General features: G+C 44.5%; 2 protein-coding genes across 6 annotated transcripts; one reads left to right on the forward strand and one right to left on the reverse strand.

The window, feature by feature from the left end:
- The first annotated feature begins 3,854 nt into the window (after positions 1–3,854).
- Positions 3,855–29,450, forward strand: Srsf5 (serine and arginine rich splicing factor 5). 5 transcript variants are annotated; one of them, XM_051196237.1, is made up of 8 exons: positions 3,855–3,921; positions 25,706–25,850; positions 26,197–26,267; positions 26,383–26,481; positions 26,680–26,749; positions 27,958–28,031; positions 28,422–28,532; positions 28,642–29,450. In XM_051196237.1, exons 2-8 carry the CDS (start codon positions 25,725–25,727, stop codon positions 28,901–28,903), a joined length of 813 nt encoding a protein of 270 aa, XP_051052194.1. In that variant the 5' UTR covers positions 3,855–3,921; positions 25,706–25,724; the 3' UTR covers positions 28,904–29,450. The 5 variants fall into 5 exon arrangements, with proteins under 5 accessions (XP_051052194.1, XP_051052191.1, XP_051052195.1 ...); XM_051196234.1 differs by lacking the exon at positions 3,855–3,921 and adding an exon at positions 24,650–24,816; XM_051196238.1 differs by lacking the exon at positions 3,855–3,921 and adding an exon at positions 24,650–24,816 and having other exon boundaries at positions 28,645–29,450.
- Positions 29,451–32,419: 2,969 nt separating this feature from the next.
- Positions 32,420–46,851, reverse strand: Slc10a1 (solute carrier family 10 member 1). The gene is made up of 5 exons (XM_051196239.1): positions 46,369–46,851; positions 38,149–38,359; positions 35,939–36,117; positions 34,550–34,746; positions 32,420–32,740 (listed from the first exon to the last, which is right to left on the reverse strand). Exons 1-5 carry the CDS (start codon positions 46,722–46,724, stop codon positions 32,592–32,594), a joined length of 1,092 nt encoding a protein of 363 aa, XP_051052196.1. The 5' UTR covers positions 46,725–46,851; the 3' UTR covers positions 32,420–32,591.
- Positions 46,852–70,639: the final 23,788 nt, after the last annotated feature.

A 70,639-nucleotide genomic window follows, 5' to 3' on the forward strand; every position in this document is an offset into this window, starting at 1 on the left:
ATAAATATATATATATATATATATATATATATAAAACAACAACAAACAATACAAAACAACCAAGTCAAAGATTTGTCTCTGGGCAGAAATGTTTTCTTTCTTTGTTTTGTGAGTTGGTGTTATTGTAGCCCAGGCTGGTCTAGAACTCACTACATGTAGCCAAGGATGGCCTTGAATTTTGAATCTTCCTGCCTCTAACTGCCAGGTGTTGGCATTACAGGCCTGTGCTACCACACCCAGTATATAAGGTGCTGGGGCTTGAATGCATGGTTTCATGCACACTAAGCAAGCAATCTATCAATGAGGCAATATGCCTAATTCTGAGGGGACATTTTAAAGTGTAAGGAAGGAAAAATACAGCTTAACTCTCCAATGACCCCAAGAAGCTAGAAGTTTAAACCTTAAATTCCAGACCCTGCCCTCAGCCAGTAAATAGGCCAAAGATCACATTCTTTGCTGTTTACAATAGGGCCTGTGAGTAGTGAGTACAGGAAATGAGCTTTGTCACCCCACCCAGGAGCCTCTGCACCGGGCTATAGAAAACTGATTGGTCTATAAAGGGCGGGCTTGGAGGGTTTAAATTAATTGGTCCGAACCATGTGGGCTCTGGATGCTATGAGATGATTGGTTTATGCTGCAGGGGCTTTGTTGTAACCCTATAAAAACTGCCTCAATTCTATACTCAGGGCCCTGTCTTCTACCCCTGCATGGCGCATGACTGTGGACCCCAGTGTACTTGGAATATAAAAGGCCTCATGCTTTTACAACAAGACCGCTTCTCATGAGTGATTTGGGAGGGGGCGCCTTTCCTGAGTCGGGGAGTGAGGTCCGTGCTCTGTGGGTCTTTCAAAAGGAGAACGTATAAGGCATATGATGGATTGTGAAGATAGAAGTGGCAAGAGATAAAATAGCACGTAATGACTTCATACTGCTTATACGTCGAAGTGCTACTATTTAGAATATATTTAATTAAAATATTTTTTCAAATGGAATTACACCTGTCTAAATTTTACCTTTTAAGAGTAGAGCCACTTGAGGCCAGCTTGATCTACAGAGGGATTGCCTGGACAGCCAAAGCTACACAGGGAAGCCCTATCTTGAAAAACCAAAAAATAAAAGAATAGAGCCCCTAGAAAGTCTGATACCTGTAGCTGTTATTATTTCTACTGGACAGTGCTAGTTTAGATAATCATTGTTAGGCTAGAGGCACCTTTAAGAAGCAGCCTAGGGATGTCTAGTTCAACATTGCCCCAAGCTTTCTAGGACTAGTTACAGGTCCTTGGGCTTCTCTCAGGACCACAGCTGACAAGGGAAGTGTCCCTACAAAGGTTTCTTCAGCCTGTCAATGTCTGTTAGAATCTAGCCATACTGTTACATACCTCTACTGCCAGAGATAGGATCATAGGGTCAAGGCTATCCTGGGCTACATAGTGAGACCCTGTTTCAACAAAACAAGAAAACCAGCTGTAGTGGGATATTCACTTTGTCTCCTTCTGTGGCACTGACCACACCCATTGGGGGTGGAGCCAGGGGCGGAAGTGACCTGGGGAACTAGGTCTGAGGTGCTCTCTTGCTAGGGGGGGGACGATGGGGGACACGGGGACGGGGGAGGGAACGGGGGACTTCCAGAGGAATTGGGGGGGGGGGCAGGAGGACTTCCAGAGGAATTCTTGGAAGCAGGAACTTGTTGGTGTTTACCTGTCTATGTTGTGAGTTATTTCCCCCTGAATAAACATCTGTTCGGTCTAATTGTTTATCCTGATCCTTATTAAACCGCGATAACCAGCCTAACAGAAAATTGCTCAAATTGCAAAAATTTGCTTTACTAGAAGACAAAGTTCCGGTTCAGATCGCAGAGTTCCACTCTGGTTGGGATTTGGGACAGTCTCTGGTAAGTCTGCTGCTGTGGGTTAAGGAGGGTGCGCAGTGCTAACCAGACTTCCTGCTGGGGCTTGACCCTGCTGCTGCCCTGAGCTTCAGAAACACTGGCTTAGGAGTCCCTTGCAGTTGGCATGGTGTATAACTCCAGCAAGTCCTTGGAAAGTGGGAGCAGAAGGATCAGGAGTTCCAAGTCATTCTGGACCCTGTAGTCAGTTTGGGACCAGCTTGGGCTGGCACACCCTTTAATTCCAGCAGGAGGCAGAGGTAGGGGGAATCTCTTTGAGGCCTGCCTGGTTTACAAACTGAGTTCAAGGACAACCAGGACTGTTACATGGAGAAACCTTGTCTCAAAAAAGAAACAAAACAAAACCAAAAAGATCTGCTTGGGTTATGTAAGACTGTCTCAAAAAAGTAAGAAAGGGGATAGGAGTGGCTGGAAGGGTTAAGAGCACTTGACAGCTCTTCCAGAGATCTTGAGTTCAACTCCCAGCAACCACACGGGGGCTCACACATCTGTAATGAGATCAGATTCCTTCTGGTGTGCATGAAGACAGCATTCATATACATAACACACATGACTAAATAAATCTTAAGAGGAAAAATGTATCTACTTAGGCTTATAATCTTGGTGGCAGGAGGCAAAGATGAGCCCAGGGAGGACACTGAAATGTCCCTTTGAGCCATGTGCTTAGAGAATGGATTGGTGTGAGGCCAGGGACCTGTAAGGAGTATGCGTTTTCCTGCCCGCTGCCTGGTCTTGTCCCGCCGCTACGCCAGCCCCAATTAACACACCGAGACTCTGTATTTGATATAATTCTGTTGGCCCGTTACTAGTTTCTTATCGGCTAGCTCTGTCTTAAGTATTAACCCATTTCTGCTGATCTATGTATTTTCATGTGGTCTTCTCTTACCAGGGAGTGGAGCAGGCGTCTGGTCTCTCCAGTCTCTCCATCTTGGCCCCTCCCCTCTACTTCCTCTTCCTCCTTCTCTCATAGTCCCTCCTATCTTCTGTTGATCTATGTATTTCTCTTACCGGGGAGCTGGCCAGCATTCTGCTTTCTCCAGACCCTCCATCTTGACCCCTCCTTACTCCTTCCTCTTTCCTCCTTGTCTCCTAGTCCCTCCTATCTTGCTTTCCTATTGGCCAACAATGCTTTATTCATTAACCAGTATGAGAAACATATGTACAGAATGGCATCTCCCATCAGGGACCTGCATGCCCCCTGGGGACTTTTATCACTTCGTTCCACTTCCCTGTGTTAATGAGTTTAGCTCAGTGGCCCAGACTTCTATTCTTGCTGTTTACCTGTAGTTTAAGAGAATTTGCGGAGGGGAAATGAAAGTTAACATACCCTTTTTTACATTTTAGGTTAACATCTAGAACTCATGTGATTCATATACATGCATGCAGGCAGACACTCCATACATATAAAATAAAAATTAAACATCTTTGAAGAAATACTGCATAGTGTAGAGTCTCACTTTGAGTTAACACTGACTTCCTATGTACTCTTGCAGCTCCCATGATCACTGGCAGCTGCAAGGAGAAGCAGTCATGGCCAGTGAATCTCCCTTCTCTTCTTCTAATAGGAATGTGTCAGTGGCTCCATTACCATCACCATAGACTGGCTGTCACTATGTTTGTACTGCTCAAGACGTTGCCATGACTACTTGCCATGGTAATCTCTGCATCAAAGTAGCGTTATGTCTTACAGACAAAAGCTGTACTATGAAAACAAGGCACAGGGTCTCACCCTGTCAGCCTCCCCATTCTGTACTGTATCGGGTCTTGGAGAGAGGAAAAAGAAAATGGGCTTTCAGTTTAGATGGGTCTGGTTTGAATCCCGCACCGTGGCTAGCGGTGCTGAACTTGGGAAGTAAACCTCTTGGAACATACTCCCTCTCCCATTAAACAAGGCTAACAGTTGCCATCTTAGGGCTCTTGGGGGGGATCAGACGAGATAAACCAGTGAAATGAATTGGACAGCATCTGGCATACGACAGTCCTCCAATTACTCCTGAATGCTGCACGGTACGCAGGTAATTATTAAGCCATCTTGCTGTGATAGGCATAAGGAGGAAAACTGGCATGACTCAGGCAGATTAAGTGGGTTCGTGTGTCTGCTAAAGCAGAGCGTTGTCCTGGGAGGTAGACAAGATGGCTCTCGCTGCTCTGCTAGAAGGTTAACGGGTGGTTACTGGTTACTGTTATATCCAGATTGCTGAGACCCCAAAGATCAACAAGGAGACCAGGTCCCGTATGTAAAAGCTTAAGCTTGGACTCTTTCTCTGTTCCACACAGCGGTTGAGGGCAGAGAGTGCCCAGCCCAGGTGGGGTAGGGTGTGTGCTTAGGCTAAGGGACACCAGTGATCCTATCTACAATGGTTTAGAATGTCAGGAATTTCCTTTGGAACATTAGGTCCTTTGCCCTCAGATGGTCCGTTCCTGGGTGGTGCCCAGGTGGTCCCAGCTTGTGGTCTCTGTTGGAGTCAGGTGTTGCCCCAGGATAAACGGAAACTTCAGGCCTACTTTCTAGCTGTTCTCCATGGAACCTTGGCAAGGCAGCAGTGCAGCCAATCGGCAGGTGTTGTCCTGGGTCCCACAGTTACAGGTTGTACACTAGGTCCTATACAGATCCAGGCGAGCTGAAGTTGAGTTTCCTGTTTATCCAACATTTGTGATGCCAGCCGTTGAGATCAAGCCGCCCTGCCCTGACTTCCTGTTGTGTAAAGCAGTGCCTTGTCAGACTGTCTATTTTATAAACTTTTGACTCCATTTTGAGGACAGAGAATGAAATGAAGATCTTTGTCAATTTGACAGGGAGTTGGGGGCCTCCAGTCATACCCGTGGGGGTATCTTGATAACGTTAACTGAGGCCAGGAGACCTGCCCACTGTGGGTGTCACCATTCCTTAGCTGGGATCCTGGACTGAATAAGAGGAGAAAGGGAGCATTCATCACTCAAGCTTCCTGATTAGGATGTGGTGTGGCTAGCAGCTTCAACCTACTGCTGCCTTGACTTCGGTGCCACGATGGACTGTGTGTCCCTGAACTGTGAGACAGAACAAAGCCTTTCTCCCTTAAGCTGTTTTGCCAAATCATTTTTATCCCAGCAAAAAGAAAAGAAACTTAAGACAGATGACGACTGGACACCTGAGTGGCACCACGAATGTGGTACAGACTGATAGGTGACTATTCTTGCAAGTAGAGTTGGTGCCATCTTATAAATGTATTGGGGTGAATTGGGACTGTAGGGGTGCATACAAGTATATTAAAAACATCTCAAGAAAACCAGGCCTGCCAGAGAATTTATCAGACATATTGAAAGACCAAAAAAATAATGTTAATGAGGACTAACCTGGAAACAAATATCTGTTCCTTGGAATTTGCTAACTTCCTCTCACAAGGCCCTGAGATAAGAAGAATTCACACTGCCCCTCCTTTCTGCCCCTCCTTTCCTGTGAGTCAACAGGTGATAAATAGGGTGCTTAGGAAACAAAGAGATAGCTACAACTCTGGTTTGCCCAGACAAAATTAATTAGCACACCCTGAGGCCCTAAGGTCTGTTGACCCTAATAGCAGACCATCCAGCCTCCAAGGGTCATGTACTCAATGGACAGAGGGTCCCACCTCCTCCCTAAGCTTGTGGGTTTGCCTTTAAAAACACCTGGGCCCAGGGGAGGGGGCTTCTCTCTAGCCTGCGTGCTGGAGGAGCCCGTTTGCGCAAACGTTTCCTGTTCATTAAAGCCTCTTGCGTTTTGCAGCAACTGGACTGGACTTTGAGTTCTTGGGGTATCGACCGAACCTGGAAGACTCCTCATTCTGAGGGTCCTACAATATCAGCCTGAAGGAAGGTCCCTCCCTTCCCTGGACCCCATAAAGAGGCGGACCTAGTACTGCGATGGCAATGAGCCCCCCTGACCGGCTGCCATCTGAACCCCTGGTGCATGTATCAAGGGACCCATTGGTAGAGAACTCCTGACTATCTCAGGAGCCTCAACCAACACAGCTTGGGCCTGTTGTTGACCTAGCACACTCAAATTGGAAATGAAATTTTATTCTTCTATCTATTTACCCTGTCCAATCGATTATCACATTGGTTTTTTGTTTGTTTTTGTTTTTCTAGACAGTTTCTCTGTGGCTTTGGAAGCTGTCCTGGAACTAGCTCTTGTAGACCAGGCTGCGTCAAACTCACAGAGATCTGCCTGCCTCTGCCTGCCGAGTGCTGGGGTCAAAGGTGTGCGCCACCAGTGCCCAGCCAATTACCACATTGTGATATTTGGCCTCACCAACATTTCTCCAGTTGTCCCTTCCCATCACCGCTGTCACATCCATCCCACCTGGATTATTCAATGTTCATTAAAAAAACAAAGAAACAAAAAATCAGGATTCTTTTTTTTTTTTTTTTTTTTCTTAATTTAGCATAGGGGGCTGTAGTGTGATATTCACTTTGTCTCCTTCTGGCACTGACCACACCCATTGGGGGTGGAGCCAGGGGCGGAAGTGACCTGGGGAACTAGGTGCATGGAGAGCGCTATCGTGCTGTCTTGCCAGCTACCCGGGGACAGGAGATCCAGAGGAATTCTTGGAAGCAGGAACCTGTTAGTGTTCACCTGTCTATGTTGTGAGTTATTTCTCCCTGAATAAACATCTGTTCAGCCTAATTGTTTATCCTCATCCTTATTAAACCGAGATAGGGGACTTTCTAGGGAACTAGCCCTCCCTCATGATCACAGGGGCTGAAGGTCCCGCACGCAATAGGCTGTCTGCATGCCGCAGAGCCAGAGAAGAGAAGTAAAGAGCGTGGCTCAGACCAAGAAGCCAGGCAGGAGCTTCAGAACCAAGAAGGCTAACAGTGCACCCCAAGTCCAAAGCCAAGGGCTGAGTAGCCTGAGTGTAAAGGGCACAGCAGGAGACATCATGCCTCGCTCCAGATGGCAGTGCCAGAGTTTGCCCTTCTGCTATCCGGTCCCAGCAGTTGCGCGGTGCCTGACCACAGGGAGCTGATCCACACACTGATCTCTGGAAGCACTCTCACAGACACACCCAGAAGTGCTTAGTGATTAGTGATGCTCCAAACTAACAATCACTCCGCGACTCACTTAGTGCACTGCTGTTGTCTCACCTCTTTATATATTGTTGTTATGTGACAAACGGAACCGTTCACCAAACCATACACACATTCTTCCAGTTGCTTCTGTGGGTTAGGAGTCTGTGAGCATCTTAGCTGGTGGCTCGGGCTCAGCATTGCCTCCAGTGTTGTGGTTGTGTCATCGGTGAGGACAACAGTCCAGTATCAGAATTTGTTTCCGAACCCACACGCTCCTCTTTTTTGTTGGCTATTGGCTGGAGGCTTTAGTTAGTCTTTCCACAAGTTACCTTATGACAGCTGGTTTCTCCCCAAGCAGGGTGTGTGTGTGTGTGTGTGTGTGTGTGTGTGTGTGTGTGTGTTGGGGGGGGAGGGGCTTTTGTTTGTTTGTTTGTTTTTCTAGACAGGGTTTCTTTGAGTAGCCCTGGCTGTCCTGGAACTTGATCTGTAGACCAGGCTGCTGGCCTTAAACTCAGGGATCCACCTGCCTCTGCCTCCCAAATGCTGGGATTATATGCACAAACTACTATGCTTGGTGAAGAGGTGTTTCTTTGTTTTAAGTTGTTCAGCTCATATATCTTGATAAATTTCACTAACACAACAGTCAGTCTGGTATTGTGGGGTATTTGTTCCCTGTATGAAGATGTGTTGCTGTGATTGGTATAATAAAAGCCAATAGCGAGGGAGGAGGTATAGGCAGAACTGGGCAGAGAAAGGGCAGAGTCAACAATCAGAGGAAGCAGGATGTGAAGGAGGAGAGGTAGCAACCATGAGCCACATGGCAGGACGTAGATTAATAGAAATGGGTTAATTTAAGTTATAAGAGCTAGTTAGAAACAAGCCTAAGCTATAGGTGGACCTTTCATAATTAATAAGTCTCCGTGTCATTATTTGGGAGCTGGCTGGTGGGACAGAGAAAGACTCATTACAATATAGCCTTAGTGGAAGATGAAGAGAGGAATAGATAATTCACCTAAGAACAATGAGACATCAGGAAACATTTGACAGAGTCTCTGCAAAAGATCAAAGAAGCCTCAATGGAGGGGACTGGAGAGAGGCTCACCGAGGAAGAGTGCTTGCTATGCAGTCATTAGGAGTTTGGACCTCAGCACTGATGTAACAAGCCATGTGACCCCCACACACCTGTAACCAACCCGGTTCCACAAGGGACGGAGACAAAGGTCACTGTAACTTGCTGGCTTCCAGCCTAGTGGAGAACACCCAAGCCTCAGCCTCTTCTGGCTTCCTCATGTGCACACAGGTACACACAGTGGCAAACACATGTATGTACACTCTTGCATAGATACATACAAATAAATAAACAAACAGAAACTTCAAAGGGACTCAGGAGAGGTTGGCGCACACTATGATTTCGGAATACAGGGAAACTGAGGCAGGAGGGTGAGATCGGGAGGAGGAAGAGGAGGGGCTGATGAAGCAAGCGAGCCCCAGGGTGAAGCTGATTTTTGTGGGAAGCAGAGGCAAAAGCTGGAGATACCACTTGGACTAGATTAAGCCTACAGCTAAGTAATCAAAGTTAATCCAGGACAACCAAACCTGTCTGTAAAACATTCACTTATATTAGCGCTGTCGGTAAAACATTCACTTATATTAGCGCTGTCGGTAAAACATTCACTTATATTAGCCTTTTTTTTTTTTTTTTTCACTTATATTAGCCTTTTTTTTTTTTTTTTTTTTTCTGAGAGTGAGCAAAGTGCCTTGTGCATTCTGGCAAGTACTGTTGTAATTAAAAAGTGGTGCAAGAAAGAAAGATGCCATGAGATAGAACTCACATGGAGGGTTTTTTTCCTGGGGGTGGGGAGAAAGGAATTGAAAAGAGGGGAAGAGATAGGGGAGACTGGCCTCTGGGGACAGGAGCAGCAGAAGAGAAAAGAAAGGCAAAGCTGGGCTGGGGGTGGGGGTGGGGGCTGGAGGTGGGGGCTGGAGGTGGGGGGTGGGGCAGAGTCTGACACACAGAGAAGCAGAGAGAGAGAGAGGGAGAGAGAGAGAGAGGGAGAGAGGGAGAGAGAGAGAGAGAGAGAGAGAGAATAGGAGGTGGACAGGGCCCTTTGAAAAGGGAACACCGTGGGTATGCACAGGTGGTGCTCTTAGTGGATGCAGCTCAGGCTGTACCCTGTCAGAACCCCAGGGGCCAGAGGCCAGTGCAGATGCCTGAATAGTAGCAAGCACTATCGCTGAGCTATGCTTCTGCACTTTCATTACTTGTGCCAGATTATACTAGAATTATATCTCTTAACCTGTAGAGTCTCTGCTGGTTCTGGCCACTGTCCCTCTCTCAACTTTTTCCACCTAACACATAAACCTGATCATGTTATTTCCTTACACAATACCTTGCAGCTTCTATTATCATCCCTTTGGTGAAGCCCAGGCTTAGCAACATGCCCTAATTAGAGCCACAGCTACCTCCGACACTGTTTCTTCTTACCTCGTTTCTTGTCTTGATCATCCATCACTCAGCTTTTATACCTCATATCCTTGCCTGGTGTGGTGGTGCACACCTCTAATCCCAGTACTTGGGAGGCACAGAGAGGCAGATCTCAGTGGGTTTCAAGCCAGCTAGGGCTACATAGAGAGTTCCAGGACACCCAGGGCTACCTAGTGAGACCCTGTCTTATAAACAAACAAACAAACCCAAACAAATCTCAAAACATACTTTATACCCTGCCCAGGAGGGACATTGACAGGGATTTGTGAGGTTTAGACACTGGTAAAACAGTGGAAACCCTGAAAGAGATAACCATACTTACCTAATCAGGATAGCTTAGATACCTAAGACTAGTTCCAGAATTTGGGCCAGTTTTATATTCTAATGAAACCTAGGCCTCAGGCTGTTATGGTCTGAATTTATTTATATGTTGGGAACTTAATCCCCCAGTGCAATCGAGTTGGGAAGTAGTTACCTCATGAGGACTCTTTATTGTGAGTGGATTGATGCTAATTATAAAATGGCTTGTTACAGAGGGACAGTGTCCCTCTTGCCCTTCCATCGGCCTCTTTGGGTGGATGCAGAAGTTCCCCGCTTCCAGCATTTAGGGTACCATTTCGGGAGCAGAAAGCAACCCTCAGCAAACACAGACCCTGATGGAAAGTTTCCAGATTCTCAATCTTCCTGAGTGGTGAGAAATAAATGTCTGCAGTATTGTTGCAACACGGATGGCCTGAGGCACTGGCTTCTGCAGGGTTGTGGTCCTCTAATGACTCTCTGTGACCTCAGCAAGTTTTCTACAGAACTTGACATGTTAGTGCTTCTCCAGTGGAATGGCTAAATTCATTCATCCTTACTCCAGTCATGGGCTGTTTGTATTATGCCTGGTACCAACCTCTTTAGGGAGAAGGCTGTGTAATTTAGTGCAGTGTCCAGGAAAAGCCTGTGGTAGAACAGCCTTTCCTTCCTTCCTTCCTTCCTTCCTTCCTTCCTTCCTTCCTTCCTTCCTCCCATCCTTCCTTCCTTTCTATCTCTCTCCCTCTCTCTCTCTTTCTTTCTTCCTTTGTCTCTCTCTCTCTCTCTCTCTCTCTCTCTCTCTCTCTCTCTCTCTCTCTCTTTCTCCTTCTCATCCTCCCCCTCCTTCTCCTTCTTTTTTGAGACAGTTTCTCTATAGCTTTGGATCCTGTCCTAGAACTCAACTCTATAGACGAGGCTGGCCTCAAACTCACAGAGCTCTGCCTACCTTTGCCTCCCCAGTGCTGGGATTAAAGGTGTGTGCCACTACTACACGAGTCATTCCCTTTTCTTTTTGTTCTACAGAAAGCTATTTTCTTCACTCCCCATGTCCCTTTTTAATTTTTTTTATTTTATGTGTATGGGTGTTTTGTCTGATGTACATGTGTGCATCTAGTGCCATCAGAGGCCAGAAAAAAGAGGCAGATCCCCTGGAACGAGAGTTATAGATAGTTGTGAGCCACCATGTAGGTGTTGAGACTCAAACCCTGTCCTCTGGGAAAGTAGCAAAGGCTCTGAACCACCGAGCCAGCTCTCTAGGCCCTTATTTTTGTTTTTGAGACAGTCTCACTATGTAGCCCAGTACATTCTTGCCAAGGCTGGCTTTGAGCCAGCACCAATCCTCTGGTCTCTCCATGGGTGCTGGCATTGAGGATATGCTCCAGCTTGCCAGGCTTTAGTAAGCTACTTCTTCGGGAGGAATTGTAGCCCATTACTGGATATTCTGATTTATTAACAGATAGGAAGACTGAATGAAAAAAAAGAGAGAGAAATAGAAAGGAAAGGAAAGGACTTGGCTGCTCCTAGGTGTAGTGGAGGAGAAAGTTTATTGTAGATATGAGGGAAAGGCAGGGACATCTGGGAGAATCCAGAGTGGACATGACCAGAATGAGCTGGGCCATATGGGGAGAGGTGGAGAATAAGGATGGGGAGAGAGGGGAACTAGGTATGGCAGCCTGGAGGTCAAAGGTACAGAAAGGGGCAGGTAACCAAATTGTCTGGATTATACAGGACAGAGCCCAGCCTGGCCTGGAGAATTCAGGGTAGAGGGTGGGGTATGCCAGTCACATTGTGTAATCAGTAGGGGCAGAGGGATGCTGGGAGAACCTGGTGGTCAGGTCCACTTTGATATGTTAAATAGGCACCTCAGCAATTTGTCCTGGCTTTGAAACTCAACACTGGACGCATCCTGCTTGCCTTGACCCTAGAAACCCTATCAGGGAAAGAATGATTTAAAACTGAGCCTGGGTTGACAGGTCTGCAGTGGTCCCGCTAGGAATTAGGTTAAGGCCCTGGTGTGCCCATGCTTCCTTCTTGATATTATAGATGGCGTTAATTCAGCAATCAGTTCCCAGCGTTGATTAGCATGGTGAGTGGAGGAGGGTTAGAGACAGCAGGGAGGATGACTCTGAGCAGGAAAAACAATTCTCTGAGTACACTGCAAAGGGGCATGGTGCTGGCAGTAACTGTGGGACTCCCTGCAGCACGGGGAAGTGGGGCTTGTTCTATATGTGTAATCTGATCTTTTTATTAGACTGCCACTTAAAAATCAGCTTCACGAGGAAAGATTTACACACAGTAAAATGTACCCATTCATACTAAATTTCATACATGCATGAACATTCTGATCAAACTAACCCCCATTCCTTCTCCTCTAATCTCCAATTCCTCTCCAACACCACCCACCACTTTCCCCCCAACTTCATATGCACACTCTCTGTGTGTATACATATATACATACATACATACACCATGTATATGTGCGTATGCAATATATATACTGCTATCGCCCTCCCTCCTCCCCATTGTATCCACTCAGTGCTGTCTGCATGTGCCTGTATGTAAGGCCATCTCCAGGAGTGTGTGAACCACTTCAGGATTTCCTGAAGGAAACTTAACTCTTTCTCCTTCAGCAGCCATCAATTACCAATCACTTCTCTCTCCTCTCTCTTTTTTAAGCTTTATTTATTTTTATCTTATATGCATTGGTGTTTTGCCTTCGTGTGTGAGGGTGTCAGATTCCCTGGAATTGAAGTTATAGATGTTATGCCCAGATTGTGGGGTCCCCCAAGAACCAACAAGGAGACTGAGTCCCATAGGTAAAAGCAAAGAAGAGCCTTTATTCAAGCTTAGACTCTCTGTGTGTCTGATGGGACAGTTGAGAGCAGAGAGTGCCCAGGATAGGGTTTTACCATAGTAGAGGTTGAGGGTGAGGGGGTATCTTGGTGAAAGGGGATGGGTGTGTGCTTAGGCTGAAGGACATCAGGTGATCCTATCTACAGTGGTTGGAATGTTAGGAATTTCCTGGGTGGTGCCTGGGTGGTCTCAGTTTGTGGTTTTTCTTGAAACCAGGTATTGCCTTAGGGTAAACTGAAAACTCAGGCCTACTTGAGCCTTAGTAAAGTAGCAGGTGTGTACCAAAGTTGCCCTGGGCCCTACAACAGACAGTTGTGAACTCCATGTGGTTGCTGAGAATTGAACTCAGGACCTCTGGAAGAATAGTCAGTGCTGTTAACCACTGAGCCACCTCTCCAGCCCACCAATGACTTCTTAGCTAGGGGATTTATTTTTTCTTTTGATTTTATTTTGTTCTGTTCTATTATAAGACGGAGTCTCACAAATCCAGGCTGGCCTTGAATTTGCTATGTAGCTGAGAATGACTGATCTTCCTGCTGTATTTCCCAAGTGCTCAGAGTACAGAAGTGTGCCACCTCAGCTGGCTTTCTTGTCTGGTTCCTTTTCTCCCTCTGTGTGCCTTGGTCTTTGTCTCGTCTCAATCTGCATTTTGTTTCTGCTTTTGATTTGTTTTGTTTTTATAATTTTTAAGTCCCCTGACTGGTTTTGCTTTTGAAAAGTTTCTTTCTTTCATTTTTCTTTTCTTTTCTTTCTTTTTTTTTTTTTTTTTAATTTTGCCTACAGAGACGTTGGGACCCTAGAAAGAAGTGTCCACGTTCTTGTAGCCACTGCCCGTCTCTCTTGGTTACAACACAGAGCCACCACTGACTTTTGCCCTTTCCCCAGCCCTCAACTCCTGTGTTAATTATTGTGGCTGAGAGCAACAGACTCATTGCACAACAGCCCTCTAAAGTGTGCTGTATTGACCTACTTTTCACACAAGGAAATTGATCCTTAGGAAGTCCAGCACTTTCCTCAAATCTTAGACCTACTCTTTAATGTTGTCAGAGCTTACAATAGCAAGCGAGGTCGAACCTGAAACACTGGTCGGTCCACACTTCTGATCCCTTTTCTTGCTTTTAGCTGAAACACTGGTCGGTCCACACTTCTGGTCCCTTCTCTTGCTTTTAGCTGACTGGTCCACTTATTTCCTTGGTGTGATTTGGCCTAGGGGATGTCATCTGTCACACTATGTGTAACCATTTACTATGCTTTGGTCTTTATTAGTGATTGCTTATGCTAAATTCATTTGTACCTTACAGGTCACACTGTTAGAACACACGGACAAAGATGATGTGTGGACACTTTTTGTTTGTTTGTTTTTAGAAACAGGGTTTCTCTGTATTGTTTTGGAGACTGTCCTGGAACTAGCTCTGTAGATCAGGCCATCCTGGAATTCACAGAGATCTGCCTGCCTCTACCTCCTGAGTGCTGGGATTAAAGGTGTGTGCCACCAACGCCCAGCACGATGCGTGAAAACTTGCAAGTGACATGGAATGTTCCCGTCTTGAAAATGCTGTAAAGTTTAATATATATATATATGCTGTCCTGGAACTAGCTCTTGTATTTGGTCTCGAACTCACAGAGATCCACCTGCCTCTGCCTCCCGAGTGCTGGGACTAAAGGCGTGCGCCACCACTGCCAGGCTACAAGAAGTACTCTTAACCTCTGAATCATCTCTCCAGTCCTACCATGTCTAGTTACCTCAAGTTTTTTGTTTGTTTGACTGTTTTTTTTTTCTCACCACTATACAAACGAGGATGTTTGACTGTTTATTACGATTTTAAAATTTACTCAGGAGGCAGAGGCGGGTGGATCTCCAGATGGCTCTACAGGCCTAGTCTACAGATGAAGGGTGGGGCATGAATGGACTACCAGAAAAGAGTCTTCAAATTTGTGTGCATGGGTATTTTACCTGAATGCATATCTGTGGTCTGTCACACCCGGTCCATTGTGAGCCATGAGGACGGAGAGAGGCAACACTTATGGTTAAAGATTTTAATTCACCACATAAGTGGGTCACAGATGGATCAGGGCTGCAGGACAAGGACTCAGGAGCCTTGTTTCTCCCAGCAGCCTCAAGCCGGGGCAGAAGTGGGTTTAAAAGCACAAATGTCATAAATCTATTGCCCAGTTATAGTTATAATTTTCACCCATCAGAAGTCGAAGATTAGAGACTTTCCTTGGGTGTTCTGTCATTGTCAACAGACACGAAATGGGAGCTTTTCAATCCAACCAGATTCATTTGTTCTTTCTGTTGTTCAGAGCAGTCACAATGTTTTAAAGGACTAAGGGGCCTAACAAACTATTTCTGTTAGTTAAGAAGGAGGTTGGTCAGCTATTGGAAAATTTTCACCTCCCCTAGGGCTTGGGAACTTGAACTGTGTTTCATCCCTCAGGTAAAATGGAGTCTGAAGCCAAAATGGCAGTTCTTAGGCCAAGGTGCTTTTGCCTGATCCCTTCATGCCCCACATTCATGCAGTGCCCATGGAGGAGTTACAGATGATCCATAGTGAGCGCTGGGACTCTACCATGGGTCCTGGGTCCTAAGACCTCTGGATGAGCAGCCAGTGCTCCTAACCACTGAGCCATCTGTTAGGGTTTCCATATCCCCTTGGAGTAACTTCTTGAGAAAAATCTTCCAGAACCACAGAGTTGGCCTCACTTCAAGGCTCTGTAACTTGTGTGCCGTGTGACTTTGAGCTTTGGCTTCAACTTTTCTTTAAACGGGAATTAACCGGTCTTAAGGAGTTGTGTAAGGGCCACGTAGTCTAATTAACCTAGCACTTCAACCACGATGCCTTCCCATAGTGAGGCGAATGGCAGTTTTTATGAAATAGTATGATCGTTATTAAGATGCCACTGGATTTTGCAATTAGGTTATGGGTAAACTTTGAGACCTGTTCCAGTGGGAAGGTCGGGAAGAAGCAGCAGGAGGTGAACAGGAGCTTGAGAAAACCCAACAAACTGCTCTGATCCGTGGGATAGAGGGACAGCTTCATGGGTTTATTATGTTAAACTTTAAAATGGAAACTGAGCATATCTGAAAGTCCAGATTCAAGTGGTTGTGGACAGGGTGGGACAGTCAGGTGTGCGTCAATAGAGTCAAAGTCTTAGCCTGGCCTGGTGGTGCGCGCCTGAGGCCCAGCACCTGGAAGCAGAGGGAGGAGATTTGGAGTCTAGGTGATCCTTTGCTGTGGGGCAAATGTGAAGAGATGACTCAGCTTGAAAAATGCTGGCCATGCGAGCCTGACAAGCTGAGCTTTAAGTATGAACCTGCAACCCACAGTGGGAGAAGAGAACCAACTCTGAAAGTTGTCCTCTAATATCCACACGTATACTATGGCATCTGCATGCTCACACACACACAAATAAAATTATTTTTAAAATAGCAATAAAAATAAAATAGAGGTGGGCTTGGTATAATACACCTGTAATTCCAGCCTCTGAGAGGCTGAATCTAGAGGATTGTGAGTTTGAGGCTAGTTTGGGAAATTGTTTCCATAAATGAAAGAACAAACAACACCCCCTCACACCTTGGGAAGATATTAAACTCTTTAAGGCAGCTGGAGAGTAGCAAGATACAAGCATCTGAATATGAAGGGCAAAGGCAGCCTGCCTTCTCTCTCTCTCTCTCTCTCTCTCTCTCCTTTCTTTCTTTTCCTTCAGTGAAGCAGGAAGCACCATGCTGGCTATTTTCCAGCATGTCCTCTAACCTCCCCTAATTCCTGCTATTTCTGCCATTGTTTTGCTCTCTCATGTTGGACCAGGGATGAACTGCATGAATGGTAGGTAGATGGTAAAAGGGATGTATCTTCATCAAGGAATAAAAAAATGTATGCTGAAATCCTACCCTCTAGTACCACACAGAATATGAACTTATTTAGAAATAGGGTCGTTACAGAGGCAGTTGAGTTAAAATGAAGTCATTAGGGTGAACCCTGCTCCAATAAAACTGGTGTCCTTTTTAAGGGGAAGAGAACTTTAAACATAAAGACAGACATACGCAAAAGGAAGATGACATGATAGCATTATGAAAAGGCAAACCATTTGCTTGGAATGCTTAAATCTACAATCCAGGAATACTAAGGATTGTCCACCAATACCAGAAGCTAGGAAGAGGCAAGGGAAGTCTCTCCCTAGAGCTGTCATAGGCGAAAAGGCCCTCTGGACGCGAAGTTTCAAATCTCCTAGAAGACAATGTCCCTGAAATTAGAATATAATGACCGTAGCCTCCATCTTGGATATACTGTCTCTTGGAATGCTCCCTCTGGGGACAGCCAGCTATCACGCAGTGGAGATACTCAGGCAGTATACCAAGAGGCCCACGTGAAGACAACTGTCTGGCAGAGAAAGGCCAGCAAGGAACTGAGGTGAGTGAGCTTTGAACGACAACCACCAGAGTCACTCCTGACTCACAGGTGGAGAAACTGTAGAACAGCTGGTGAGATAGTGAGTAACCCAGGAGTGAACTGAACAAGACAAACTGAGGTCCTGAGGGACCTAATCGGGTGGCAGTTAACTTCTGCAGACTGGAGTGAGAGCTAAAGACCTCTGAGTCTGGCTCTTTGGAGAAGGTAATCTGGCAAGTGTCCAAATGAGCCCCCCCCACACTGTGTACACCATGTTTTGCCTGCATGTATGTCTGCATGAGGCATCTCATCCCCTGGAACAGGAGTTACATACATCCGTGAGCTGCCAAGTGGGTGCTGGGAATTGAACTCAGGACCTCTGGAAGAGCAGCCAGTGCTCGTAACCGCTGAGCCATCTCTCCAGCCCCCGCCCACCCCAGTCTTTTAAGTGAGAGTAAAAAGTGGAAGGGAAGGAGACGGTAAACAAGAATTGAAATTGGTGTATGCACATAAGTGTAGCTCATTTGCTAGAGTCTTTGCCTAGCATGCAGGACACTCTGGGTCTGATCCCTGGCACTGAATGAACCAGGATTGGTGACAAGTGCCTGTAATCCCAGCATTGAGGAGGCGGAGGCCGTAGAATTATAAATTCAAGGACAGACTGCAGAGCTAGCTCCACCTTTAAAGACTAGATTCACAACCAAAATGTCAAGAAATTCAAGGTCCTCTTTGAACCACGGAGTACCAGGCCAGCCTGTGGTACATGAGACCCTGTCCCTCAGTCAGTCAATTGGTGTTAATTCATAACAAGCTTTGACTCCAGACACTATGCATGGCTCTGCAAAGAACTTTTAAGTTTTATCTACAATTTCTGAATTACTGGGAATTGCTGTTTTCTATCTCCGCTTAAGAAGATATTTTTTTTTTAATTTTTAATTTTTTTTTTTTTTTTTGAGACAGGGTTTCTCTGTGTAGTCCTGGTTTCCCGGAACTTGCTCTGTAGACCAGGCTGGCCTTGAACTCACAGAGATCTGCCTGCCTCTGCCTCCCAAGTGCTGGCATTAAAGGCTTGCGCCACCACCGTGCTGAACTTGGAAGATACTTTCAGGCTCCCTAATGTTAAACTCTGCTTTCCCTCCACTTGTGTCTATGTCTCTCTCGCTGCAGGTTCTGCTGTACTTCTCCTTCAGTTTCTCCCATTTAGAGATGTTCTGTTATCTCAGTTCTTGCCACCATCCAGACTTCTCTGGCCTTGGTGATAAGGACACTGAACACTGTCAGTGCTGATTTTTGTTCAGATCCCTGGGGCCCCTTTAGTGCACAGCAGGATGTCACATGATGATCCTGTTGCTGCTGTTATGACCAGGGCCTAGGAGGGGCTGTTAGGAATAGGGGTGGTTGGGCAGAAAAATTGTTTTCTACTTTCAAACATGTTAGGACACCTTTGTAGGAGCCAGGAGGTGCTGAGACAGTTTGTAATGATGTCCTTCACATGGTGCTTCTGCATAGTGGCTTATGAGATGGGAGCTGTCGCATCTGGAGGGCTGGTGAGGACATACACAGGCACCCTGAGTAGAAGTTTTTTTCATTGTTAAAGTGGTTCCCTATGACTGTCTCAATCAGGCCTGAGTGAGGAGACAAGACAGAGCCAGATAACGAAGTTTAGGCAGATGACTGTTGAGTATAACAGTTCTCCAAACCCTTACTAGCAAATGGTCCTTCTCATCCACCCAGGAGTTTGTGGCTCACGCCTTTAGTTCCAGCACTCTGGTATCTTAAAAAAAAAAAAAGATAAGTAGAGGCCAGGCAGTGGTGGTGCACACCTTTACTCCCAGCTTTTGGGAGACAGGGGCAGGATGATCTACCTAAATTTGAGGCTAGCCTGGCCTATAGAGTGAGTGCCAAGACATGATCCAAAGGTACACAGAGAAACCCTGTCTCGAAAAATGACAAAACAACAACAACAAAAAATAGAGGTCTACCTTGACCAACAATACTAAATACCTAGTGTTTTATTTCCATAATCAAGTACTGAATACTGTACCGTGTGTACTCTATGAGTGGCTGCCAGGCGGGCTTGTTTCCACCAGCATAGCCACAAACATGTGAGGAATGCGTTGTGTGGGAGATGCTGTCCTAGCTCAGACACCTCACTGGGCAATAGGAATTTTCAGCTTCTGTTGTGTGACATCTGTTTACCTGAGAAAAAGGACTCTAGTGAATCAAGGAAAAGAGCCCACTCCTGTCCAGCAGCTCCAGCAGCTCCTGCTTGGCGAACCAATGAGCTTGTTGTGTTACTTATGTGAGACTCATAATTCGAAGGCAGCTACAACCAGAAAGCCTCCTCCCCAGAATTATTTACTTAAGACAACCTTAGAGAGGGCCTGGAGAGCTTCCCTCATCCCTCCATTTAGGGCTGTAAATAGGCCTGATCCCTGAGAGTCTCCTTACGGGTGGTCAACAGCTGTTCTTATTCGAGATGACAACGTCTAACCCAGAGAAAACAGCGTTATCACAACCAGAGAGGGCCACTCTCAAATACTGTGGTCTACAGTTGACAGAAACGAAATGTCTATATTGTATGACTGTAGTGTCATGGTATTTTAAATACTATGTAGGTATTTTTAATAGGAAAAATCAATATTTAACAAGAGAAAGATAGGCCTGTAGAGTGAATCTGAGTCAGAAACAGAACTTTTCTTTCTCCGTCTCACTGAACTCACTACGTAGAGCAGGCTGACCTTGAACTCACAATTACTTGACACCTCGGTCTCAGAAGTGCTACCATGTCAGTTACAGTTTCATTTTTACACAGGGTCTCACTCATTCTGTAGCCCAGGCCAACTAATACTTGGCAACCCTCTTGTTTCACACTCTCCCAAGGTGTGGGGATTGCAGGCAAAACCCTGAACATTTCAAAAATCCCAAAATGAATTATTTCAGAAGATTTATTCTTTTGAGAAGTCATTGGGGCTGGAGAGATGGCTCAGTGGTTAAGAACACGTACTGTTCTTCCAGAGGACCCAAGTTTGATTCCCTGCAATTCTGTAACTCCAACTTCAGGCAAGCTGGCCTCTAAGTATCCTTTTATCCATGTGCCCATACCTACACATATACACAGAGTTAAAAAAATGAAATAAAAGAAACTTTTGGATAAAAAACTGGAAGAAAGGAAATGAAACTTTTTGATATTCTTGTTTTGATACAGGTTCTCAGTACGTAGTCCTGGCTGGCCTGGAACTTGCTATATTAGACCAGGCTGTCTTCAAACTTAGAGACCTTCCTGCCTCTAGAGTGCTGGGGTTAAAGGCATGTGCCACCATGTCCATTTTAACTTTTTTTTTTTTTTTTAATCTTACTGCTGGAATTTTTAAGAATCTGGTGATACTTAGGAAACTGTCAAACAAACAAACAAACAAACAGACTATCTGGTAAGAATAAACCATTTCCTCATGAAAGTTATAGTGTGAGGTTAAGTGGGAAAACACATGACCATGAATATATTGAAACAGAGAAATGGAAATGTACACAGTACAAAAAAATACTTGTGACACCAAAATTAAATGAAGGAGGGTGGTGCACATCTTGAAAATAGAACTGTGCTTATAGAAGAAAAATTATATGCTTAGTAATGTTCCTCCTTTTAAAGTTAGGAGTAGAGATTTTAAAACATTACATCTTTTTTAAACACTTTTTTTTCTTTTTAGATGTTTTAACAAGCCAGATGGTGGTGGCACGTGCCTTTAGTCCCAGCACTTAGGAGGCAGAGGCAGAGGCAGGCAGACTTCTGAGTTTGAGGTCAGCCTGGTCTACAGAGTGAATTCTAGGACAGCCAGGGCTACACAGAGAAATCTTGTGTAAAAAAGACAAAAACAAACAAACAAACAAACAAACAAAAACCCCTCCAAAACACTACCACCATCAACCATCACTACCAACAACAAAACAATGACAAACAAACAAACAAAACCAAAAATCCCAGTCCTGAAAAAAAAAATCTATGAAATTTAAAAGGCAGTATCCATAAGTTAAATTTGTTTCTAACACAGGGGTTTCTGGTCATTTCTTATTATTTAGGTCTACTGTCACATTTCAATGGCAGAGCTGTGTAATTGCTCAGAGATCATGTGAGCCACAAAGCCTAAATTGTTTACTGTCTGGCCCTCTTCAGAAAATTATTTAACAAAGCCTAAACATTAGACTCTTTAAAGCTGCTCTACCCAACTTGCTTTTTCAGAGTTTATTCCATCTTTACTTTTAAATGATAGTTCTAGTATAAAAAGAAAAATATGCCGGGCGTTGGTGGCACACACCTTTAGTCCCAGCGCTTGGGAGGGGGGCAGAGGCATATGGATCTCTGTGAGTTTGATTCTAGCTTGGTCTACAGAGCGAGTTCCAGGACAGGCTCAAAGCAATGTAGAGAAACCCTGTCTCAAAAACAAAGCAAAACAACAACAACAAAACAAAACAAAACAAAAAAAAAAAAAAAAAAAGAAAAGAAAAAAGAAAAATATTCAGGAGGGAAAATTATTGGGAAAAAAACTACTCCCGATCTTATTTCTTATTTTACCAATCTATCCTCACCAAACTAATTTCATCTCTGGATACATACATACATACTTACATATACACATATATTTTTTTTTGAGACGGGGGTTTCTCTGTGTAGCTTTGTACACCAGGCTGGCCTCCAATTCAGATAGATCCTCCTGCCTCTGTCTCCTGAGTGCTGGGATTAAAGGCGTGCTTTTACTCACTGAGGGTTGAAGACCAGGGCTTCACACACGCTAGGCAAGTGCTCCTCGATTGAACTACACCTCAGCACAATAAGTTTTTTTTTTTTTTTTGGTTTTCCCTGAGATAATTTCTCTGTATAGCACTAGATGACTAGATGTTCTGAGACTTTCTCTATAGACCAGGCTGGTCTTTTTTTTTTTTTTTTTTTTTTTTTTTTTTTTAATTGTTTTTAAGATAGGGTTTTGTGGGGAACCCCAGAGCAAAGTTAGCAATTTAACTACCATCCTTCCTACTACTCTTTTAGATACTAACATACTGGTAATTGTCCATTCCCCTATGACTGTTTTCCTGTTAAGCACATGATAGAGCCTGACCCTGAAAGACCCAGCTGCATGCTTATTGTATAGCAACTTATCTTACAGCAGAACACCTGCATCCTGCTTGTAAGGACATTCTGCCTCCCTCACTTCCTCCTTTTGGCCCATTCCCCCATTTCTCCACTACTTAAACCCTGTGGTTATATTCATTAAACAAGACTTGATCAGAACACTGTCTTGCCTCCATCTCTAAGTCTCTAGTCTCCTCATTCTCACTCCCTCCCTCAGGGTCCTTGTCGACTGACCCTGAGGGCTGGGACAGGGTTTCTGTGTAGCTTTGGAGCCTGTCCTGAACCTCTGAAGACCAGGCTGGCCTTGAACTCACAGACATCTGCCTTCCTCTGCCTCCCAAGGGCTGGGGCTAAAGGTGTTCCCCTCCATGTCCTGGGACTGGGGTTGTAATTAAGGACAGAACTCGTTTAGCATGTGTGAGACCCTGAGTTTGATTTTGCACCACCCCCAGATACTGATTTTCAATGTCAACACCCACTCCCTGCCCTTTCTTCACTGTTGCTGGCTAGAGCTCATTATGTTGTCATAAAGAATCCTAAGTGATGGGATTGGAAGCAAGCTTATTCACCATACCTAGCTACAGTAAGTTTTATCAACTCCTACAGCTTCCGGGAGGGTGTGACCTGATTTCTGGGAAGACGGAGGCAGCTAGCAGATCTGTGATGTGTGGGCAATAAACTTTCTTTTAGTCTGTGGTCTCTATCTTTTTTCCTCAAAACTTATGTTATGTGCTGAGATGTCTTTGGAAAGGATGCCCATGCACCTATAGGATGACTTGGGAGGAAAATGTTTATACAAATGCAGGTATATAAGTAGCTCTCTCCCTTCCTCAGGCATTTCTGGAATAAGACAATGTTTTTAGTGTGGTGTGTGGGGCAGAGGTTAAGCATGGATCTCTCTCAATCACTCTCCACTTTATATATTAGGGCAGGGTCTTTCACTTGGTCTCAGAACTCATTGTCCATCTAGATTGCTTGCTTTAGTGACAGCACGCTGGGGTATGGGTTGCTGTGTTGGAGGGACACCAGCAGGTGGTGGGATTTAGACTCCTGTCCTGATTGCACAGCATCCCTCTTAATCACTAAGCCCTCTCTCATGTTTTAAATTTTTATTTAACAAATATATATCTTGTTTTAAATCTTTAACTCTTTGCACTATAGCTAACTATACGATTTTTATGGACCCACTGATGCTGTTTTTATTTGCATCACTAACTGAAAAGTGTATCCCATGCGAACAAATCAAAGTCCCAAGTGCTCCTGCGGTCAGTGCTAGGGTTGCTCTTCTGCTTTCTTGAGCTACTAATCATCTCCTTGTAAGCCTAGCTGACAATCTATGGCTCTATTCTAGGGATGTCTTAAAATCTAGATGATGCTTTGGGTTACAGATAAAAACATCAAAGAAGCCGGGTGCTGGTGGCCGATACCTTTCATCTCAGCACTCAGAGGCAGGGGCAGGTGGATCTCTGTGAGGTTGAGGCCAGTCTGGTCTATTGAGTGAGTTCCAGGAGAGCCAGGGCTACAGAGAAACTCTGTCTAGAAAAACTAACAAAACAAAGCAAAACCATTAGAGAAAATAGCCTTTTCACTACAATTGTGTTTTATTGCCAAAGTCTTTAGATCTCCAGACCTTACTGGAGAAGGCAGGATGGAGTTAAGGATGTGAAGCGCTTCACTCTAGAAGCACATTTTCCATTTCTGAATAACTGTTGACCTTTTGTATGTTAGGGTTACAGAAACCTCAACAGAAAGGATTGCACAACGGTCAGTTGGATTGAGAAACAACTTGAAATCTTTTTCCAGCAAGCCGAGTCCAAGAGTAGCACTAGGGCTTCACTACAGGACCGTTTCTTTTCCTTCTTTGGTTTCTCTGTATTGCTTTGGAGCCTGTCCTGGAACTAGCTCTGTAGACCAGGCTGGCCTGAAACTTTCGCCTGCCTCTGCCTCCCAAGCGCTGGGACTAAAGGCGTGTGCCACCAACGCCGGCTTACAGGGCCGCTTCTATCCACAGTTTCAATTTCACTATTCCATCATGCAAAATTCCTCCATTAACGGTAAACAATTCAGTTCTTAGACTCAGCAGAACGAAAGGTCCAGCAGTGAAAGAGGAATTCACTTGCGCCTTGTAGACTCGCCTTGAAGCTCATTGGTGAACAATTTGCAGGCCTGGTAGCTCAGGCCTATACTACCACACTGAAGGCGGGGACAGGTGGATCTCGGTGAGTTCGAGATTAGCCAGGCGTGCTTAATGAGACTGTGTAAATTAATTTTCTTTTTTAAAGAAACGGGTGTTTTTATAAAGCCTAGGTTTCTTTTACCCTAGGTAAAAGCTTCGGGTAGCTAAGAAAAGCTTCGGGCACATCTTTTTGTCTCCAAAGATGTGCCATGGGGTATTTACGAGGCGCCGACGGAGCGAACATCTCCGACCCACACCCGCTGCAGGCTGGCAGTCAGTCTAGTCGGGATCACTGTAAGGAGACCCCGCCCCGCGGGGACTTCCGGCTCTGCCGAAACTTCCGTTCTGGCTTCCGGAGGGGCGGGACCCGAGCGGGTGGAGCCGCCCTGGAAGTGACGCAGCGACGTTCCTTCCATTTTGTGCAACGCCCGAGCTGCTAAGTGCGTCAGTTGTGGAGAGACGTAGAGGCGTTGAGTTCGGGTCTGTAGGGAGGCAGCCGGCTCCGTCGCAGACTACGGACCGCTCCGGGTCTCAGCCGCCAGAGACCCTGTCCGGTAGGTGAGTGGCTCGCTTTGAGGGCAAGGCTTCTCGGATCGAGGCTTCTTCATGGCCGCTCGGGTCGCGAGTGGCCGGGGCTTCGCTCTGTGCGGAGGACGGCGTCTAGAGAGCGCAGTTGATTGAGGTGGGCGCTGGGCCACGTCTCCCTTTTGGTGTGGCGTGAGGGGACACAGCGGAAGGGCGGGCGGGCGGGCGTGGGGGAGGGCGTCCGTAGGGGAAGCGGCGCGCTTCTCCCTCACACCCTTGGGTGCGCCTTGTCCGGCGTTAGCTACTACGCCCATACGCCGGGAGCCGGCCTTGCCCGGCGCCGCTAGGGCCTTCCTTCTGGCCGGCGGGGCGCGGCGCTCCAGGCCCGGCTCGCCCGGGACTGAGGACAGGGCTCGCCCGGCTCGCTCCTCCCCCGCCGCAGACGCCACCGCCGCCATTTTGTGCTGCGAACGCGCCCGTCGCCGACTGCGCAAGCGCGGCTGTGGCGTCGCGAGATTCCGGCTTGTGACGCTCGGGGAGGCCGCGACGCGTGCGCGGCCGGCTGCTATTGGGCGAGGCCTTGCGGAGGGCGGGGCCGGCCTCGCTGGCTTTTCTCGGTCTTTTCCTAACTGCGGCAGATGGGAGGCGGCCCGGGCGCCGCCGGGAGCGAAGAGCGGCTGCGTAGGCCGGAAAGGTGGCGAGTGGGCGTTGCGTTCGGCTACGGAACCGAGGGGGGGGGGGGATTAGATTGGAGTCGTTTGGGAAGTGGAGTTTAGATTTGAACTTTGAACGTGACGGGGCCTGAACTGTTGTTAGCAGCAGTTGGCGAGCGTCTTTTAAGACGCTGTATGCGTTTGAGCGCTTTACTAATGGTTCCCCTGTGCCGTTCACTGATGTCTCGGTTGATTTCACTGCCTAACAGGAAACGCTAGCCGGGCATCATGAGTGGCTGTCGAGTGTTCATCGGGAGACTAAATCCAGCAGCGAGGGAGAAAGATGTGGAAAGATTCTTCAAGGGTTATGGACGGATCAGAGATATTGATCTGAAAAGAGGTTTTGGGTTTGTGGTAAGTGTTTCGAACCGGTGAATTAACTGTCAAGAAGTGGGTAACCTCGCAGTGGCGGCCCATGCTTTGTCTCGGGAAAAACAAAACAGAAGTGTAGGGAGAGCTTTTGTGATGAAAAGTGATTTTTTTTTAAACAGAGTCCATGTGTAGTTTTTTTTCCCAGAAAAATGTTAGTTACACCCTTGAGGAAGTAAGTTCCATGAAAATAATAGCTGGCTGGAGCTCACTCCCTGGTTAGATTTATGTGTGTCTGAATTTCAGATATGTCTCATTCTAATGATTTTAATGTGCTGTAGATCGCATGTCCAAAAGCTCCACTAAGTGTCTTACTGTAATGTAATTGTAGGAATTTGAGGACCCAAGGGATGCAGACGATGCTGTTTATGAACTTGATGGAAAAGAACTTTGCAGTGAAAGGTAGGCATGATCAGTATAACTATTTCACCCAGGACAATAGAGCAAACTGTTGGAGTATTTAAGAGCTCTCATATGTAGTGTAAGCATGTAATAGGTGTTTGTCATCTCTTCATAGGGTTACTATTGAACATGCTCGGGCTCGGTCTCGAGGTGGGCGAGGAAGAGGACGATACTCCGACCGATTTAGTAGTCGAAGACCACGAAATGATAGACGGTATGTGATGGGGAAATGATGGCCTCTAGTGTTTATTTAGGGTAGGAACTATTATGGTTCTGAGGCTTAAGTCTGCTTAGTCCAAATACTGAGAACCCACAAAGTTGGTGGTGGAAGTGTTGCTTAAACTTGTCAGTAACATGTGTACTGGTGCCTAGCATCTGACACTGCTTGTGACACTGCTTATTTCGTCTTCAGAAATGCCCCACCTGTAAGAACAGAAAATCGACTTATAGTTGAGAATTTATCGTCAAGAGTCAGCTGGCAGGTTTGTTGAAATACAGTTTTGAATTATTTTAATGTGGCATTTAAAAAAGTTAATGGGTAGTTAATGTTTTATTAATATATTAAAAGTTTTAAATTAATGGATTTAATTGAACTATACTTTTAAACTTTAATTAAATGTAACTGGGGGATGTTTCAGATTTTAATACTAGTGATCAAATGTAATTGTTTTGAGGTTATTTTTTCATGTTTTTAAAAATCAATTTTAACCAAATATTAAACCCTTTATTTGCCAGCCTATCTGTGTCGTTGGCCTTATGACGAGGAGTGCCTGTGGGTTATCCTAATCGTTGTCTTGGTCACTCTTGGTTGGGCCTGGTTGACTTTGCCAGTCAGCTCCTACAGTGATCAGTTGGCCACCTCTAGATCTGTGTTTGCCGGTCTAGACGTAATCGGTGCACTTACTTGAAGTGCCGGGTTGCAGCGATCCCAGAACGTTGATAACGTGATCTGATCCCTAAGTTGAGAGCTGTCTTCCTGTAACGCTTCCGAATAAGAGGTCCTGGTCGAAAGAGTTGAAAGATACGCAATTAGTTGGTCGTTGGAATCCTGATCGCAGTAAAGTGGTCCTTGGTAACTGCACAAGAGTAAAACATGTCTGCATCGCCAGTAGTCTGCTAATAGGGAGGGCTGTGCGATTAAAGGCTTCCATCGATTGGGTAGTATCCTTCAAGTGGGTGGCGAAGAGCCAGTCGGGCCTATGTCATGAAGGTTTCTCCGACCGCTTAATGGTTTGCTGCTTGACTAGCCTAGGGAAATGTTAATAAAGGTAAAGTAAATTTTTTTAATGATATGGGGCACAAAATAACTGGTGTCTTTGTAAATGTTATTTTGTTTTTAAATATAAAACTTCTACTAGTCTTTAAAACATGTACTGTTCCTTTTTGGTTTTTTTTTGTTGTTTGTTTTGTTTTTTTGTTTGTTTTTCCCCCTTTTGTACTGAGCTCAGTTAGACTAATACTATAATGTTAAAAAATGGAATTTTCCTGAGCATTTTGCTTAAAAGCAATATGCTATTTGCTTATTTCGTGCCCTGGCATAATTTTTGAACTGATAGAATACAAGTGTGGTATACGCCATGTTTGTACTTTATCTAACAACTTCTCTTTCAGTAGTCTTGTTTTTATACCATGTGGTTGTTTGTGTGTCACTTTGCCCTTTCTCTCCTTAACATAATTGTCTTGTGTTAAGGATCTCAAAGATTTCATGAGGCAAGCTGGGGAAGTAACCTTTGCGGATGCACATCGACCTAAACTAAATGAAGGGTGAGTATGCACTGGAGTTGAGGGCCTTTAATTACCTTGGGAATTTCATTGTGACATTGTTAGCATTTTAAAGTATGTGTGTGCTGCTTGATTGTGGTAGTTTTGCATTTGGCAGTTTTGCGAGACTGGTTTTATCCAAGGGGTGGTTGATCTGCCATTTTAGTACGTACACTGTTGCACATTTGACAATAAATGGAAGACACAAACAGTTGAATGCTTTAGAACCCTGCTGTACTATATATATATATATATATAGTACATATATATATATCACCAATACTGGAATGAGCAGGGAATAGACTTGATGCTTGTCTTAATCTGTGTAGACAGTTTGTCTGCAAGGCTATTGGGTATATGAGTTTTTAAAGGCATTTTTCCCTCCCATTTTAGGGTAGTTGAGTTTGCCTCTTATGGTGACTTAAAGAATGCTATAGAAAAACTTTCTGGAAAGGAAATTAACGGGAGAAAAATCAAATTAATTGAAGGCAGCAAAAGGCACAGGTACCCTTTTATCAATACTTTTAAACCAAAAGTTTTATTTAACTGACTTTTAGAGCCTTGTCATACAGCTTGATTTCCTTTTTTTCTCCTTCCTCCCCATTTTTCATAGCAGGTCAAGAAGCAGGTCACGATCTCGGACCAGGAGTTCCTCTAGGTCCCGTAGCCGATCTCGTTCACGTAGGAGCAAGTCTTATAGCCGCTCAAGAAGCCGGAGCCGGAGCAGGAGCAAGTCCCGTTCTGGTAGTAGGTCTCCTGTGCCTGAGAAAAGCCAGAAACGTGGTTCTTCAAGTAGATCTAAGTCTCCAGCATCCGTGGATCGCCAGAGGTCCCGATCTCGATCCAGGTCCAGATCAGTTGACAGTGGCAATTAAACTGTAGATAACTTGCCCTGGGGACCTTTTTTTTTTTTTTTTTTTTAAAGCAAAACAAAAAACAAATTCCCAAAAAAAAAAACCATACTTGCTAAAACTTCTGGTAAGTATGTGCTTTTCTGTGGGGTGGGGTTTGGAGGGGGGTTGGGCTGGATTCTTTGTAGATGTGGACCACCAAGGGGTTGTTGAAAACTAATTGTATTAAATGTCTTTTGATAAGCCTTCTGCTCACACTTTTGTGACTGTCTGAAGTATATAGTTTGTGTATATTGACAGAGCTCTTTTATAACTAAAGCATTTAATTTTTTGTACTAGAAAAATTTTTGAACATTTTAGTTCATTGTTCAGATATGTTAAGATTAGTTTAATTACTCAATTAAACTAATAGCTTTGGACACTTTAAAAGAGCTCTAAATTTGCTTGTATATAAAGGCTTAATATGAGTTTTCCTTGTTAGGGTCAAGGGTGCCTTCTCACCCATTAACAGCTGTAGGACAGACATTAAAACAGCTGTTTGTTATTGATAATAAAATATATCAAGTATTATGTAATTGCTTTTGGCGTTTTTCTCTCAAGTCCTGTGTGGTTTATTATTCCATTCTGTGTATTCAAGTTAAAAATTGCACATGAAGTAGTGTGTGGCCTTTTAAGTTTTTTTTTTTTGGGGGGGGGCTACATTTGAAGTTAGTGAAAGAGGGGCAGGGCTAAGGAGTCAGTGAACTATTAAACTGACAACTAAGTTGAGTGACATTAACCTTATTTCTGTTACTTCCATGCTTCCTGTTGCCACCTGACTTGTTTTGCCATCAGGTTACTTACCCTAAAAGCAGAAAGGTTAGGGCTTTGGTAAACACATAATAGCCAGTCTTGGGTTTCTTGACAGATGTCACACATTTGGGATAGTCATGGTATAATTCTCAAGAGATTGAGTTTAAGGGATTTTCATGTGCTGGTTTTAGTTCTGTGATAAGTGACTATATGCATGTTTTACTTTGTTTAGATAGGTTTCTCTGTGTAACCCTGGCTGTCCTGGAACTTGCTTTGTAGATCAGGCTGGCCTGTGCTGCTCTTCGTTACTGGGATCAGAGGCATGTGCCACCACTGCTTGGCTAATACATGACTTAATGGGAAATTAAAACAAAACAACTGGTCGTCTTAACCAGTTTGTGTGTACCACTTGTATTTCTGGTGTCCAAGGGAGTCAAGGTGTTTCAGAATTTGAATTCAAGACAGTTAGGAGCTGCTGTGTGGTTGCTGGGAATCAAACTCCATGTCCTCTAGAAGAACATCATGTCCTCATCCTGAGCCATCTCTAGCTGAGTTCCATACCTTTAGGTCTATTCCCATACCATTCAATCACGTCTATCACTGTGATAGTGAGAGAGCTGCCCTGTCAGTAAGAAATGAATTTTATTTAGAGTCCTCAAAACTGTATTAACACTTTTAGGTGTTTTTCAAAGGACAAGTGTTAACTAGGATTTCTCTTTTTAAAGATTTGTTTGTTTTTATGTATATGAGTGCTCTTTCTGCATGTATGACTTTATACCAGAAGAGTGGACCAGATCACATGGATGGTTGTGAGCCATCATGTGGTTGATGGGAATTGAACTCAGGCCTCCTGGAGGAGCAGCCAGTGTTTTTTAACCTCTGAGCCATCACTACAGCTGCCTGGATCCAGAATTTCTGGTTCCAGTGATCTCTTACTTAGGATTAGATTTATTAGACTTAATATCCTGCCTTGTTGAATAGAAGTAGAAAAGTTTGTTTGCTTCCTTACTCAAAGTGGGAGTTTGGTTGGGAGTAGGAGTTGGCATTTGGGAGTAGTTTTGGGAAGGTTGAGAGCTTGTTAGGAAGGCTGACTACTTGGTGGTCTAGTAAGAGTGGCCATGAAGAACAGCTGATCTTAACAGCAGCCTAGATCTAGGACTAGTAGTGTGCTTGTTTACTTTGGAACTGTTGTAGCACTGGCAGAACCTAGCATTCTCTTCATTGGCCATCTCTCCTGCCCTTTTGTGGGAACTGTATCAGGTTGAATGAAGTTTTATGTTGAACACTTAAGACCTGAGATTTGAGAAGTTGGGAAACTTGAGAGTCTTTGGCACAAGGTTTCACTGTGTGGGCCTGGCTGGCTGCTCTCAGTATGTGCTGCGCTTAAACTCAGATGCACCTGCCACTGATTGAGTGCTGTGATTTAAAATGTGTCCTACAGCCTTAGATTGGTATTGTGTTTTTTCCTTTCATCTACTTCTGGATAGCTTCATGTCTCAGTTCTTCTTCCTTGCCTGAATGCTAGATTATTTTTTATATTAGTTATCATCTTGCATAGTGACAGCTGGGTGTTAGAAAAGTCATTGAACAGATGAACCCCAAAATGTCACAGAAATGTTTTGTGGTGAGAGTTGATATTGGCTTATGTACTCTAGGCTGGCTTTCAACTGTGTACCTGATGGCCTCAATTTGTCATTCTTATGTGCTTCCTAATTGCTGGTGTTAAGACTGCTTGTTATGTAGCTGTGGCTTGTTTGGAACTGTAGCCTAGGCTGACCTCAAGCCTGAGGCAAACCACCTGCTGCCTTTGCAGACATGAACACATGCTTTCAAGAGATAATGCCATTGTGCTTTTTAAAAAACATGTAAAGATGCCTGATCCCAATGGTCATTATTGCTGTGGTCCTGTGGATGCCTGTCAGTTTTGTACCTTTGCCAAACAGGTACCCTAATCTGTTGTACCTGATCACTGGTAAGAAATACAAAAGTAGCTAATCATGTTCAACTGTATGCAGTAGTTCATCTTTGTTTTTTGACATGTGAGCAAAATGTATAGGTATAGAGGAAATAAGGGTTCGAATGTTTTTCTGTATAATAGTACTTACCCAAGTTTTCTGAATGCCTGAAGCCACTGACAGGTTAAACTGGTGGAGTGGTAGGAAGTGTAGTTGTGCTGGCTTGTTTCTTGGCTGCTTTAATTAAGAATTTCTCTTCTGATAGTTGAAACCTTTTCCTTGTGGTAGTGAGTGGCAATTTTGTCTTGTTAAATTGCTTTTGTGTCTTGTTTTTCAAGACAGGGTTTCTCTGTGTAATAGCTCTGTTCGGCACATTGTTTATAGGCTGGCCTGGAACTCACTCGAGACTGCCTGCCTGGTGCCTCCCGAGTGCTGGGATTAAAGGTATATGCCAACACTGCCTTTATATACCTGGTATTGACTTGAACTTGAACCCAGGCCATGTGGCAAAGGAAAATGAATTAAGATTGGAAATTTCATAAGTTAGAGAACTATTAGTATTATAGTTTATTTCCTTTTGATTACTTGAAACAAGTTGGGTATGTTTAATGAAAAAAAAAAACCCATGTTTATATCACTGCTGTAGAGTGAGCAGAGGTGAGTGCAGGTTTGCTTCAGCCTTAAGAGTTCATAACTACTGAAGAGATCTTTGGTTTGATGGTCATACCTTAAGGTTGACTTTGAGTTTCTGAGCATTGAAATTATAAACATGAACAGCTTTCCTTGGTTCTTGTTTATTTTGAACAAATAGCAAATTCCATGTTGGGGATAGATGAGGGTTCCTGGGTAGATTGCCCTTCTAGCTCAGGCTTTGGCTTGATAATTCTGTGAGTTTGCTGGAAGTGCTATAGAAACATTCAGGAAAGCTTGGTGTTCATTTCTTTCTAGTTTTTCACATAGGCATTCTAAATTGCCACCTGACCAGAATCCAGGCCATTGGGAGGGCTATGTTGTATAGAAGGAATATTCCCATTGTGGGTGCCTTTTTTTTCCAGAGTCCCTGGAGTAGCATCTTCAGTTGCAGCTGCCTTGTAGATCACTTTGGTTTTTTTCTCTGTGAAGTTAAAATGGAGAACAAGTAAGTAATAAATACTGTGGTGGTTTGAAAGAATGGAACTGTTGGGCCTTGTTGGTGTGTCAGTTGTTGGGTGGGCTGTTAAAAAGCCTCACCATTGCTTGTTAGCCTGTCTGCCTGCTTGTGGATCAGGATGCTTAGTTACTGCTCTAGTGCAATACCTGCTGCCATGCTCCCTGCCATGATGATTGTGAACTCTGAGCTCCCAATAAACCCTTCTATAAGTTGTCTTGGTCTGGTGTCTAGTATCAGCGATAGAACGTAACTAAGACAAACACAAAACTTGTTCAAATACAAAACAAGACTCCAGAGGGTGTGCGTCATATCTAGAATCTCAACCCTTTCAGAATGTATTAATTAGCTCTTAGTAATAAGATTACTAATAATAAGGATTATTACTTAATAATAAGGATTTTCATCGCTCTGTAACAATTCATACAATAAAGCAGTAGAGAGAAAAGGTGGGTTTGGTTGGATAAGTAGTAATGACTTAAATTCTGAAGGAAGGGAAGGCAGAAAGGATCTTCTTTCAAACCACCACAGTATTTATTACTTACTTGTTTTGAATCTGTCTTGAGATGCAAATCACAGTTCCTGTTGAGCTTTTTGTTTAAAAGGCATTCATGAAGGATCTGGGGGTGTAACTCAGTGGGGGAATGCTTTCCTAGCATGCCAAGTCTTGGGTTTGATTAACATTATAAAAAAGATATGCCTGGACATGGTACATGGTATTTGATCGCTTAGAGGCTGGAGAATCTCCAGTTTGAGGCTATCCTGAACTACATACAGAAAACAAAAGATGGAGGTACAGTACAGTATTTATACTTTGTACATATTACTCAGTTAAATATTCAGTGTCAAAAAAAATGGTTAGAGTACACTGGCTGGTGAGGACTTCGCAGGTGAAAGTGCTCAATGCTAAGCCAGTTTGAACCCTTGAAATCCACATGGAAAGAATTTACTCAGGAGTTCTGATTGCATGGGTCTTTGCATGTACTCACACAAAGGTGCCACTTTGTTTTTACACATGTACGCCCTTGCACTGTATGCAGTATCAATGGAGGCCAGAAGAGGGCATCCACTGCGCCTTGTGGGTCCACTGGAGGAGCAACCATGTGTTAAACTGCTGAGCCATCTCTCCAACCACTCAGAAGCACTTTGAGGGAGGGCCAGGCTTTTGAGGCTGAATTTTTTTTTTTTTTTGAGGCTGAATTATGTTCTGATTATTATAAACTTGCCCTGGCACACATTTTATGAAGAGTGCTCAAAGCCATGTGGTGGTGGAGCAAGCACACCTTTAATCTCAGTATCCCGGGTAGATGAATCTCGAGTTCGAGGCAAACTTAAGTCTGTTGAGTAAGTTCTGGGTAGCTAAGGCTATACAGAGAAACCAAAGTGCTCTATTCTAAGAAGCTTGTGATTAAATTATTGTGTAACCAGAATGGACTCTTGGAAGTCTGTTGTATTAGAGCTGTCTTATGCTTTCCCTGTGGGGGAAGCAGGATGACCTGGTTACAGAAGACTGGATACTGTATGAATGCTGAAGCTTCCCAAATAAAAATCCAAGATAGTTGTGTATTATTGTAGTCTATTAAGTAGTCTATTCTCAGTTCCCTGAGAAAACTGGATTTTCTCAACTAATGACAGTGCTATTAATGGAAATGACTTTCACTCTATTAAGTCTAGCATGCTTTTAGTGCTACACTGGTTCAGGTCCCTGCTCGGAACCTCTTGTTGGTAGCTCCGGTCCAGTGGTAGTATTCAAAGGGGAGATGATTCAGTACTCACCCTTGGAAGGCTTGATTTTCTCATAGCACCGGAAGGAAACAATGAAGAGCAATGCTTCTGCCAGTTGGAAAATCAGATAGAGAAGAGGAAAGAAGAAAAGTGGTCCAATGACTTCAGGGGGGAAGGTCACATTGAGAATGGTAGAACAGAGTTGGACATTTTGGAATCCTGTTTCCATGCTGATAGTGCGTCTGCACCTGAGGAAGTGGGGAAAAGTGCTTAACAGAAAAGACAGTTGTCAGTTGCTGTGCCTACCCTTACAACTTCTGACACTTTAGATCTACAGCTTCCAGTGTAGGAAGGTGGGAAGAAACAGGAAGTTGAAATACACATAGGTTTGGAAAAAGTCAACCTGACTCCATGCCAATCTATCCCTGGGAAGGATGGGGATGAAATGGCACAGAAAGTTTATAAAAGATTGTGTTGTAGCCAGGTGTTGGTGGCTCATGATTTTAATCCCAGCACTCGGGAGGCAGAGAGGCAGCCAGATCTGAGTTTGAAGAGCCAGGCTAGAGGGGCCCCCACCCCCCCCCCACAAAAAAAAAAAAAACCACCCCAAAAAAAAAAGGGTGATTTCTAAAACCACCAAAAAACCCCAAAAATAAAAAAAAAAAAAAAAAAAAAAAAAAGCTTGTTAGTCCACTAGTTGCACTTTTGACTATACAGCAGGAGATTGAAATGTCGGAGAGAGGCTTCTTATTGTGTCCATTTGTAGCTAACATATCTTTAACTCTAGAACTTATTACCACAAAGCAAATGTCATCCCCACTATGAATCTTTGAAAGCTTTACTTCCCTAATTTTGCTTTCCATTTTGTGGATTGATGCTGAAACCTTGGCATACACAGTAATTTCATCTTTCGCAACATGGCTGCAATAGTGGATTTGAAAATGAGCATCTCTTTGGGTATAAGGTGAGATTCTACTAATACAGTGGTTCTCAACTTGGGGGCTGAGTGACTTCCACAGAGATTGCCTAAGACCATAGGAAAACACATTTCCATTATGATTCATAATCCACATTAAGTTCCGCCAACACAGGCCTCTGATGTTCCCACTGACCCTTAGGTTTATTTATTTGTTTTTTACAGTAGCTGTATTTGTGAGTTGGGTTGCACTATAGCTGAAGACTTGAGCTAGGAGTACAACTCAAAACGTAACTTCCATCCTACATTGTTCTTGTGAGAAGAGCAAGAAGGAAAATTAGCAGTGGCGTTAAAAGCTACCCCAGTGAGAAATTGTCAGGGAGCTCCTCAACACTGGGAGATGGCAGACCTCACTATTACTGCCTTCAGTATTTCTCATTGCCCACAAAGCCCTTGCTCAGTTGGTGCCCTTGACTATATGCCAGGAGTTGCTCTGCCCTTAAGAAAGGCCCTAAGAGACCTACCTTGGACTGAGCTGGAAGAGAGCAGAGAGAACGTAGCCCAGCAGGAAGCCAGAGAAAGGCATCAGGGAGGAGGTGGCCAGTAATGGTGGTGTCATGGCATACGTGATGCTGTTGCCCACGTTGATGACAGACAGGACTGTGACAGCCACACTGAGGCAGAAAGTGATGGCCATCCCTCCCTAGACATGGGGACAAGAAGAGGCCATTAGAAGGGTGGGAGTGGACACAGGAATGGGGAAACACAGGAATAAGCAGAGGTCATTTTTTATGGGGGGTTCCTTATAAGTAGCTAGGGAACTTAAATATTTGCTAATATTTCAATGGCTAAAACACAAGCACAGCCAGCTGCTTTTGACATAGCTCAGAGTGCTGTGAAATTTTCAGTGACTTCTGTGCTATAGCTGCAAAGGGATGAGATTCCTGGTCCCATGAAGCCGATACTTATATTGATGTCTTCAGTCTGTAAACATTTGTACAAGACTCCCTAAAAGTATCTTGGCGCTTTTCTTAGCCTCCATTACAGGGAGAAACCTCATTGTTTTAGGGCAGCAGTTCTCAACTTATGGGTTGTACCCCTCGGGGGGGTGGGGTGGTCAAATGACTCTCAGAGGTTGTCTTAGACCATTGGAAAACAAAGATAATAGTAGCAAAATTGTGAACTAGCAACAAAAAATGGTTGGGGGTCATCACAACATGAGGTGATAAAGGGTTGCAGCATTAGGAAAGTTGAGAGGCACTGTATAGGGTGAACCACACTTGCCAAGTCATTAGAAGCAAAGCTGACAATACAAGGTGGTTAAACCAGGTAGCCTAATGATCTGAAACCCTAAAGAGAAGCCCGCTCACTGTGATCTGGAAACAAGGTGGGAAAGTTCCAGAAATGTGTACTAGCATTATCATAAACTGCAAATCCATCTTGCCCCCTCCAGGTAAGTGGGGGTAGAAAGAAGCACGTTCTGGGCAATGGCATGTTTTTGTCCTAAAGTTAACTTTGTAGTTGTACCTTCTATACACCACTGTGAACCTTTGATAGGGTCTGGTAAAATGACTACTCAGCATTTTCATTATGAAACAAGGATGTAAATTTTCTTCCATGCTCTTTGCAGCATGTTCCAAAATGACAAAAATGTGTAAATTTGTCTTGGCTTTTCATCTTTTGAATAAAGAAATACATAAAAAATTCTTGGTTATCAGTTATTTTGTAATGGCTGCGCTGTGACGTGACTCTAGTTTCCACTTTACTCCTGTGTATGATTACTTTTTTCCTGGCTGTGGTCCTTCTTGGGTGGCCACCTGGAACTTGCTGTGTATAGGAGGCGGACAAGGGTTGAGCAACAGGATGAAATTTCACATTCTTCTAAGGACAAGCAATGACAGGGTAACTTCTGTGACCACAGTGTTCCTTCAGACGTCTGTGAACTTAAATCTTTCCGTGCCATGCTGGAAGTCTGTATGCTTCCCCTTAGTCTCTTCTACCTCGTTAGCCAAGTTTGCCTGTTGCCTTCTGTTCTCTATTTGGCCTCTCCGTACTTATATAAATCCCAACCTGTGTGTCTGGCTCAAGCCTCTCTAAGAAGCCCGACCACTCTGGCTTTCAGTAGTCTTAGAAAACCACCAGACTTACTTGCCTGCTATTGTTGGATTTTTATTTCTTTTGTGTGTTACTTTTTTTACCTTTTTCAAATGACAAACTCTGGAGGCAACAGCAAGCCCTCAAAGTGTATGGCAGAAACTTAAGCAAAGAGGGCTTATAAGTTTAATTTTATTAATTGCAGTGTAAGGTAGGGTGTGTGTGTGTGTCTATCTACTGTGTTAACTTTTTCTCCTAACTTTTCAGAAGTATTTGTGCATATTACAATTCTATAAGGTACACATACCAAGAATGAGGGAAGCCTGCTGTGGTTTGAGTGTGATCGCCACCCACCTCTCCACATGCCCATAGATGCTACTAGGAAGTACTGTGGCCTCAGGGTGGGAGCCTAAAGAAAGGTTCTTAGGTCACTGGGGGCATGTTAATGAAAAGGGATCTCTACTGCATCTTGGAATGTGAGTACCCGATCCAGCATGTGCTCATGCGGTGAACTTGCCCCTTACCAAGTGACCCAGCATCCAACTAGAATTTCTAGTGAGTCAAAGAGCTCTCCTAAGCAGCCTGTGGTGGCAGTTGCTTAGTTACCATGCTTTATTTAAGCAGGGCCCTCAGTTCTTACCTTGATGATGTAGGGAACATACTGTGGCTTTTTGGTCTTGAGGAAGATCCCTATGCTACAAGGAATGAGAACCATGACCAGTGATATCATAATGCCTCCATAGGGCACCTTGTCCTTAAGATCTCCATCATAGATCCCTTTTGTGTAGATGTATAAGAGGAGAGGCATCATGCCCAAGGCAGCAAAGGTGGAGCAGGTGGTCATCACAATGCTGAGTGGGAAATAAGGTAAGAACAAATAAAAAGCCAGTTAGATGTTTGAGTACCTTCTGTGTGCCAGACACTGTTGCATATCTTATGCCACTTTGTTGGGCAGTAAACATGCTATTCTGTGGTGATAATCTTGCTTGTACAAATAAACTGAAGATCAGAGAGAAGGAGCAAGCCATAGCCACACCTTACTTCTTTAGCAGACAGAGTGAGTTCCTGTTTGTTTATACCCTCTTCTCTGCCTGCAGTTTTACTTCCTATTTCTGCCCAGCCATCTCAAAAGATGCTAAATAAACACTAGAAGAGTTTTTTTTTTGTTTTTGTTTTGTGTTTTTTTTTTTTTTTTTTTTTTTTACTTATTCCAAGTTGTACATAGTAAGTGCCTGATAGAGGATACAAGCAAGCACAGACCTGTCCAGTTTCTTCAACCCCATATGCTTTATTGAAGAAGGTGCCATTCCAATGTAAATAAAACCACCTTTTCTTAATTGATGATTGAGTTGGAGGGCCCACCTCACTATGCATGCCAGCTCTGGGCAGATGGTCCTGGATTCTTCAAAAAGACTGAGCAAGCCATGAGGAGCAACTCAGTGTAACATGTACGGTTTTTCCGCCTGCCGCCGCGCATCAACTCAGTAAGCAGCATACCTCCATGGCCTCTGCTTAAGTTCCTTGCTGCAGGTTCTAGCCCTGACTTCCTTCAATGATGGCTGTGATGTGAAAGTGTAAGCAAAATAAACCCCTTACTCCTCCCTCAAGTTGCTTTTGGACATATTACAATATTGAAACCATAATAAAATGGGCACAGAAAGAAATTCAAGATTCAATGTTTAAAAGTTATACTAAAAGTATCACTAAACAAGTTTAGTGGTAAACAGTTAAAAGGATTTTCATCAATAAAAGGAATAAAACAACATTGTGTTATTACCTCTTTTATATGTTGCCCTAGACAGCAAGAGAAATAGGAGTGGATAGGAAGAGAAAATGATTTTTTTGGGTTAAGGATTGATTGATCATAGAGGAAATTTTTCATTATAACAAAAATTAAAAGGGTTCTAAATGAGCAATATAATAAATTGGGATTAAATGATTAATTTTTATTTTACATGCATTGGTGTTTTGTCTGCCTGTTGTCTGTCTGTGTGAGGGTGTTGGATCCCCTGGAACTGGAACTATAGACAGTTGTGAGCTGCAATGTGGGTGGTGGGACTTGAACTCAGGTCCTCTGGAAGTGCAACTAGTGCTCTCAGCTGCTATGCCATCTCTCCATCCCTCAAAAGTTTTTTTCTTTTAAAGATGGCATTTGTAATCAAAATTATAAAATAGTTTGAAATAAATTTCAAGGAGTGACATCTTTACTGAAGAAACTATGGAATAACCCTCTTGTACACTGTAAAAGTTTGTCACTCAAATTGGTTTAAATTGGCCCATAGCCAGGCAGGAAGTATAGGTGGGCAACCAAGCTAAGGATGCTGGGAAGGAGAAGGGCGGAGTCAGGGAAGATGACAGCCACTGAGGAAGCAGGGTGCATAGAAAATGAGGTAACAAACCAAGAACCAACCACACGGCAAAAGATAGATAAGAAACATGGGTTAATTGAAATGTATGAGCTAATTAGTAACAAGCCTGAGCTACTGGCTGAGCATTTATAATTTATATTAAGTCTCCAGTTATTTGGAAAGTGGCTGCTGGTTATTTGGGAACAGGCAGGGAGGAACAGAAACCCGACTACAACATCATAGAAAGGTACGGAGGAAGAGCGTAAGAGCGATTCTATATTCATGGCAGAATGGGATGACGAGATTATAAAGTGGTGAGGTGGTTTGGGAAAGAAATTTCCCCTATGTGCTCATGTAGTTGGTCCTGGATTGGTGGTGCTATTAGGGAAGGTTATAGATCCTTAAGTGGGAGAGATTTGTTGGAAGAAGTATGTTACTAGGGGTGGGCTTGAGGTTGTATAGCCCTGTCCACTTCCTGTTTGCTTTTGCTACTTCCTGTATAAGGATGATTTGATTATCTAACTCCCTGCTCCTATCATGCCTTCCCTACTATCACTCTGGAACTATAAGCGAAAATAGTCTCAAAGCTTGTGTGTAAATGCTGGGGCAGGAGAGACGGCTCAGGGTTAAGAGCACTGGCAGCTTCTGGAGGACCTGGGTTCAATTCCCAGCATCCACCTGCAGCTCACAACCATTTGTAACTCCAGTTCCAGGGTATCTGACTCCCTGGACATCAGGCAGGTATGTGGTTCACAGACATGCAGGTAAAAAGAAAGCTACACACACACACACACACACACACACACACACACACGTATAAGTTCAATGAAAAGTTCATCAAAATTCTAGAAATGTTATAGATTTGAAAGCTGATCCTAAAATTCAAGTGCAAGAGTAGAAAGGTGGAACCCTGTTAACATTTTCATGAAGTGACCTGTATTGTAAAGTCACTGTAATTAAGAAAATGCACTGACAAAAGACAGCCACATTGACCAATGAAAGAGTCCAGATAAAAGCATAACCATATTTGACTAGTAACAGAGGTGGCACCAAGTAGTGTTGGAGGAAAAAAAAAAAATGAACGGTGCTTAATATTCATTCTGATGGAAAATGTAAGATTAGAACACTCATAAAAATAAGTTCTAAGTTGATTTAAGATTTCCATGTGAAGCTAGGTGGTGGTGGTACACACGCCTTTAATCCCAGCACTGGAGAGGCAGAGGCAAGCAGATCTTGAGTTTGAGGCCAGCCTGGTCTACAAAGTGAGTCCTAGGACAGCCAGAGCTGTTACACAGAGAAACCCTGTCTGGAAGAACAAAAACAAACAAACAAACAAACAAAGGCACTTAAAAAAAAAAAAACCAGGTTTCCTGCTTGAGGAAGTGTGAGGTGGAAGAGCTTTGGAGGCTTCCTCTCAGATGATGTGGGAATACCATAATCTCCAGTTCCTGCTCTTACCTCACGTGCTCTCACCTGGGAACGAGGGAGGCCATGGAATGAGGAATGTCTCCCAAGAGCTAAGTGCAGCAAACCACACAGCAGTTTAAATACTCGCAGGAGGTATTTTCCTGACATGCCTAACTCTGCTGGTTAGTTTTGGTGTCAACTTGACACAAACTAGGGTCATCTGGGAAGAAGGAATCTTAATTGGGAAAATGCCCCCATAGAATTGGCTTGCAGAAGTCTGTAGGACATTTTCCTGATTGAGGATTGAGAGGAAGGGCCCAGCTCACTGGTGTGGTGTCACCTGTAGGCTGGTGGTGCTGGGTGCTTGAGAAAAGCTAAGCAAGTCATGAGGAGTGCACTCCTCCATGGCCTCTGCTTCTCTCCCGCTTTGAGTTCCTACCTCGACATCCCTGGACAAAGAACTATAAGCTGCAAGGTAAAACAAACCCCTTTCTCCCCAAGTTGCTTTTGGTCAGGAAGCAAAAACACCAGCTTTCAGAGCAAATTGTCAAATGTATGACCTGTTGATACCAAATTTAAAATATGCAAAGACAGTCAATTATCACATGGTTTCAGAATATCTTGAATGTATAGGGATAGTTTAAAAAGAAAGCAGAGCCGTAGGGGGGGGCATGGGGAGAGACAGTCAGGGGTTAAGAGCACTGGGCTGCTCTTCCAGAGGTCCTGACTTCAATTCCCAGTAACCACATGGTGGCTCGCAACTGTCTGTGATGGGATCTGGTGTGTATGAAAACAGAGCACTCTTGTACATAAGACATGTAAAGAAATAAATCTTTAAAAAGAGTGAGCCAGGGGCTGGAAAAATGGCTTAGTCCTTAAGAATGCTTGCTGTTCTTCCAGAGGACCCACGTTCATTTCCCAGGACCCACACTGGGTGGGTTAACCTCCTGCCACCCCAGCTCCAGGGGTTCTGGAGGCCTCTTCTGGCCTCAGCAGGTGGCCACACATACATAGACACACTCACACACATATTAAAAAAAAAACACAGAGCTAGAGAGCCAGGAATGATGGTGGCAGCTTGTAATCTCGGCAGCCAGGTGGAGCCAGGAAGATCAGAAGTTCAAGGTCACTTTTGGCTACACAGTAAGTTCAACGCCATCCTGGGCTACGCGAGACTCTGTCACAAACAACCTAAAACAAAACAACAACAACATACAAACAAAAGAGTTTTTAAAAATGTTCTTGGTATTGCTGGAGCCACGTCCTGGGAAGTGCTCTCTTTGAGGTGTGGTAGATGGAATGAGATTGAGCAGGGTGTGGTTTCTGTTCAAGCTATTGGTCTCTTTATAAAAGACAAGTTGTGTGTTTGTCTTCTCCTCCTGAGACATCACACTCTGGCTTTGTGTCAGGAGTTCTAGAGTGTGTTCTGGGACGTTGTATGCCTTGTGCCTTAGATGTGTAAGGACCATGTTCCCAGAACCTCAGGCATTTTCCTCTGCAGTCAGAGGAACTGTCAGAGATATCCATTCCCAACCTGCTGGCATCTGTGACTGTTGTGATCCTCAGTTTACCCTGAAGGACCCGGATGGGAGGTGACCTCCAGATTCTAGCTCCTAAGACTGGGACCATTGCAATATTGTGGAATTTGTTTCTAGTTATTAGTGGGATGGCATGTTTGAGTTCCCATTCTTCCTTTCTTGTTTGTTTTTGTTTTGTTCTTGTTTGTTTTTGATTTTCAGGCAGGACCTTATGTAACCTACAATTCCATGTGTAATGGAGGGTGACCTTGAACTCCTGACACCTTCTGCCTTCACCTTCCACGGGCTGGCATTACAGGCCTGTGCCACCCTACCAGGCTTACTTCCAAGTTCTTTTATTTGAGATGGACTCCCAGGTAGCTGGGATGACAGACATGCACCACTGTACCTAGCCTCTTCTTGCTTAAGAATGAGCTCATTGCCCAGGTCCTGCTTTTTGTTTTTTGTTTGTTTGTTTTTTTAATCTGTAAACTGGGAAGGAGTAGAAAGATCAGAGGCACAAGCTGAGGGCACTGAAGTGACGGTCCAGTCCCTCTGATAAAGTGGGAAATGTGTAGGAATCACAATGGCTTCCCGTGTCATAGTGGGGAACTTGTAGGGATCCTGGGGTGGTGTCCACACCTTTTGTCTTCCTGGCCACTGGTCCTGGGCTCTGTTTTGGGACCAGCAGGTTAAAAGGGTGCAGAGGAGTTTGAGGATGGCAAGAGTCAAGGCTATTCCTAACAAGTTCACTTCCTCTAGGTGTTTTCTCTTGCCTATGTGTCTCTGAGAAAGGAACTGTCCTGCCTGGCCGTCTGGTGTCCCCTCAGACTTAATGCATTTGGAAGACAGAAGAACCGTGGGAGGGGGCACTGAGCCCTCTTTTGCTCAGCTCTTAGGAGACTGTTGGAGGTTTCTTGACTTCTGTTCCCTAGCAAGTAAAATGGAACAATAGGAGACCCACCATTTACTTCGTTTTTTAAAAATGTGTCTTTTATTTGTTTACTTTTACATCATGTATATTGGTGTTTTGCCTGGGTGTATGTCTGATCCCTTGGAGCTGGAGTTACAGATACTTGTGAGCTGCCATGTGGGTGCTGGGAATTGAACCCAGGTCTTCTGGAAGAGCAGTCAGTGCTCTTAACCGCTGAGCCATTCTCTGGATCCTCACCATTTACTTCTAACTCTAAGTGAACATAGCTTAAAACGAGGCCTCAAAGTAGACCGTGGAACCACATATGACCCTTAGACACTGCTTGGTTTGTACAGCTTTTTAGGTGCATTTGGATGACTTGATGATGTTTGAAATTTTTGAAAATTTCACCTAAAAATGGAGACTCAATCTTCTTTTGAGAAGCAGAAAGCTTGGGGCTGGAGAGTTGGCTCAGTGGTTAAAAGCACTGGCTGCTCTTCCAGAAGTTCAGGGTTCAAGTCCCAGTATCTACATAGTTAGTGACTCACAACTGTCTATAGCTCCAGTTTCAGGGGATCCAGTGCAATCTTGTGATCTCCGTGGATACCAGGACATGCACACAGTGTCCTTATATACATGCAGGCAAAACACTCAGACATATAAAATAGAAATAAGTATCTTTAGAAAAGAAAGGCAGGAGACTGTGATAATTGCATTCCCCTATGCATGTCTGATCAGAGGGGCCGGTGCCTCTGAGCCTAATGGGCAGCCTCCTCCGCTCACTCAGTCAATGTGGACAGGCTAGCTCACAAGACATGTGAGTAGGTGCACCAGCTCTGCAGCCAGCCAGCCTGTCTAAAGGTGTTAAGTTCTAAGAGTGTTTCCTCATCTGTGAATGTGGTCAGTTACAGCACTCAGTCTTATATGTATCCTCCATGTCAGCTTCTGAAACAAGAATCAGTACAGGGTGTATACAGTGGACAACAAGGGTATTAAGAGAATAAAGTGGGACTTTGTGGGGGGCCGTGGAGATGGCTCAGTGGTTAAGAGCACTGACTGCTCTTCCAGACAACTTGGGTTTGATTCCTAGCATCCACACGGCAGCTCACAACCATCTGCAACTTCAGTTCCAGGGGAATCCAGTGCCCTCTTCTGGCCTCCCTGGGCGGTAAGCTCACGTGTAGTGCACAGAATCATATATGCAGGCAAAACCCATATATAGATGTTTAAATTTCGACTTTGTTGGAAAGAATGCTTAGTGCAAGTTTCTCCCGTCACTATCATTGTTGTAATGCATGTAGTAATTCTCAGGACAACTGGCATTCAAAGTCTGGCAGGGCATGAGGGTAATATCCACACTCAGCCAGTGGGATATGAGGCATGGTTACTATGTATGAGTAGTACAGGCTTGCTTGGGAGGAAAGGACTTTGACAGAAGGTGGCCATATCAACACCCATGGCTGAGTCTGGAACTTGGAACCTGAGGTTGAGCAAGCAGCCGAGCCCAGGAGCCATCCTCTTGAACTCACCACAAGCTGGTAGAGGGGGAGGCCTCTCTCCTCATAGAGCAGCTGATGTTGGAGAGGACTCAGTAGCAGCTACCACTTGGTGAGAATGGGACTCATGGTTACCCTTAAAAGCTCACCCATTGTCTTTCGTACGGTCCCCAACCCCATTCCCATTCTATCCCTTCCACAGCTACACAGATCCCCCCAGAGTGCCCCTTCTCTGACTAGTGTGACTTGAATTTCCTCTGTATCAGAACTAAGGTTTAGCCTGGCTTTCTTGGGACACGTAGGTGTGACAAACCTTGCCCCTCCTCTGAGTTTCACTAGTGTTGCCTCACTAGGAGAGGCTTCTTGGTTAGTTTTCTCTCTAAAGTTCAGCCACAGGCAGGGTGCACATGGACCCAAGCAGATAGGCTCTGGGTTCCCTGCATCACTTGACATTGAACATCTCCACTAAGGACAGATCCAGAGGAGATCTGGCTTAAGCCTGAGGCTTTGCTTCTGCTACTGAGTTCAGGGAAGAGACCTTGCTGATTTTTGGTTGGGATGCTCTGAGCTCAGGCTGTTGTTGGCTTTCTCTCTGCTTGTTAAACTGAGTGGGACCCTGCCTGACCTGGGCAAGTGCTGGGACCTCAGTTCTACCTGAGATGTCTTCCAATGGCAATCTCACTACATCTGACAACAGGACGAAGGTCTCTGACAACTGGGTGAAGGGCCTCAGTATACCTGGGATGCCTAGAAACTGGGGGAGAGCCTTTGGAGTCTCTGCAGGAATTTGAGATGTTCATTTGGTCCCAAGTCACCTTGGTCTCCCTGGAATGTGCAGAGCCCTTTATGCCCCTCCTAGATTTTTAGCTTCAGGGCCAATGCCATGCCATGTTTAGGTGGCTTCAGTTCTCAGGGATTCTGGTTGAAATCTGCATTCCTTTAAATCAATCCTCAAGACACTTTTGGGAGGTCAGGGGTGTCTAAGATGTTTCTGGACCAGTTTGGCACTTTTCACTTGGTACTTAAACCAAAAAGACTCTAGAGCCTGCCCCAACTTAGCATAAAGCTTTGACTATCAACACCAACCTTAATCCAACTCCTACTTCCCCCTTCCCTGGCTCCAGCCCAGATCTTCCCCAGATTATGACGTCTCCACCATATCCCATCCCTCAGTCTTACCTGAGGTTCATGTCCCCCTTCATGGCCAGGGTGAAGAGGTTGGACAGGTTCCCCCCAGGAGAGCAGCCACAGATGAGGATGGCCAGTGCCTCAATTGGTTTCAGGCGGAAGACCTTGCTCAGGACAAAGGCAGTGAGGGGCATGATGCCATACTGGGACAACATGGCAATGACCACCCCTTTGGGCTTCCAGAAGTGAGCCTTGATCTTGCTGAACTCCATGGTGCAGCCGAGTGAGAACATGACGAATAGCAGCATGAGTACCAGGATAACACTCAGCGCCATGTCTGTGGGGCGGTGGCCAAAGCCAGGCGGCAGAGAGAAATTTAAGTGGGCTGAAAAATTGTGTACCTCCATCCTCTGGCACAGGAGGGACCACCCTTGTTCTTTGCTGCCGGCCTTCCTTGCCCACTGCTTGATGAATGTTTTCTTTAGTTGCCTTTCAGGACAGAGTTTCTGGACAAAATGTAGCTGTGGGCAAATAAAGGGTTATGCAATCGGCAGAACCGCTGCTCTGGCCATGGCTCCAAAGGGAGGAGAGCCACAGCCTTATCTCCAGGTCCCCTACCTTATTCAAGTTCCCTGACCTCTGTACCTGCTGGGTGCCACTCATACCCAGCACAGGGCTGATTCTTTCCTCTGCCCTCTGTTTGAGCATGCTTCTCTAGCGTTTCTGAGACTCACCCAGGACCTGCGACAAACCAGGGCTATCTTTTCCTCTGCCCTTCCAGTTCAGTCCCTGTTGTTTGAGGTTGTTTGCCTGGTAAGGTGCCCTCCCCATGAGTCATCATTTGTCCCCAAGTGAAAGGGACTGTGCTACCTTTGGTTCTGGTTCCCTCTCATAGGTAGAGCCCAAGGGCAGCATAGGGACATTTGGTGTTGTCTCCAGGAGAGGATGCTTCTATCGCTTTCCTCCTATGAGACCTTGTTTTGTGTCTATACCTGGACCATATGTGTCCTGCAGGGTTGTGTGTGGGGGGCACAGTGAATCCCTGAAAGGCTTACTTACCTCCAGAGGGAAGAACTTCCTGGAGTGTGGTTGGATTCTTGGGAGACTGGAGACAACGCTGGCTGTGGAGGTGGGCTGGCGCCTGAGGCACCCAAGGTACTTTTGCATGCTGAGCTTGTGTGTCTCAAGTTGGAAGCCAGATTTGAAGCATGCAGCATCAGCAGCATCAAAGAGGTGGGTGTGGCTGTCCTGCACCACACTCCTCCCTCTCAGGCATGGGATAGAGTGCGTCTTTCAGAAGCCGTTTTCTCTTGGCTGGTTGGAGCCCACAGGCTCTGGTAGAGGCCTTGTACATTCCTAATTGCTGAGATCCATGACAAGGCTTATGGTCTTTTGGTTTTGAGATAAGGCCTTACTATGCAGCCCACACTGACTTTGAACCTGTGACATTCCTGCTTCATCCTTTCCCATGCAGGGGTTATGGGTGTGATCTACCACACCTAGTGTGGTTAGGCCACTGTGGGTTGGGGATAGTGGCAGACTTTTGGCTTGGTGTGAGTTCTTGAAAATGAGAGCTCCTTCACATACTACTTTTGTAAGGGTTCCAAGTTTGGTTCCCAGCATCTATGTTAGAAGACTTACAACTATCTGTAACTCCAGCTTCAAAGGATCAGATGGATCTGATGCCCTCTTCTGGCCTTCACAGGCACCCATATGCTAACATGTACACTCCCCCATACGCATATTTAAAATAAATGAGAGAGAGAGATTGACAATAGTATCATAGCCTCTGGAATACTGCATAGATGAGGATTTGAAAATGGTCCATATCACACCCATGACGCAGCTGCTCCATGGAGCTGTGCAGTGCATAGGGTGTTCATTGGCTTGGGTGACATGAGACAGATATTCCTTCCCTTGGGAGAGCCTCTATGTGAATGTTTTCCTGATGTTTGAGTTGGACTGGTCTCAAGAGAAGGGCAGTGCATGTGGATGGTAGCCTTTCTGTGGGAATGATAGCCATCCTGTGGGGATGCTAGCCATCCTGTGGGGATGCTAGCCATCCTGTGGGGGTGCTAGTCATCCTGTGGGGGTGCCAGCCATTCTGTGGGGGTGCCAGCCATTCTGTGGGGGTGCCAGCCATTCTGTGGGGGTGCTAGCCATTCTGTGCAGATGCTAGCCATCCTGTGGGGGTGCTAACCATCCTTTGGGGGATGCTTGTCATCCTGTGGGGGTGCTAGCCATTCTGTGGGAGTGCTAGCCATTTTGTGCAGATGCCAGCCATTCTGTGGGAGTGCTAACCATTCTTTGGTGATGCTAGCCATTCTGGAACATTGAGGGTGGCCTGAAGGAGGCTGCTTTCTCTCTTTGGAGAAAACCAACAAACACAGACATTCCTACTGCTTCCTGGCCACCATGATTGAGTGGTCTGCTTGCCTTGAAAGACTGAAACCTTGGGAACTGTGAGCTGAAATGAACAATTCTTCACTTAAAAGAGAGCTGAGTGCATCCCAGTTTGAGGGGAAAACAGATTGCACCTCTGAATGGGAAACTCCACCTCTGGGTCATCATTCATCACCTGAGGCTCCACCCAGCGTCACACAATTCACAGCAGCTGCATGGAAAGCCCGCCATTGTGGCAGAGGCACATGCAAATCACGCATCTGTTCAATGACCAGGAATACAAAATTTCCAATTGAATGTACTTAGAAGCTAAACGAGTAGCAAAGGCTAACACTTGAAGACTGCATCAGGAAAACGCCAGCACTAGGTAACTAAATTGTAACAGTGATCACACTTTAATCTAGATCCAAATCAAAGATCAGAAAAAAAGGTCACCTGATTACAGCCATCTAATGTAGTAGCTGATGAAAGTCAGCATTACAAATAGATGTTAAAATCTTTGTTTTTTTTTTGTGAGGGGTGGGGGGAGGTTGGTGATTAGGATGTTCACATGGGACAGGGTCTCACCCTACAGATAAATCATTATAGTGGGAAGGTATGTGCTGAGAAACTGGGCAGTTCTGTAACCAGTTTAAATTAGGAGTTACTGATATTGAGGTAGATTCCTGTTACATGTCCCCTATCATATGAAATATAAGATGTCATTACAGGCACAATGTTGAATCCAAGTCTAACTAGTCTTTCAACCCAGCTGGAAACATACATGCTAGAAAAAGAGAAGAAATGAAATATAAAGAAACAGTGAAAGAACTTTAGATTACAGGACATTTAATAAAAATAATTGGAGGCCGAGTGGTGGTGGCACATGCCTTTATTTTCAGCACTTGGGAGGCAGAGGTTAGTGGATCTCTGTGAGTTCAAGGCCAGCCTGGTCCAGGACAGCCAGGGCTATGCAGCAAAACCCTGCCTCAGAAAATCAAAACCATATCAACCAACCAAACAAGTGAATTGGTATGTGCTTTTTAAAAGAGTAAAATGAATCCACTTATTGTTTGTGTGTGTGTGTGTGTGTGCACATGGCATGTGTGTGGAGGCCAGAGGACAACTTCGTGGGGCCAGTTCTCTCTTTTCATCTCTATGTGATTTCCAGGGGTCAACCTCAGGTCATGAAGCTGGTGCATCAAGCGCTTTACCTGCTGACCTCACCTGCCCTTGGCATGCGCTCTTAAAATAGAAAGTAAATGAAAATTAGGGGAGGCCTTTGCTAGAATAAAAGGAATCAAGACATGACCAGATGCAATCTATGAGTGGTTACTGAATTGAAAAAATATCTAAAAACATTTTTAGGGTAACTGTGGGTATTGGAATAATTATGGGTTGTGTATTAGCTGATATGTGTGTAATTCTTGCTATGTAAATATTGGTGTTAATGTCTTAGTATCTCAATGTTTCTGTACTTGCAAACCTTGCATGTTGAAATCTAACCACCACTGTTACAGAAAGTTGGCCCTTCATAAATGGGATTCGTGGCCTTACCCTGGGATCCCATAAGGTGGTCTCATGCCCCCCACCATGTGATCAGCCCTCACCAGATGCCAAATATACCAGGTCCTGAACTTCTCATTCTCCAGAAACTGAAACCATGGCCTCGTACATGAGCCCCACCGTTGAGCTACGTATGTTTCCAACCCCAAGAATAAACATTTTAACTGTGAGGAAAATGTTACTAACATTGGGTAACAGAGGAAAGGAAAGAGAGAAGAAGAAAAATTCACTTAAGCTTTCATTGTTCATTGTGAGAAACAAATAGATAGCTGCTTAATTATAGGAAAATAAAAATATTAATTTAATTACAAAAGTAATAAATAGAACAAGGATTACAATAGTTCAAAAGCTGGAAGTACAAATAGTTCAATAGTAGGATACTTGTCAATGTGCCTGAGACCCCCCCAATGCCATCCTTAGTTGCTGAATAGTTTTATGTCTACTTGGCACAAGCTAGAGTAACTGTGAAAATGGCCTTCATAAGTCATAAGATCTAGCTGTAAGGTATTTTTAAAATCTTTTTATTTTTCTGTTCTAGTACTCACTCTGTAGACCAGGCTGGCCTCAAACTCACAGAGATCTGCCTGCCTCTGCCTCCTAAATAAATGCTGGGATTAAAGGCTCAAGCCACCACCACCCGGCATAAGGCATTTTCTTAAGTAGTGATTGATGGGGAGGGCCTAGGTTCTAGGTTTTATAAGAGAGCAGACTGGAGAAGCCACAAAGAGAAAGTCAGTAAGCAGGACCCCTCCATGGCCTCTTCGTCGGCTCCTGCCTCCAGGTTTCTGCTCTGTATGAGTTTCTGTCCTGGCTTCTTTCAGTGTTGGACTACAGTGTAAAAGTGTAAGTCAAACAAACTCTTTCCTTCCCAACTTGATTTTTGCTCATGGTTTTTCATCACAGAGATTGTAATCCTAACTTAGGCCATGAAGCAGTCAATAAGCCAGTCAAAACTCATAAAAAACAGCAACTAGAAAAACCCTTCTGAAATCTGAGAGTTACTTACAGAAGCTACGATAATAGACCACATAGTGTTAGCTTCCTCAAAGTTACAAAACAGAAGGAGAAACATGCTATTAATGAGACAAAATTAAGGCTAAGGTGCCTGTCCTATCAATAGATGCTGAAGTAGGCTTTAACTCACATGTCAAGAGAAAACAGATATATAGAATGTATCTAAATGATACTTTCTTTTATCCTGGGATCAAGCAATTGACCATTTAAGAGAAAGATTGTTTGTACATGTACATGTGTGTGTGAAACCCAGATTTTTTTGTTTTGTTTTGAGATAAAGAGTCTTATGATATAGCCCTGGTTAGCCTAGATCTCATTACCTACTCCAGGCTAGCCTTGAACTCATAGAGATCCACCTGCCTCTTATATGCTGGAATTAAAGGCATGAGCCACCACACTTTTTCAAAACATTTTTCTTTGTTTTATGGTGCTGGGAATTGAAGTTAGGGTTTCTCGTGTGTTAAGCATGTACTGTGATACTTAACTACACTCCCTGCTCTGCTCATAATTTTATTATTGTCTAAAGTAGAAATGAAGGAAGGCTTATTATAACAAGTTAGCAATAATTGGATAAATGGTCATCTGCATATCAAATGACAAAGTGCAGAAGTTACAAAGCTGAAATTGTAGGAGATGCAGGGAAATAAACAAATAGTAGACTTTAATTGACCTCTTGATCAATGAGAGGATCTAAACATATTCACAGAAATGGAGAGGCTTGTTGTCTCCCTTCCAAAGAAGTTCTCTCCTTTTGAAAAATTGATAATGCTATATTTAGGCCATGTGGTGGTGGTGGTGCATGCCTTTAATCCCAGCACTTGGGAGGCAGATGCAGGGGAATCTCTCTGAGTTCGAGACCAGCTTGTTCTATAAGAGCTAGTTCCAGGACAGCCTCCAAAGCCACAGAGAAACTCTGTCTCGAAAAAAAAGCAAAAAACCAAAAAAACTAATAATATGATATATATGCATATATACATATATACATACATACACATATACATATATATATGTATATATATATAAGCTTTGCAAGGATGTATGCTTGTTTGCTTGATTTGTGTGCACTGTGTGTATGTGCAGATGCCCTTGTAAGGCCAAAAGAGAGTGTTGGATCCCCTGAACTGGAGTTATAGGTAGTTGTGAGCTGCCGTGTGGGTTGTTGTGGGTTGTGGGTGATGGTAGTGGATGGGAGAACACCAGGTGTTGCCTGATTTGATGATTACCAGCTAGAAGAGAGCCCTTTGATGTCCTATGTACTCTGTGCCGTGTGTTAGTGTCCTCTTTCCCATGCATGGGGCTTCATTAATGGCTATCAGCTGCTCTTTAAATTCATCCATTCATTACCCAATTAACAAATTAACTAATAAGTGCTGAGGCTTGAACCCAGTGGCATGCCAGACACGTGCTCTTTCATGGAGCTCATCCCTTTGTAAAACTTCCCAGCCTCCTTAGAAGGAAAGTTTTAATACATTCACCGAGCAAGTTCTTTCAGTTATTCTGGGATCACCCCAATTGTGACTGCTACACCCCAATCCTCCACCATTTAGCCCAGAGAATGACCTTTCCCTTTCTTTCTTTCTTCCTTCCTTCCTTCCTTCCTTCCTTCCTTCCTTCCTTCCTTCCTTCCTTCCTTCCTTTCTTTCTTTCTTTCTTTCTTTTCCAAGACAGGGCTTCTCTGTATTGTTTTGGAGCCTGTCCTGGAAGTAGCTCTGTAGACCAGGTTGGTCTCGAACTCACAGAGATTTGCCTGCCTCTGCCTCCTGAGTGCTCTGATTAAAGGTGTGTGCCACCAACGCCCGGCTGAGGATGACCTTTCTACTGTCACCTCCTGAGTGCTTGGTCTTAGACAGGTGTGCACCACCATGCCCAATAGGACAGGAGTAGAGATAGCTTTCAAGACCTGGTTCTAAGCTGGGGACGGTGGCATTTGCCTGAAATCCCAGTACTTGAGAGGCAGAGGCAGGAGGTCCAGGAGTACGAAGTTTGTTCTCATATGCCTTCTACGAGGCTGGGTCAGCGGAGGAGAGCGTCACCTGAAGTGCCTTGACCCTCCTGCAAATTTTAGCAAGCACTTCACAGTCTAGCGGGAGCAGAGATCATGGGGGGTGGGTGGTTAGCCAGCAGCAAGAACCAGGAGGTCAGAAGTCCTCTCCAAATATTGATCTTCTCCCTTGGCTTACATAAAATGAGGTGACTTAGAAAGGCTGGGTTTAGAGGTGGCAGAAGATAAACATGAGCATGACATGCAAAACACAAATGTTGTCACCTGGAATGTTGTCTGAGTTTGCTGGTTCCAGTTTGAGCTTTTAGGTGCACCAGGGCTCTGAGGGCCTTCTGAGACTTTGCAAATGTGACTTAGTATGTAATAATAATTTTTTTAAAAGGTGGAGATTTGGCCTGCATAAAACCATGCTAAGCAGATGCGCAGGTGATCTGGGCATGAGCAGCAATTTTGTAGAGACTACAAGCACGTGTGTTCCTCAGTCTGCTTCCAGCTGCATCTTGGTGTTTATTTGCAACTGTCAATGTGCTGGGGAGAAGGCTGGAAGCTCACAGTTCCCAGTCTTTTCTTGATGCTCAGAATTTGCTCTTCAGTACATGCCACATAGTGAGTTCAAGCCAGTCCCGGCTACATAAGACCTTGTCTTAAAAAATAAAAAATGAAAATAAATAAATAAATAAAATAAGCTGGGAAGTGGTGGCACATGCCTTTAACTCAGCACTTGGGAGGCAGAGGCAGGCCTATCTCTGAGTTCGAGGACAGCCTAGGCTACAGAGAGAGTTCCAGGACAGCCAGGGCTATACAGAGAAACCCTGTTTCGAAACAAAACAAAACAAAACAGAACAAAAAGAACAAACAAAGCAAAAATGAAAAGAACAAATAGACTTCTTGGCCCAGGGGTGGAGGTTGGGTCACACAGACAGGAGGATCACCTCAAGTTCAAAGTTAGTTTGGTCTACATACTAAGTTCTGGGTAATCCTGGACTACAGAATGAAACCCTGTCTCAAACAGAACAGAACAGAACAGAACAATAGAGCATAATGAGAGTCTAAACAATAGTCAGAGAACAACCAGAAAGAAACTCAGATGACAAGGAAATAAAGTCTCTGTCCCCACTTTCCACTTGGGTTGGGGACTCTGAGTGTAAAGGACTTGTCTCAGGTGTGGTGTGGGAGCATTGTTTGACATCCCAGACCTTGAGTGGCCAGTTCTAGTCAGGTAGAGATGGCAGGGTGACACAGATGGGCAGAGAGGTCCCTTCTGCAGCCTCCAGGGCATGTCCTTGGTTGGCTCTGAAGGGAGTCCTGGCTGGAAGATGATGATAAGAAGGTTCAGGGATGACTGAGATTGAAAGACTAGTCTGGAAAAATGGAAGAGTCATCGTGGAGGGCTTGGGTGGGTTCATTGCCTAGCTTGGGGACAGCAAAGGGGGTGAGGCTTGGAAGCAGTGACGGACAAAGAGCCAGTGATAAGGGAATGGAGAAGAGCCTAGATTTTATTCTCATAAGAATCAACGGAAGTGATGTCGTCTGACAGTTCCACCCTGGCTGACTTCGTTAAAACTCCGGCAGCTTCCGCCCTCCATGGTGGCACAGGATCAAGATGGGAATCAGACACCCATGTGGAAACGTCATATCAGCCAGCTCTGTATCAGTGTCAGTGTGGGGGAGAGCAGAGACCGACCCGGGCAGCCAAGCTGTTGGAGTGGCTCACAGGCCGGGCACCTGCATTTTTCAAAATTGGATGCATGGTTAGGTCCTATGCATCAGGAGAAATGAAAAGAATTCTGTTCACTGCACAGTCTGTAGAGCCAAGGCAGAAGAAATTCTGGAGAAAGGTCTGGAGGCATGGGAGTATGAGTTATGGAAAAATAACTTCTCCCATGCTGGGAATTTTGGTTTTGGGATTCAGGAACACATTGCTTTAGGCATCAAATATGACCCAAGCATCAGGATCTATCATGGATTTCTTTGTGATGCTGGGAGGGCCAGGTTGCAGCATCAAACACAAACACAGGACAGGCTGGATTGGGTCCAAGCATGGAATCATTCATGGAAGCCATGCATTGTAAAAGTATGCCAGGGCCATCATTCCTGGAAGACCAATTTGATTTTCTCAGAGAAACAAAACAAAAAACTCTGCCAGGAGACTTGGAGTTGAAGCAGGAGGATGATCCCAGTAGTTCAGGTGGGATGAAGGGTATTTTGACTGTGCCCTGTCCACCCAATGTGGATGTCTCAGCCTCAGGCTGGACTGAACTGACATATGTTGTTGGTATAAAGTGCACAATCAATGTCAAAGGCGGTACACAAATAAGAAAATAAAATAGCACACTGATATTTTAACAATATAGGATACACGATGAAATGGTAGTTACCTTATTTTTTTTTCTTACATTTAAAAAAGTTGTTTCACATTTTCAGTTGGGAGGATAAGGATAGCAACATAGAGACTGCTTTCCGGCTTGGTGCTTGCAAATGGTATCCTTTGGCTATGTAAAAATGGCTGGAGCTTCCTATGGAAAGGTGTTGGGAACTTTAGTTAAGCAACATGGGTGATGTAAGTTATTTTACAAATACAGCCCTAGTCCTGCTGCGCTAGGGGCTGCACACCTGTAACCCCAGGTACACAGTGAATTCAAGGCCAGCACGGGTTATATGAGATGTGTTTCTAAAAAAAAAAAAAAAAAAAAAATCAAACAATCAAAAAACCCAAGGAAAACCACAAACCAAAATCAAACAAGCAAAATAAATACAAAAGAATCAATGAAACATTAAAGAAAAAAACCTCACTAAACAATATGAGAGAAAGATGTGTTCCAGCTAAACACATATTGTACTGAATTGAAGAGGTCCCAAGGTTGGTTGTCAGCTTCCCAGAAGTCCTGTGTGGTGGTTTGAAAGAAAATGGCCCCCATAGGCTCATAGGAGGCGAGGCCTTATTGGAAGAGGTATCGCTGTTGATTCCTGCTGCCTGCCAATCATATGTACCTCTCCAGTACCTACCTCTCCAGTACCATGTCTGCCTGCATGCTGCATGCTTCCTGCCATGACAATAAAGGACTAAACCTCCGAACTGTGAGCCAGTCCCGATGAAATGTTTTCCTTTATAAGAGTTGCCATGGTCATGGTGCCTCTTTACAGCAATAGAAACCCTAACTAAGACAAAAGTTGATACCGGGGGCTGGGGTATTGCTGTGATAGGCTGGACCATGTTCTTGTTTGGAGGAATATGGACTTTGGGCTTTTGGATTAGAAAAGCAGTTGAATGCTGTAAGGGGGCATACTTGTAGAAGCATGGAAGACTGGTGCTGAGTGTGATTTGAACTGTGGGAGCCCAGCTCAAGAGGTTCCAGAGGAGAAGAATATTCCTATGTGGCCTGGAGGCTGTCCCTGTGATACTTTGGCTAAGAATGTGGCTGCTTTTTGTCCTTGTCCAGAAAGTCTGCCTGAAGCTAAATTGAAGAGTTTTGGATCAATTGCATTAGCAGAGGAAATTTCGAAACTCTGTCATGTGGTTATTAGCAGTCACCCTTAAGATTTATAACAAGAACGAGCAAGCTGAGCAAGGAAAAAGTACAAAATGTACAGCGCAAGAAGGAGAGGGAGTCGGGAAGTGGAATGGAGCCAAAGCCTGTGTTCAAGGAGGTAAACAGATTAAAGAAAAGCCTTATGTCAGATGGGAGAAGGGAGTGAGTGGTAACAACAGGGCAAGGCCATACCCAGCTCATCTTAGTTCAGAACCAGGCAGTGCTGGCACACACCTTTTTAATCCCAGCACTCCAGAGGCGCAGGCAAAGGCAGGTGAGTCTCTGAGTTTGAGGCCAGCCTGGTCTACATATGGAGTTTTAGGACAGTCAGGCTGAGGCAGTGAGGGAGACCATTGACAACAGAAAGCTGGTGAAGATGTAATTGAACAAGAGGGCCATGTTCCAGCCCCAGAAAGCAGCAGAACTTAGGCAGCTTCGACCTAAGCTTTAGAGTCAAGGATAGAAGAAAGGGGTTATGAAATCTTCCTCCATGACTAAGGAAGCTGCTGAGGCCAAGCTCGTGTCAGGAGTGTCCCTGCACGGAGGCCCAGAGAGGTCATTGCAGGAAGCTTGAGAAGACCCCAAGATTCTGGCGATGCCAAAAGTGTGGGGTACCTGCTGAGGAGAGCTGCTAACAGGGACTGGAATCGGCCCGACAGAAAGACGTGTGCTATAATCAACAAAACTGAGAGGAGATGGACATCTGAAGACACCAGACATGGGGATGCAGTGTTTGGAGTTTGCCCAGCTGGTTTTTGCTCTTGGTTTGGTCCAGTATTTCCTCACTATGCTCATTGTCCTCCAATTTGAAATAGTAGTGTATATCCTGTGCCGTTGCTTGTTGGAAGGATGTGGTCTGCTCTCCATCTTGATTTTACAGGGATTACGGTTAAGAAGATTGCATGGGTCTCAGGAGAGATTTTGGATTTTTAAACAAGTTTGAGAGTGTTATAGACTATGGGGCCTTTTGTAGCATGATATGGCTATAAGCCTATGGGGGCCAGGGAGTGAATATGGTGGTTTGAAAGAAAATGGTCCCCATAGGCTCATAGCCTTGTTGGGGTAGGTGTGTCGTTGGAAGAAGTGTGTCACTGTCACTTCCTGATGCTTGCTGACCCGGATGTAGAACTCTCATTACCTCTCCAGCGCCATGTCTGCTTCCTGTCATGATGATAATGGACTAAACCTCTGAACTGTAAGCCAGCTCCAATTAAATGTTTTCCTTTGTAAGAGTTGCTGTGGTCATAGTGTCTCTTCACAGTCATAGAAACACAAACTAAGACAGCCTGTCTCCATGTGGTTCTGCGAAGGAGTATGGATTGGTCTGTTTCTGTGTTCACGTAGCTCCACAATGGATGCTGTTAAATAAACGATTACATACATGGTGCATACTCCACACCCCAAGGACCAACAATCGTAGCGGCCGGCCCTTACCAATTCTGCCACTAGATGGTAGCATGGCCCCACAGATGGATTTCTCTAGGCGACATTGATGGGGTGCAGGTGCCGGTGAGGTGGCAGGGATGAGGTTTGGAGATGGAGAAAATAGAGGAGTCTGTTATAAGTACAACTCAACTTTAACAAGTTAATGCACTGCGAATAAACAACCTTCTTGTCATTTTTCTCTGTGTCTATACTCTGCCCACTGATCATCCGTCTCTTTTAATCTTTTATCCAGAGTAGTCCTGATTCCATAGCTCTCTTGATTGCATAGCCCAGACATTCTCTTCTAAGCCCTAAGACTCTTTAATTCATGCATTCCTTTAAGAATATGGCTTTCTTCCTTCTCCGTTTAAGGACCTCTTTTAATGGCGGAGGACCTGCGGTGTGCTGGGAAATTGTATATATTGAGTTCTTTTCATTTCTCACACAACTTTGTGAAACAATTGCCATCAGTCCAATTTTACAGACATGAAAACTGGGGTGGGGAGCAATCAAGCAATTCGTTCCAGAACAAGATAGTGGAGGAGTTGGTTTGAACTTGCAATAGACTGAACTCCACATTCACCTGCCTCTCATAGCATCTCTCCATCTTGGCACTGTTGATACGCAGGGCTGGGTAACTCTGTTGAGGTGAATGCTTAGGGCAGTGGTCCTCAACCTTCCTGATGCTGCGACCGTTTAACACAGTTCCTCATGTTGTGGTGTTCCCAACCATAAAACTATTTTGTTTCTACTACATAACCATAATTTTGCTATTGTTATGAATCATAATATAGATACCTGATATGCAGGATATCTGATATGTGACCCCAAAGGAGATATGGCCCATGGTAGAGAACCACTGCTCTTGGCTATGTAGTGCTGCATTCCTTTGTCTCTTAAACTGTAGGGATTCTCTCTAGAGTTGCAACCTTCCTCCCTTGCACCATGTCTTTCCTATTTCCTCGATGAAGCCTTCTCCCTGCTTCTTTCTTGCCCCATTAGGACCAGTTTTTCATATTCCCTGGGGCTTGCACACAAAGCTCTGGATGCGTTTGATTTTGGAGGTGAAGGTGGATAGATGGAAGCCAGCAGCGAAATAAAGCAAGTCTGAGGCTTCTTCAAGTCTTAGACGCATCTCTACCTGCATCCTCAGCTGCTTGGAGATAGTTCAGGCAGCTCACACTGGACCGACGCTGAGACCTCATTTGGCCAGTCACAAGCTGGATCTTGTTGCCAAGGCTCATCAATGCTTCTGCATGGCTGGAGCAGAGCTACGTGCTGCCAGCACTGACCAAGATGCTCCAGAGGCTGGAGCTTGGAGAAGGCAGAGCAGTGGAAGTGAGGGCAAAAGGGCTTGGAAAGCCAGCTTGGTTTGTCATGGTCAACACTCAAGGGCTAATGTTTGCATAATATCTGCATATTGTTTTCATTAGCTGAAATTCATTCTTAAATTTCCCATATTCTGGGAGATTCATATATTTTGTGATATAAGCAACATGGCCAAAGTTTTCTAGCGTTTTGCTGTTGTAAATCTCTCTCTTTCTGTCTCTCTTCCTCTCTCTCTCTCTCTGTCTCTCTTCCTCTCTCTCTCTGTCTCTCTTCCTCTCTCTCTCTCTCTCTCTCTCTCTCTCTCTCTCTCTCTCTGTGTGTGTGTGTGTGTGTGTGTGTGCGCTGTGCATTGAACTTGGTGCCATGACCCATGCTCTGTGTATTTTCTGTTTTGCTATGCTGGGGGTTGAATCTTTGGTGTGTGAGCCAGGTGCTCTGCCACTGAGCTACACCCCTAGCAGCAACTGTGTAGTTTCTTTATTGACCATTTAAATTTAAAGTTCAAGAAGGTTTACTAATTAAATTAAGCATTTGGCAATTTATGCAAATGCTTAGTCTATTGTGGATCAATGCAAAATCAGCTGTCCAATTCATGGAAAACAGAGTCAGGGCTGCAGAAATTGCTCAGTGGTTGAGAATGAAATTAGGGTCCCAGAATCCACATAGCAAGCCCGGTGTCCCCACACATTCCTCTGACCCCATCTCCTAAGGAGCAAGGCCTGAAGGATTGCTGGGCCAGCTGAGAAAACATGAACTCAGGTTCAGAAGGGGACCCTGCCTCAAAGAAAGAGGTTGACAGTGATAGTGGACCGTTCTGCCCCCCCAGCCTCTGCACCTGACCAGGCATGTGCACATGCACATGTGTGTGTACAGTATGTGCACACACACAGGTAACAGAAGACCAGGCAAGGTTTAAAGCTAAATCAGGCAACAGAATCTGCCAAATGGGCAAAACAATTTACAGAGGTGAAGATGGAACTGAGGGTCTGGACCGTGAGCTGTCAGGGGTCATTGCACCTTACCTTGATGTGTTATAGACAGAGCTCTGCCTACACGTAAGCTCAGAGGTGTTGAGGAATAATCTCTTTGTACACGTGAAGATAAGACTTTGCCAAAGCACCTTCTGATTGGTTTAATAGAGAGCTGGATGGATGGCCAATAGCAGGAAAAGAGATTATGCTGGGGACAGAGAGGTTGGGAGGAAAAGAAGGGTGGAGTCTTGCCAGACTTGGAGGAAGGAGGATGGACAAAATGGAGATGAGGTAAGGAGCATGTGCAAGAATGCAGATTTTAAAATATGGGTTAATTTAAGTTATAAGAGCTAGTTTGAAACAAACCTAAGCCAAGACCTTAGCTTTCATAATTTATAAGTCTCTGTTATTTTTTGTGAAATCCATCTACATGTAGGCAGACTCTGGAAACAGTACTAACCATGATTTTAACTAGAACAGATTGATAGTTAGCTCAGATAAGGAAGTATGCTCTTCGGAGGTGGTCACAGCTGGGCATTGGTGGTGCACGCTTTTAATCCTAGCACTTGGGAGGCAGAGGCAGGCAGATCTTGTGAGTTCGAGGCCCAGCCTGGTCTACAGAGCCAGTTCCAGGACAACCTCCAAAGTTACAGAGAAACCCTGTCTCAAAAAACCAAAACCAACCAACCAAACAAGCAAACAACCCCTCTCCCCCCCAAAAATAGAGGTAGTCACAGACCCACATTCTTTCTTGTTTAAAACAATTCAAATGGAAGCTGGGCATTGGTGGCTCATGCCTTTAATGCCAGCACTCGGGAGACAGAGATCTCTCTCTCTGTGTCACTCGCTTACTACACATTCAATTATCTCTTATTATACCATTACATATTTCAGATTTGTATTGTACATTTTCCTGCTTCAGAATTCCTTCTGATGGGAGTGATATTTAGAGATCTCATTCTGTGTGTGAATACTCATTACTCTTCGATCAGTTATTATTGCTAGACCTTGTGTGTACAGAGCTGGAACTTGGAACCTCTGCAAGAGAAGCCAGTGCCCTTAACCACTGAGACATTTCTCTTGCCTTATAACCATCATTTGAGAATAAAGGCACGTGGTACCACCAACACCTCCTCGTTGTCATTATCATCATTGTTATCCTCATCAACATCCTCATTGTCTTTCTTCTCCTTCTTCAAGATCAAGTTTATTTTTATTTTAAGTGTATGGGTGTTGGAGCACCTGGAACTGGAGTTACAGACAGTTGTGAGCTGCTGTGGGGGTGCTGGGAACTGAACTCAGTCCTCTGTCAGAGTAGTCAGTGATCTTAACTGCTGAACCATCTCTCCATCATATGTTCTAAGCTGTATAGTTAAATTATGCTTCATGGGTTTTTGTTTGTTTTTACCAAAACTTGTGCAGCTATCTTCCTAGTTATATTTGTTTTCTAAAACTAACTTTCTAGAGTATTCTTCAGGAAGGGATCATAGCAAACATATTTCTGAGTTCTTGAACATTATTAAAAGTTTCTCTGTGTCCTTGTAACTTGAGTGTCAATTTAAACTGGTCCTTGGGAGTTTTGGTGTAAAGCATTGCTGTTGAAAGGGCTCATTTTCTTCCTCTTGTTGTAAGGAGTATAGGTTTTCCTCCCGCCGCTGGTCTTGTCCCGCTGCTACGCCAGCCCCAAATAACGCACAGAGACTCTGTATTAGATATAATGCTGTTGGCCAGTTACTTGTTTCTTATTGGTTATCTCTGTCTTAATTATTAACCCAATTCTGTTAATCTAATATTTCCGTCTTACTGTTCTCTCCAGTCTCTCCATCTTGACTTCTCCATGTGGTTATCTTACAGAGAGCCGGCTGGTGGTTCTGTTCTCTCCCTTCTCTCCATGCTGACTCCTCCTTACTACTTCCTCTTTCCTCCTTGTCTTCTAGTCCCGCCTATCTTACTTTCCTATTGGCCAACAGTGCTTTATTCATTAACCAGTATGAGAAACATATTTACAGAATGACATCTCCCATCATCTCCTCTTTTCTGTCTAAATAAAAAGAAGGGTTTTAACCTTAACATAGTAAAATATATAACACAACAGTTATCAAATAAGAATCATAGTTAACACCATTTAGTCCATTAATATTTAGCAAGATTTAAGAAAATATTTCATCATCTATCTTATCTTTGTGTGTCTAAAGTCTATGTAACTTATCTTTAATCTGAACTAAGGAAAACTATAACCTAACTATTTATCTTCAACTCCTTCAAAGACCACAGAAGGATAGTATATAAAATCTAGAAATGACAGAGACATCTTGCCTTGTCAGTCATCTGAAGTTCTTCTGTAATCTTCCATCTTCAGCCCATAGGCCATAGTGTGCCTAGGAGACTCCAGCAAAGTAGGAAACTTTAAACTGTGTTCTTGTATTGGCAGTTTGTCAGTCATTTTTCTCTGTGTCCTGCAGACTGTCTGGCAGACTCTTCCATGAAGCAGGAATTCTGTAGCAATGTTCATCTTGAATCAACAGTCATTTTTCTGTGGGTCCTGCATGTTCAGTTTATACAGCATAAAGTCAAACAGTCCAGATAAGAGCAGTATCTTGTCCACATGGCTAGTCTTACCATATTGGAAGTAACTTCATAACGTATTTCTTCGATGTCCATCTTCCTTTCTGACGTAGGTGGTGTTGCCAGGAGCATTTATGTCTCACTGTCAAGAAAAACCCTAAGCCTTTTTTAAATGCCATATTCTGTAGGTCTTTGAAAGGTTTGAAGAATGCCTATTCATCTCAAATACATCTCTGTATATCTAGAAAACCTAACTAACTTAACTATAAGTTTTGACTATTACAGGTAACTATCTATAATCTGTACTAAATTATACATTACATTTCTAACTGAGCTATATAAACATAGTATCTAAACAAGAGGAGAAATATACATATCACAAATTTGACCTTAAATTGTATCAATAAATGAAAATCCATTCCAAAACAAAGTGATCATATCTATACCATAATTCCCTTTTTACCTTTAAAAAGAATTGGCTGTGATCATTAACCATTTATAACCAACCCCATTTAAATGAAAACAAACATTTTATAAACAATATTTGGGAATTTGGGCGTCGTTCTTTCCAAACTACTTCCTGCTGATAGGGGACGCTGTCATGGGGATCCTAAGCAGACACAGATGTCCTGGCTGTAGTCTGCAAGGCTGCCTTGTTCAAGCTGTTTTGAATGTAGGATCACCAGGAATGCTGTTTCAGGCGGTCTGGCTTGCTCAAATCACATTAGTCTAGAAGGAATCCACAGCTTTTTATTTTCTGTGGAAACAAAAATAGAAATCCTTTTCCCCAGTAACTTGTCCTTAGACTTAAATTTTGGAGTCAAAGCATTTTTAAAATATATAAATTGAATTAATCCAGCAGCATTTCCTTTAACAGTTGTTGTTATTTCCTCAGCAGTCAAACAATTTAAAGACAACAGAATAGCATATAGCATCCATAATTTTTCTGTGCTTTCCATCTTTAAGTGGCTTTATTATTACTCTTTTTCTATTTTTTCATTTTTTGAGACAGGGTTTCTCTGTGTAACTCTTATCTGTCCTGGAATTTACTCTGCATACCAGGTTTACTTTGAAATCAGAAAGATCTGCTTGCCTCTGTTTCCCGAGTGCTGGGATTAAAGGTGTGTGCCACCACACCCAATTCCTCACTGTATTTTTAAAACCATTTTATTTCTTTTCTCTTCCAAGCCTACATATTTTTAAGAATACACTGTAAACCTTTAGAGGTTTTTCTTAATGTGAATCTGTCTTTACTGTAAATCTTTATCTTTTTCTGGCCACGAGTCTTTTATCTGGTAAACAACAACATTGCTAAAATGAAAGTCACAGCTGTGTCAGCCGAGGTTTATCCAAGATAGCGGCAGGTACTTTTACCGCCAGTACTGAGAGCTGTTCTCACCGCCTTGGTCTGTGCTGCCCTCCAGCAGCATGTTGCCGGCTTGGAGATGTGATCACTGCAATTGCCAGCTCTCATACACACCAATAAATTGTTAGCAGTAATTTTTAAAAGCCGTGGTTTTTTTTTTTTTTTTTTTTTTTTTTGCTGCTTATGCTGAGTCAGGAATTGTTCCTTAAAGGAGCTGCATAAATATCTGCTTGTCTCTCGCAAAACAGAGTCCAACTGAGAAAAATGCTGCTACCAAGAAACCTTGCTTGTCTCTGTTCTTTTGTTTCTAAAACCCCTTTTTAAGCTTTTGTTAAGTTTTAAGTGGAAGTTCTTATTAGCCATGTGGGCGCCATAGGTAAGGAATAAGGTTTTTCTGCCCGCTGACGGTCTTGACCGGCTGCCACGCCAGCCCCAAATAACACACTGAGACTCTGTATTTGATATAATGCTGTTGGCCAGTTACTTGTTTCTTACTATCTTCCTAGTTATATTTGTTTTCTAAAACTAACTTTCTAGAGTATTCTTCAGGAAGGGATCATAGCAAACATATTTCTGAGTTCTTGAACATTATTAAAAGTTTCTCTGTGTCCTTGTAACTTGAGTGTCAATTTAAACTGGTCCTTGGGAGTTTTGGTGTAAAGCATTGCTGTTGAAAGGGCTCATTTTCTTCCTCTTGTTAGTATTTTAGTCTTTCTGCTTTGATATTCCAACTGTACTGGTTAGTTTTTATCATCAACTTGATATAACCTTAAGTCATCTGGGAAGGGGGAAACCTCAGTCAAAGAATTGCATTCACCGTATTGGCCATGGCCATGGTTTGGTTGATGATTAATCTTGGAGATCCCAGCACATTGTGGCAACACCATCCCTAGGCAGTCCATCCTTTGGTATGCAAGTAAGCAAGCTGATCATGAGCCTGTGTGAGAGCAAGCTAGTAATCAGCATTCCTTAAAGGTTTATTCTTCAGCTCCTGCCTGACTTCCTGCCATGATGGACTGTGGTATGGAATTGCAAGCTGAAATGAACCCTTTCTTTCCCAGGTTGTTTTTGGTCATGATGCTTACCACAACAACAGAAAGCAAACTAGGATACCAACTACTGCCCGGCCCCCTTGTATGTGTGTGATACTGGAGATCGAACCCAGGGCTTTATACACTCTAGACAAACAATCATTCTACCACTGAGTTACATCCTCAATTATCGTCTTCTTTTAATTTTTGGGACAGGGTCTAAAAGTTGTTCAGTTTGTCCTTTAATGTACTCTAGCTAGGCAGGCCTTAAACTTGTGACCCTTCCAGTCTCCGTTTCCCCTTCTAAGTACCTGGGAGTGCAGGCTTGGGTACATGTTCCTTTCTGTTGAGGACAGAACATCTACATAAATTATTTCATATTCTTCTGCATATGGGGAACCTGTTTTCTTTCTACTTTATATTATTTATCCTATCATTTATTCATACCAGCATAGAATCCTGACTATTTGCATTTTCAGTTAATACAATCACAGTTTATTTTGCTCTTCACATGGCTGCAGGTTGGGGTATTGGGAGCTCTCTCAGTTGGTCTTGGGTTCCTTTGATCTGTGCCCATCATTGCGCATGTGAATAGCTCTTCCTTACTTTCTGACCTCTCCATGCTCTCTGGGTACCCCTCCTTTCCTGTTTTCCTTTCTTGCCTCGATTCCATAGCCAGGAATTCCCTGTGTACTCTGGTCTTGCCACTCTTTGAGAAGTGAGTGTCATAATCTTGGCCACCTTGAATTTGTTCTTGTTCCTGGAGAGAGTTGAGTTCTCAGTGTGACTTGGTAAACTCCCATTCTGTGTGATGGCTGTTCTCTGCTGTTGCCTTATGCTCAACCCTATTACCTATACCCTTGGCAAGGGCCATGGCTCCCCACTTCCCCCAGGAAATGGAGGACAACAGGGGCTCAGTTCCTCCTCAGTTTCCCCCCTTCGAATTGCAAACGGAACAGCCTCTTCTCGAACCCACTCACTCCCAGTTCTCTCCTTTCTTGCTTTTCTTTTTTCTCATCTCAGAGAACCTTTTTTTTTTTTTTTCCTTTCCTTTTTCTCTGGGCCATTCTCATTAGGTCAAATCCTCAGGAGGGCGTTTCCTCTTACCTCCTCTATCAGTTGTCTGCTTTAATACTGTTTGCTTCTCCCCACCTATGAACAGGCGTCTTTCTCATCCTAAAGGCAAACATATATTTAAGCATTTGACAGGACCATGCAGATGCTGTTTCCCATTTCTTCTCTCTCTCTCCTTGCTCTATTACACAGCTGGAGAAAGCCAATTGCAATAGCTGGGTTTGCTGTTGGCCCTCCTTCCTGCTCACAGGCTTGTGACCTTGCTTGCCATGTAAAGAATCATATCCGCTAGTCTTTCCTCCTTCATCTCCCCCCCCCCCCCGTCACCCTCCTTCTGACACTCTGGGGTGAAGCCCCCTCTTACTGGCTCCCCCTTACTTGTCTAGGTGGCTCCTTTTGGGGGTTGCCAGGTGTACTTACGCATCCTCTGTTCTGCTTGCCACGACTTCCTACCTGGGGAGAACAGAATTGACCATCTGGCTTTAGCTGGAGCCAGGTCCTTCCTGGATCTGTGAAGTCAGTCCTTCACATATTCAGCCCAGGCTCAAAGCTGGGTTTTATCAGCCTTTATTAAAGAAGGTTCTGGGAAGCAGGGCGGGTTCCGTGTTCCGATTCCCTGGTGGAGCTATGTTCAGGTTCAATTCCCTGGCCGAGTTATGTTGGGTCCTCCCCCCCTCCCCCAGTTTCACAGCATCTTCCCACCTGTTTCCTGAATGCCTTCCCAGAGCCTCAAGCCAACAGACAAAGTAGAAGTCATCCCGGCACCCTGCTCTGCAGTAGACCTTGCCTTTCTCTGCTTCTCTCTCCACTGTGAGGCAGGAACCTTGGGTGCCACAGGCGGAGAGTACTCGCCTTCAGCATGCTCTCTCTCTCTCCCTCTCTCTCTCTCCTGCCCGTTCTAACACAGCCCCTCTGTCCCACCCTCCCCACATTGCTTTGTTCTGCCCAGCCCCCAGCTCTTGAATCCTTATTATTCTGTTGTTCTCTGGATCCTCACACTAACTACTTCAATCCAAAGTTCCCCAATTTTCCTTCTAGAAAACAAATGTCAAAAGCTCCCACTGTGAAAGTCTCAGGGTGGTGTCTAACACCTTCCTGCTTGTGTTTCTCCAGGCTGGTATATTGGCCCCTCCTGTAATGCCTGTTAAAATGCAGACACCGACCACGGTCTCAGAACTAGGGCATCTGCGTTTTGAAGAAACTCCAGGTGGGTTTTGATTTCTGGTGGTGTTTGAGAACCATGGCTCTAAGATGTAGCCTACACTTTTTTTTTTTTTTTCCCCCTTTGAGACAGGGTTTCTCTGTGTAGCTCTGGTTGTCCAGGAACTCACTCTGTAGACCAGGCTGGCCTTGAACTTAGAGATAGATCCACATGGCTCTGCCTCCCAAGTGCTGGGATGAAAAGTGGGCTCCGCCACCACCCAGAGGCCCTTGCCTTTTATCTGGCTATAAAACCCCCCTTCCCCTGTGCTGCTCTGGACACTTAGTTTCATGGATCCATAGCTACTAGATAATCAAGCTCAAGAACTCTACAAGAACTGCTTCTTGTCCGCTGAAGATGCCTGGCCCTTTGTTGCCTGTTGGGAGTCATCTGCTTGGCTCAGAGAAACTAAGCCTCAGAATGGTTAAACACAATTTAAGATCCCAGAGCTAAACAGGGGCAGGACAGGAATGAAGCCCAGGTGTATCTGATGTGGGCATCTGAGCTCCTAAGCACTGTACCTCGCTCATTGTAGCGACTGATCCCTCCAAAGCTAGCCCAGGCCCTGTACTACTTCCTTCGCATCTTTGCCTGAGTTTCAGCTGTCTCCTCCTGAGCCTTCCCGCCAGGAGGTCCCTCATTCCCTTTTATCTTCAATTTAAATGATTGTCTATTCTCCCTTCCCGTCCACGGTCCAGGCCATTTCCTCCTTGCCCACCCACCTCCTGCTATCAAACCGCAGAGGGGCCCAGTAATGGGGGGTGGGAGTGGAAGGAGAGGTAGAGCCAGGAGAGGGAGGCAGAGCCAGGGCAGAGAGGGCTTGGCGAGATGGAGTGTGAGCCCAGGGCCAGAGCCACAAGCCTTAATTTAATCGCAGGGCCCCATGCTCAATTTAGCAGACACAAGGGCTCCGAATGGGGTCCCTGTGTGGTGGCAGGGCAATCAGTCCCTGCAGTTCCTTAGAAAGCATTAATTGTGGATGACAATGTGTAAACAGCAGGGAAGAATGGAGTGTGCAGGTGTGAGCTGCTGGGGCCAACCCCGGGCTGTTTTCACATGAGCCAGCGAGCTGCAACTCCACTGTGGTCCGCTCCCAGAGCTGATTAGAGGCAGCAGTTGGGAAACTATTGAGGTGGTGGAGGCTGGCCTGCAGAAGGTGCCTGGGAACAGTAGGGAGAGCCAGAGGGCCTGGGAGGTGGACTGTGAGGGCACCTAACATGCCTGTTCACACTCCACATGCTCCCCACTTGCTCTGTGTGCGAGTGTTTTCTGGCTTACCCCCTTGTCAAGCCATGCAGTCTCTAAAAGCCGAGGCTAGATGAAATTTTAAAAAGACAAGTGGAGTTGTCAGGTCTGTACAGACAGGGCAGAGTTGGGTCTGCTCTCCATGTGGTTCAAGAAAGTTTCATTGCTCCTTCATAACTGTAACTTTGCTACTGTTATGAATCGTAAACTGAATATCTGATATACAGGGTGTCTGATATGTGAACTACCCCCCCTCTTTTCTAGTAAGATTACTTATCTTGTTCCCTCTGTAAGGTCCAAGTTTTTTTTTGCTTGAAGTGAAGTTAAAAACTTGAGTAGCCAGGTGTGGTGGCTCACACCGATCCCAGCACTTGGGAGGCAGAGGCAGGTGGATCACTATGAGTTCAAAGCCAGCCTAGACTACATAACCAGTTCCAGGCCAGACAGGGCCCCTCAATATGACTCCATTTCAAAACAAACAAAACAAAACAAAATCCAAACTGTTGGGGCTGGTGTCAGACATTTGCCATTTTGACCACCAGACTTGCTTTGGGTTACAGCTCTCAAGTTGTGTGCGTGTCCCCCTGTCTGCCCCCTTACAGCCCCTGCCTCACAACTGCAGCAGATGGCAGATGTAAGCCAACTGGGGCTTTTTGTTCCTTTGGCCCCGGTGACTGATCATGTGCTCAGCCAGGAAAAACGATGTACAAGAATTCTTGGAAATGCCTGCTCTGACCTGCGACCTATATCTAGCCTGATAGGACACAGTGGTGGCACTGCCAACATACTCTGCCACAAGCCTTGGATGAGGCAGAGTCAGGAGAGGACATTACTTGAGTTCTAGGTCTACTGACAACTGAAGCATCTGGCTATTTCTTTCTTTTCCCCTTAAGAATTATTTATTTTCAATTATTTGTGTGTGTGTGTGTGTGTGTTGTGTGTGTGTGTGGTAGGTGTGTGTGTCTGTTGGTTGTGTGTGTGGGGGGTAGGTGAGTGGGTGTGTGTGTTGTGTGTGTGTGGGGTAGGTGTGTGTGTCTGTTGGTTGTGTGTGTGTGGGGTAGGTGAGTGGGTGTGTGTGTTGTGTGTGTGTGTGGGGTAGGTGAGTGGGTGTGTGTGTTGTGTGTGGGGGGGTAGGTGAGTGGGTGTGTGTGTTGTGTGTGTGTTGTGTGTGTGTGTGGATAGATCAGTGTGTGTGTTGTGTGTGTTATATGTGTGTGTTGTGTGTGTGTTGTGTATGGGGGTAGGTGTGTGTGTCTGTTGGTTGTGTGTGTGGGGGGTAGGTGAGTGGGTATGTGTGTTGTGTGTGTGTTGTGTGTGTGGGGGGGATAGATGAGTGGGTGTGTGTGTTGTGTGTATGTTTGTGTGTGGGGGGGTAGGTGTGTGTGTTGTGTGTGTTGTGTGTGTGTGGGGATAGGTGAGTGGGTGCGCTAGTGACCACAGCTACCAGTAGAGGTCAAAGATCTTGGATTACTCGAAGGAGCTGGAGGAAATTGGTTACTGAGAACTGAATTCTGCAAGAGTCACATGCCCACATAGGTTTTTTTCCTTTTTTCAAATCTTTTAAATCTTAGAATGGTTTTAAGTTTATAGAAAGAGCACAGATAGTTCTCAGGTGTTCTGC

Source organism: Phodopus roborovskii, unplaced genomic scaffold, assembly GCF_943737965.1.
Source record: "Phodopus roborovskii unplaced genomic scaffold, PHOROB, whole genome shotgun sequence".
In the NCBI taxonomy this organism is placed as follows: domain Eukaryota; kingdom Metazoa; phylum Chordata; class Mammalia; order Rodentia; family Cricetidae; genus Phodopus; species Phodopus roborovskii.

Excerpts from the sequence above, each read along its gene's own strand:
- Srsf5 (XM_051196237.1), top strand. The coding sequence starts at position 25,725 with ATGAGTGGCTGTCGAGTGTTCATCGGGAGACTAAATCCAGCAGCGAGG. Across the intron at positions 26,482-26,679 it reads AGACCACGAAATGATAGACG|AAATGCCCCACCTGTAAGAA; the intron begins GTATGTGATGGG and ends TTTCGTCTTCAG. Across the intron at positions 26,750-27,957 it reads CGTCAAGAGTCAGCTGGCAG|GATCTCAAAGATTTCATGAG; the intron begins GTTTGTTGAAAT and ends TCTTGTGTTAAG.
- Slc10a1 (XM_051196239.1), bottom strand. The coding sequence starts at position 46,724 with ATGGAGGTACACAATTTTTCAGCCCACTTAAATTTCTCTCTGCCGCCT. Across the intron at positions 38,360-46,368 it reads AAGGGGGACATGAACCTCAG|CATTGTGATGACCACCTGCT; the intron begins GTAAGACTGAGG and ends TTTCCCACTCAG. Across the intron at positions 36,118-38,148 it reads ATGTTCCCTACATCATCAAG|GGAGGGATGGCCATCACTTT; the intron begins GTAAGAACTGAG and ends CCCCATGTCTAG.